General features: G+C 39.3%; 3 protein-coding genes across 9 annotated transcripts in view; 2 read left to right on the top strand and 1 right to left on the bottom strand.

The window, feature by feature from the left end:
- Nucleotides 1-14,225, top strand: part of GMFB (glia maturation factor beta) — a 16,480-nt gene extending 2,255 nt beyond the window's left edge. The window contains exons 2-8 of one of the 4 annotated variants that reach the window (XM_043556196.1): nt 701-744; nt 2,761-2,857; nt 4,497-4,546; nt 5,239-5,288; nt 6,014-6,096; nt 7,025-7,098; nt 8,784-12,483. In XM_043556196.1, coding sequence (XP_043412131.1) covers nt 2,857; nt 4,497-4,546; nt 5,239-5,288; nt 6,014-6,096; nt 7,025-7,098; nt 8,784-8,855 — 330 coding nt within the window. In that variant the 5' untranslated portion in view covers nt 701-744; nt 2,761-2,856 and the 3' untranslated portion in view covers nt 8,856-12,483. Of the gene's footprint in view, nt 1-700; nt 745-2,760; nt 2,858-4,496; nt 4,547-5,238; nt 5,289-6,010; nt 6,097-7,024; nt 7,099-8,783; nt 12,484-14,175 lie in introns of those variants that run through there. The other 3 variants (XM_043556195.1, XM_043556194.1, XM_043556193.1) reach the window with 3 other exon arrangements.
- A 12,539-nt stretch (nt 14,226-26,764) lies between these two features.
- CNIH1 (cornichon family AMPA receptor auxiliary protein 1) lies at nt 26,765-40,702 on the top strand. Its single transcript, XM_043556192.1, has 5 exons — nt 26,765-27,000; nt 31,973-32,041; nt 35,975-36,087; nt 37,551-37,694; nt 39,786-40,702. Exons 1-5 carry the CDS (start codon nt 26,920-26,922, stop codon nt 39,811-39,813), a joined length of 435 nt encoding a protein of 144 aa, XP_043412127.1. The 5' UTR covers nt 26,765-26,919; the 3' UTR covers nt 39,814-40,702.
- A 4,061-nt stretch (nt 40,703-44,763) lies between these two features.
- On the bottom strand, nt 44,764-64,187 carry CDKN3 (cyclin dependent kinase inhibitor 3). 4 transcript variants are annotated; one of them, XM_043556190.1, is made up of 8 exons: nt 64,067-64,187; nt 61,812-61,894; nt 59,079-59,134; nt 58,519-58,563; nt 55,370-55,592; nt 51,202-51,233; nt 48,815-48,915; nt 44,764-46,928 (listed from the first exon to the last, which is right to left on the bottom strand). In XM_043556190.1, exons 1-8 carry the CDS (start codon nt 64,073-64,075, stop codon nt 46,842-46,844), a joined length of 636 nt encoding a protein of 211 aa, XP_043412125.1. In that variant the 5' UTR covers nt 64,076-64,187; the 3' UTR covers nt 44,764-46,841. The 4 variants fall into 4 exon arrangements, with proteins under 4 accessions (XP_043412125.1, XP_043412124.1, XP_043412123.1 ...); XM_043556189.1 differs by having other exon boundaries at nt 48,815-48,918; nt 55,370-55,589; XM_043556188.1 differs by having other exon boundaries at nt 48,815-48,918; nt 64,067-64,186.
- Between the last annotated feature and the right edge of the window lie 7,089 nt (nt 64,188-71,276).

Genomic DNA, 71,276 nt, shown 5'->3' with positions numbered 1-71,276 from the left:
GTGTCTCTCTTGTCTAGTTCTTACTACAGGTACAAACAAATACACACTTTCTTACCTGATTTTTTTTTTTAATTTTTTTTTAACGTTTATTTATTTTTGAGACAGAGAGAGACAGAGCATGAACGGGGGAGGGTCAGAGAGAGAGGGAGACACAGAATTGGAAACAAGCTCCAGGCTCTGAGCTGTCAGCACAGAGCCTGATGCGGGGCTCGAACTCACGGACCGCGAGATCATGACCTGAGCTGAAGTCAGACCCTTAACCGACTGAGCCACCCAGGTGCCCCTTACCTGATCCTTTTGATGTAGGTCTGTCTTCTACTAGACTGTAATAGAAGCTCCCTGAGGGCAAGCCCATATTATTTATTTATTTATTTTATATGATTGTATTCCTAGCACTTACCGTGGTGCTTACACTCACTAAATGTTTCTTACTTGGAGAAACCAGTAAGTGAACAATCGAGCTCAACACTCCGCTTAACTGTATATTGCTATTTACCCACATAGAGTTGTTTGCAGGGTGTTATACTTACTCTTAAATGCTTCTGCTAACTGTAAGCAATTAGAATTGACTGAGCCTGCGTCCCTTTTCTTGTAGGAAGGAATTTTTGGCCTTATTATGGTATTGGGAGGGGTGAAAATGCCAAAACAAGCTCTGTAAATCAAACCACAGCATGATTTTCATTTGGTTTCTGATCCTCAGAATGTCAGGATTGCACAAGCAGCTCTGAGTGTCAGAGCTGGAAGGTAAGACTTTTGTGATAAGTTGTGGTCTTTGCCTAAACAAGAATCTAAAATATTTATTAGTTTCGCTAATGGGTTCTACCCTTGGTTGAAGAGAGAATGGAAATTCTAACTTTTTGACTTCTATATTTTTCTTGAAAATAGACTATGGTTGAATACGACCTTCAGGAAGCTCCTTATGACTTAACATCTCTTTTTCTAAGGAGAACTAATAGGATGCATGCACTTGACTCCTTATTTATTGGATAGGACCTTATTTATTGGACAATACCTATTGATGGGATGTCTTTTCTAATTGTAAATAGCATATCCTGTGGTCTGTCATACCTTACATATTACCAGTGTTCTGAATTAAAGGACAATTTAAAATAATAGCTATTTCTGATTTAACTTATGCCCTCATTTACCCAACCTGGGGTCAAAAAAGTAGGCTTTTATTAAATTTGTATTTTAACTTAAAATTGGAAGCCTTCAACTTTTTGGGTTATAATGAGACATGTATTTAGCATTGGTTTCTGAAATGTTCTAATTTTCTTGAAGGAGAGGGAAACATGTTTGAAAAGATCAAAGAATGTGGGCCTTCTTTTGGTACCTGACTCAATCAGACCTGTTGCGGGAGGAAAAACAATGTGGGGAATTTGAATTCTATTTGATTATTTGAGACTGGAATTATGGTTAGGTTTTTTAAGGTGAGATATTGTTATTATCCTTGTATTCTTAATGGCACATACTATCATTTTAATGATACGTACTAAAATATATACAGTTGAAATGACTTTGGGCCTTTGCCATGTGACTTCCATAGGGGGCAGATGGAGGGTTTTGATGCAATAAGATCAACTATGTGTTGATAATGTTTGAAACTGATATAGTGCCTAAGGTTCCACTATACTATTCTCTCTCCTTTTCTATGTGTTCAAAGTTTTACACATTAAGAAAGGGAAAAAAAAGATTTCTGTCCTCGTGTTTTCAATCAGTAATACATTTGCATTACTAAAAGAAGAGTGCTTTAGGTCATTGCCTTGCCAGATTTCTGGAGAAGAATCTCTAACATTTTTTCATGATTGTAAAAGGTTCTTTTAGTATAGTTTATATTTGTTTCGTCTAGTTTTGCTTTCATAATTCTTTTTTTTAAGAATTCATAATTCCCTACACCCAATGTGAGGTTCAGACCCAAGACCCTGAGATGAGCTGCATGCTCTGCAGACTGAGCCAGTCAGGTGCCCTGCTTTCATAATTCTTAATAACTTCTTTTTTTTTTTTTTTTTTAATTTTTTTTTTCAACGTTTATTTATTTTTGGGACAGAGAGAGACAGAGCATGAACGGGGGAGGGGCAGAGAGAGAGGGAGACACAGAATCGGAAACAGGCTCCAAGCTCTGAGCCATCAGCCCAGAGCCTGACGCGGGGCTCGAACTCACGGACCGCGAGATCGTGACCTGGCTGAAGTCGGACGCTTAACCGACTGCGCCACCCAGGCGCCCCAATAACTTCTTTTTTTAATCCCCACAGTAATTTAGTTAAGATATAAAATGGTATTGGTATTTACTCTTGTGACTTACTTTTCTTACTTTTGTTTATTTGTATTTTTTCACAGTTGCGAGACACAAAAATGAACCAAGGTCTTATTAATTCTAAGTACAATAAAGATGATTTTTCTTGTTCTTCCTGCATAGTGCAAAAATGTATTTTCTAACAGCAGTGATCCTTGACTTTTCCTGTATTCTTCCCTTCTCTGGTTCTGATGAAATTGCACATTATTATATCTAGTTCTTTGAGATATTTATTAGCCAAAGAGAAAGTTAAGGCATAGCCTACACATTAGATGAGCAAATGTGTATGATTAATGTAGATAAAGGTTGGTAGATTTAAAAGCTCTAAGTGTTCAGGTGTTTCATGTTCACTTAATTGTGACATATGTAGATGTCAGTATGTTTTTAAAGGTATTAAGTTTTATAACTTTCACATGTACATGTATTGAAGTCATGGCATTTTATACATTTTTTTTTTTCTTTTCTAGAGTGAGTCTTTGGTGGTTTGTGATGTTGCTGAAGATTTAGTGGAAAAGCTGAGAAAGTTTCGTTTTCGCAAAGAAACGAACAATGCTGCCATCATAAGTAAGCTAAAAGTGATTGCCTCAGTTACATGGTCTTTGTTGATTTTTATCTTATAGCTACATTGAATAAACTGAGACTTTAGGAAATAATATGCCTCCTCCTGTTTTATTTTATTTATTTTTAACGTTTATTTATTTTTGAGACAGAGAGAGACAGAGCATGAATAGGGGAGGGTCAGAGAGAGGGAGACACAGAATCTGAAACAGGCTCCAGGCTCTGAGCTGTCAGCACAGAGCCCGACGCAGGACTCGAACTCACGGACTGCGAGATCATGACCTGAGCCGAAGTCGGCCGCTTAACCGACTGAGCCACCCAGGCGCCCCGCCTCCTCCTGTTTTAATCCTCCCCCTTGCTTTTAGGTCACTTTAGAAAATAAGTAATATTTGTTATCATAGAACAGAGGTGGAGTGTCCTGCCTCCCTCCTCAGCTGCCTACACAGCTCTGGAGAAGATGATCTTAGTCACCTGGTCATGGTAGTGACCCATCCAGCTCCATCCTTTAACTTCTCAGGAGACTAAAAATTTCCTGGTCATTCTATCTCAGCCAGAAACCTTTGCCTGCACCTAAAATGGTAAAATGTTCAGCATTGTCTTCAAAGTGATTTGGGGCCTTATTTCAATTCTAGACTTGAACCCCAGTTTCATGGAGAGTACTTTTAAGTGTTACCAACTTCTGACAATGGAAAGAATGATTTGCATATAGCCTCTTCTGCTGTGAGCTGTAGCTGATGTTATGCAGATTTCTTTTGTATTTTTAAGTAATATTTAGGATGTGGGTGATGATTTAGGAGGATGAAGGAAGGGCAGGGGGGTAACAGTGTAGAACTCTATAACTATGCTTAATAGAGAGGCATCCAGCAGATGTGAATTAACAAGGCAGTGACAACTTGTCACGAATGTTGGTTCTATTTACAAATAAATACTACAACGTAGGCATACAGTTCTTAAAAGTGAACATTCATGTCAGTGCCATTTTGCTGCAAAAGATAAAGCTATTTCAGATCTTACTGTATCTTACAGAATTTACTATGAAGTTATTACAAACGAAAACTGGCCAACATTTCAGAGTAATGGAAAAGTATAAAGGCATAGATTATCCAAACATTTTTCAATTTGGCTTAAGGTTATGTTACATATATTTGCATGTAGATATCACTGCTGTTTGGTAATTCTTCCTGTCAGAATAATCATACTGTGCTATGACATCTGGACTCTGGAGAAGCTGGAAATCTAGTGGTGGTTCTATCCTAACCCCTGGTCCGCTTTTCCTTTGCAGTTCTGACCGTGCTACATAGACCACGCTCCTTTATAGTCACCCTTTCAGACCTTTTTTTATTATCAAGGAAGTTGCATTTGAGTTACAAAATTCTTCAGATACACAGGAAATGTAAGGAGTTGATGTAAAATTCTAAATAAGCAAATTAGGTGATGAGAATTGTGGGTAAAAGCCTTTAAATGCTGACTGCTTGAAAAGCACAGCTAGCTAATTAGACCATAAACTAAACTGCAAATGAGTTTGATGTTTGTGTTTCTTAATGTTTTAATTTTAGATGCCAGAAAAAGGACTGAGACTCTGTGGGTTGGGTAGATCAAGGTCACATTAGAATCACAGTTTACTTATACTGTATTTTTATTTTAGTGAAGATTGATAAGGATAAACGCCTGGTGGTACTGGATGAAGAGCTTGAGGTTTGTTTAATCAGCTAAGTACAGTTTTATAGTTAAGCAATTACTGTTGCCTGAAAGATGCGGTGTTAGTGTCCTTTTAAAATGAGTCTAAATACATGCTCATTATGCATGAAAAGCATGTGCTAATTATTATGTAGCACATTGTCTTGCTAATTTAATCACATTCTTTAAAACATTAATGAAACCAATGTAGTAAGTGGTCGAAGATAGGGCTACACGTCCAGTAAAAAACTCAGTTAACTTTATAACTTCTAACTTGTTCGGCCAGTAATTAAAATCTAAAATGCTATAACCTAAGTGTTTAGTTTGTCAAATTAAGTAACTAATTTAGACTGAAAAAAAAATTAACTTTTTTCTCTCTCCAAATCAGATGCTCCTTTGAGGAGTGGCCTATTATCTTATTCAGAATTTCTTGACAGCTGGAACATGAACATGGCTATTTAGATAATAAGTGGAACTAAACTGAGTGGGCTGGTGTGGGCTTTCATTGGCTTGAGGGTTTAGGAATCTCAGCTTATATACAACATAGTAACCTAAAATTTTATGTTGTGGGATGTGGTTATGAAGTTATATCTGTTAATAGAATGGGTACTTGGTATAAGTTATATCTGTTAATAGATGGGTACTTGGTATATACTTAAGGTATTATGGGTAAGAAAATGTTTAAAAAGTTTTTTTCTTTATGGTGCCAGGGCATTTCACCAGATGAACTTAAAGATGAACTGCCTGAACGACAACCTCGATATCCTTTTCTTGGTGCTTTAAAAAGATTTGTTTCCTTTAGTGGTCAGAATTTTATTTACGAAGTTGGTTTGTTCAATTTTTAAAAGACCTATATTTTACAAAATTTTCTCCTACACCATGATTACAATCAAAATATGTATGCATGGGGGCACCTAGGTGACTCAGTCAGTTAAGTGTCCGACTTCAGGTCAGTTCGTGATAGCAGGGTTTGTGAGTTTGAGCCCTGCATCAGGCTGTCTGCTGTCAGCCCAGAACCCACTTTGGATCCTCTGTCCCCCACTTTCTCTACCCCTCCCCCACTTATGTTTCCTCTCTCTCTCTCTCTCTTTCTCTCTCTCTCTCTCTGTGTCCCTCTAAAAAAAAAAATGTATGCACATATTGGACTAAGAAAAATGGGAAGCTGATGTACTAGTGGGATGAATTATTTCCTTTTTTAAAAATTCCTTCGATTATGTGGTTACAATAAAAATTTAGAAAGAAAACCTCCATACTAAATCTACACTTTTAATATATTTTTGAGAGATAATATGATTTAATAACTTAACTTTGGGGCTCGTGTATACTTTTATGGAAAGATAATGATAATAAAGGTATGACCCAAATGGATAAGAGAGAAATTTACCACTCACTAGCTCCCCAGGTGTGTATTTCTTTCAGAACTTTGTCGGTAGATACTTGTCTCCAATAGAGCAATAATTTTAGTTTCTTTAACTTGAGAAAAACCTTCATTGTGTATAGTTATAAATACCAACATGATGATGGAAGAGTTTCATATCCTCTGTGCTTTATTTTCTCCAGTCCTGTTGGTGAGTGAATTCCTTTATATAGTATATTTCGTCCTGATCTAATTAAACCATTTTTATATAAGACAAATTTTATGCTTGTTTTAAAGATGTAAAGTGTTGACTTAACCTAAATAAAGGTATGTGTGCATGTGCACATGAATTCATCCTTAGAAAGAAGTTGTTTTCTTAGGATACATTTCTAGAAGTGTAATTCATCAGTCAAATCATACATACATTTAAGGAATATGAAACGTAGTGACATTTTAAAATACCAGCATACATTTTCTGTTTTAGTTTTGTGTGTGAGCACATGAACTTCATGTATAATCATGATATATATTTGTGTTTATGTGTAAAATAGTAGTTACTGATGATAACGCCTATAATCTTGAGAATAGTTTCAGAGTAGCTTACATTAGATATTAAAGTGGCTTATTGTTATTCAGGGTATATCCATTATAACCAGAATTCCCAGTACTGTCACCATTATGCCCACAACTCTGAACCCTAAACTTTACTATTTGTATCCTTTACTTAGCACTTAAAATAATAACTTTTGTCCAGGGTGCATCTCCCCACACTGATCCATCACCATCCCCAAACCTATATATGTTAGGCATCCATAAAATTGACCTTGATATTTAATGTCAAAATTAAAATAGTGCTGAAAAGTTCTTAAGTATTTATGAGGTGGTAAAAGATCTACAGAGATGTAGCCTCATTTATTTTTGTTGACCTGCAGCCTTGTTTGTCATTTAGCTATGGCTTTGTGCAGGCAATATGCAATGTAAGACTCTCGAAATACACCCATACACACTGAGACTGAAGTTTTTTGTAAACTCAATAGCATAAGAATATCCTAAATGTGTCATTTTTTTGAAAGTAAAAAGTGAAAACTCATCACTTTTTAAATTTCTAAGTCTCATGTCTATACTAATCTCTTTTCCAGGATGTAAGCCTGAACAACAGATGATGTATGCTGGGAGTAAGAATAAGTTAGTCCAAACAGCTGAACTAACCAAGGTGGTATTTGTATTTTACTTGCTTATTGAGATAGTATTTTTCCCTTAAGAGCAATAGCTAAAGTAATCTGAAGAGTTAAGTATTTTTTTGCAGGTGAAAGTTATTTAGAACAGAGCAGTGAACTTAGAGAGTTTTATTGTTTGAAAAAAAGAATGATACAAGTCATTAATCAAAGTGTGTTTTTTGAATGGAAATTACAAGTTAACTAGAAGAAATCACATTCAAAATATAGGCAGCTTTAGAAAAGCCACTGCAACTATTCAATCTATTGAGAGCTTTTTTATCTTCCGTAATGTAGTTTCTAGTAGATAAAAGTAAGTATTGAAGTTTCTCATAGCCCTTTACCATAGTCTAAATGAAACAAATTCCACATTATGCAGTTAACTATCTTGTTCCCAAGTCTAAAGTTAAATTGTTAAGAATACTTACTAGCTTTATTAAACTAGAACATTCTGTTTTATATGAGACACTGTCCTTATGCCTCCACTGTCCCCATTGTTTTATGGCATTTTTTGAAGTTTAATGGTAAGAGAGATACCTGTTCTCAAACTTTATTTAACTTCCACGTATTAGTTTGAGTTGTAAAAGTGTGTACCTTTAAGGTTTTGAAATGGACCATTACATCACTGAAATAATATTAAATAACATTGCCTTTCAGGTTTTATTTTAAGAACAGCATCAGTGTTTTCTCCTTAGGTGTTTAATCATCAATCCAGGAGATGTCTTTCATTCCCCCTGCTTTTACCTTTAGCCCATGTGATTGTCATTGACAGCCCCAACTTATAGACCCTACTTTTTCTCATTTGTACCATAGGAACACCCTGGAGTTGATCTAAGGGGTGGGTGATTAAGAAGGACAGCCTCATTTCTGTTCTAATCTCACACACACCATAAAGTGCTGGAATTAAGGCATTACAATTTATAAGTGACTTTTACAAATAATCACATTGAATCCTCACCACGACACTGTGAGGTTGATGGTGATATTCCTGTTCTGTAGGTGGGAAAATTGAGTTTCAGAAGATGAAAGACTGGCCCAAGGTTGCATAATAGTAAATGACAGAGCTAGGATTCAAACCCACATCTGGCCTCAATCCCATCCTTTCTGCTCTATTACATTGTTTCTTTATAGCCATTATACTTCCCCAGCCTGTGTGTGTACAGAGATTTGTGGCTGTGGGCCTGTAGTCCGTCCTTATCAAAACATTCTACAGCTTGTATTTCCTCCAACTATGGAAGACCAGTGTATGTTCTTCCGGTTCCTAACTAATTGATTGATTTTAGTTGTGTATACTTGGGGTATCTCTTCTAGTGGGTAAGATGTACAGAACTGTTCTTTTAGAATATTTGTAGATTTGTGCTTTTAAGAGAGTTTTGGTTTTATGCCATCTTGATTGCTAAACTTTGGTAACTTAGTACTCAGCATTTTAAAAAAGTAAAGGTTGGGGCACCTGGCTGGCTCAGTTGGTAGAGCGTGTGACTCTTGATCTCACGGGTGTTAAGTTCGAGCCCCATGTTGAGTGTAGATTACTTTAAAAAATAAAAAATAAAAAAAGTAAAGGTATATCTAATTTACATAGATAAGTCATGACCAACATGAATGAAAGGAAGGAGAATTTGATATTCATCACTCATATATATATTTTTGAGAGTGTTAAAGTATGACGTAAGGTTTTTTTCTTAAGGTATTTGAAATAAGAAACACCGAAGACCTAACTGAAGAATGGTTACGTGAGAAACTTGGATTTTTCCACTAATGTGAACTTCTGTGTTTCTAAAGTATTTATGTATTAACCTGACCATACTGGAACCAGACATAAATACTTATGCCTAAAAATGCACTGTTACTTACAGTTTGTTTCCTGCAGTAAAGAAAAATTCTTCGTTTGTTCAAAGTTTGAACAAAGGGGAAATCATCTTCATAGTAATGAAACTTTGTAAAGTGTTTCCTTATATTTGTAATTGTTAGGTGGACTACTTCTCTCCAGGGACTTTTTGCACTCTTGTGACTAATTTCTATAACTTATGGTTCAGAATTTGTTACTATTTACAGACACTATTGGAAAGTGGGTATTAGATTGTGATAGACAACAGTTGCCTCCTTTTGACAAATACTGGATATTAGCAGTTTATATATGAAAATAGCGTATTATCACTTGTCAAATCTTTGAAATTAATTTGGGGTAAAAGACTTGAATGACCCAATTTTGAGCCATGAAAAGTAATTTACTGTAGTATAATCTACATTACAAGTACATTTTTCATCAGTTCATGCCTTCTCTGGTTTCCTGTATCTTTTTAATCAAGTCCAGAAACTTTGTTCATCAGCCGTTCATTCTTAAGGTCTGGGAGTTAGATGTTATAATAGTTATGACTATTAGGTTTTCTTCTTAATAGAAAATAGCATCTTAGTCTTGGAAATTGATAGGTTGGGAACTAATCAAGGGCTTCATTCCTGGTTGTGTCATAGCTAGATAGTTTTGGATCTAGGTTGATAACACTTTAATTATAAAGCACCTCTCAGTGTTGTCCTGTGAACACTAGTTACTTTAAGTGTTAATACTGTGCCTTTGATTTGTTAGCTTTAAAGTTAGTTTAAGACTTTTACACTGCCAGTATTCCAGATTTGGTGAAATTAATACTTTTGTAAAGGGTCCAAGTAAAACAATTTTCTAAATGTGTTTATCTGAAATTTGTAATAAAATCAACTTCATATTTTTAAAATTCCAACTATCTGCTTGCATTGGTGAATATATGGCAGTTGAGAGTTGTAACTTTGGGTATATTTATGATTAGTTTTGTGCCATAGGAAAAATTATTTATCTTAAAACCTTGGCCAGAGTTAATAACATTAACACATCAATAGAAATTGCATCTTCTATCCTAAATGTCAGAAGATATTCTAAACTGTATGTCAGTCTTGTTGGCATCTTTGGCATGAAGCAAGGATTCTAATATGTAGTGTACTTTAACAACATGTAAGTAAGTGTTGAACTTAATTTGACAAACAGTGTTGAGACTCTAAAGACTAATAAAATTTGGTGAGCAGATTCTTATATTAAGAATGTCTTAGTCATTTCAAAACTAGAAAGGCATTTTTTTATGTTGGCGTATTTTCCATTCATCCATTCTTTACATTTTCTTTTTGAGATTTCTGTGCCAACTTTAATAAAGAGGTGAAGATAGTTGGAATTTCCACAATATTGAATCTTCTGTTGCCAGTGCTGTTTGGCTTCACTAATCTAAAAAACAGGAAGCAATAGGAAGTTAGTTGGAGATGAGAAAGTGCTAGAGTGGGCATTTGTTTTGGTTATCGAATGGGAAAGATTCTCTATTCCAATTTCTGGAGAGAGCAAGAGAGAGAGAGAGAGAGAAAGAGAAAGAGAGAGAACTTTACCCAGGAAGTTTATGAATTCTTTAAACAGCTATTTTGATATTGGAGAATAATGCTTCTAATTCTGTAGAAATGCAGATATAACCCAAGTGAATGGAGAGTGTTTTTAATGTTTTTAAATGAAGGAAATGAGATTTCGTTTCACCTGGTTTGCAGCAATAAGAGAAACTAGTGCTGCAAGAATGTATTTTTTAATGAGGTTCCTTTTTTGTCTTGCCTGTTTTTGTTTTTTTTAAACTGAAAGTCCTCACTGACCTCCATAAACAGAACTGAGTTCCCCTGTTCTCTAACAGGGGCAAAGAGCTATGATAAATCATGCTTTTTTGACCTTGTTTGATTCCTTGTCTATAACATGTATTTTACAAGACAGTAAATAAGACTGGGGAAGCAGTAGAATGTGTTTTTACTCCCTCTGTCCTCTAGGGAGACTTCTAAATTGTATGCTCCAGAGTGTTCTCAGACTTTTGTATAAATTTCCTTTCCATCTAATCAAACTTTTGCATTGTTCTTTTCAAGTATATTTCTACTTGCTCTCTTTTTCTGCCTTCTCTCAAAAAGTAACTCCAGATTTGACAATTGCAGTTTTTACATTCCATAGCTTTCTGGTGCAGCTATTCTCATTCATATCTTAATCTTTCCCTGTTGGCATCAGCTTTTTTTCCTGGGAACCTCCTTCATGGTCTTCTAAGTCAGCATTAGTTTTGAAATTGTTGGCCTTGCATAGTAAGTTCTGCATAGCATCCAATGTAACGATAGACCCAACTAGTAATTCTGGCATGTGTTTAGTATGGTTTTGTGGCAGCATAACTGACAGATGAAGAAAACTGTTCTCAGGTTACTATGCTGAAATTCCAAAATGTCATTTTGAGTAGTATTCACTTCATTCTGGTATTGAAGCAATCATGTTAGGAGAAAGGTTGTTAGACTGTTTTTGTTTAATTGACTTCTAAAATAAATGTTCAAATTGTCTGTTTCTAAAAAGTTTACCAAATGCCTAGTGCAGTTAAACATACTCTTGTTTAAGAGGGTGTTGCTAAATTTTTTATCATTACTAAATAATCTTTGTAGCAAAATGTCTGTCAGCACTTTTCTGTCCCCTTTTATCTCCTATTTTCAGGAGTCACATGTAGCCATAAACTGTATCTTGGTCCGACACTTTAAAAATTTCCAGTTAGAGGAGTTTATTGCCAAATTAAATTTGGCTGTCTTTATTCCCCACGTATATAGATAGTAAGGAAGGTATACTTAAAAAAATGTTTGGACTCCTTTAAAACCTGAGCAATGTCATTAATCCATAATGTGGACTAGTGATGAATAGATATTTTCATAAGAGTTTAAATGCTGATATTTGGTGGAAGTAGAGAGTAACTTGTATTCTATCAATTCAAATATTCTTAGTACGGTTGCTTTCCCTGTTTGTTCAATAGACTGATAATACTGGAATCTACAGAATTTGAGCCTTTACAATTTATGTGAAGAAGTGTCTCAAACATTTCTGGACAAATCTCATTTTGTATTTCTGGAAGAATGTAAATCTTATAGGCCACTTAACATCAATGGTCCCAAGTTGAATATTCTTGAGAAATTTGTTTCTTGTTATGCCATTTGACATTTCAAATCCGTGACCATGTTCCTGTTAATATTCAAAACAACTATGTTAAGGTTGTGATAGAAACTGTGTTTTCTTGCTTTTTGGAATATAGTTCATACACGTATATTACTTGAATATTGTTTGAGATCACTAACTTGCCAGGGCAGTTCCCACTGACCTAGATGGTCCAATATAATCTCATTCAGGAGGCTTGAAACATTAATGGTTTAGTCTTGTGAACTTTAACAGTTCCCAGTCATCATTTAACAAAATCAACAACTGGCACAACTTCTTAAGCTGTGATTTCAGTCTCTGCTAGTTCATATTGCATGTTTATTTTGGACAGTCTTCTGTTAAGCATGGTGCTTGTACTGGTTTAAATAAAATGTTAACATGAAAAGGCTTCTGGCTTTTCTTTTTTTTTCTCACCTCCTCTGCCTTTTAGAGTTACTTTTACCTGCCTGGCTCAGTTGTGGTCTTTGCATGAGCCACACAGATCCAGTTTACTTTCTCTGGAAAAACTGAAAGGCAAAATAAACAGGAATCACTTGGCAAAAAAAGATGGGTGAAGGAGAATGTAACAAGATTATAAAAATTTCTAAAACTTGGTCTGATGCTAAAATGATTGTAGTGGCAGAGGGCGTTCTTTCTTTTCTTTCTTTTTTTTAATGTTTATTTTTGAGAGAAAGAGTGTGAGCAGGGGAGGGGCAGAGAGAGGGAGACACAGAATCTGAAACAGGCTCCAGGCTCTGAGCTGTCAGCACAGAGCCCGATGTGGGGCTCAAACCCACAAGCCATGAGATCGTGACCTGAGCCGAAGTCGGATGCTTAACCACCCTAGCCACCTGGGTGCCCCCAGAGCCCCCTCTTTCTGAGGGTTGGTTGGTTGGTCAGGATTTTCTGGGTTCTACCCCTATCAGAAACCCTCCATTACTTATTTTGTTTACTTGCATGCAAAGGTACCTAATTCTAGCACAACCTCTGGTTTCACCTACCACGATTCCCTACATTTACACTCCAGCCTAATGGAACACCCTTCTTTCTTGGGTACATGCTCTGGGCCACATCCCCTACCAGCACCCTCCACATGCTGCTGCTGCCTGTCAAAAATAACAATCTTCAATAATGATCTCAAATGTCATTTGAACTGTGAAGTCTATTTGTCAAACTAAATATAGTAACTTCTTTAGGAAAATAAAACACAAAACTTTTATTAAACCAGTATCATTAGAGAAGGGCGCCTGGGTGTCTCAGTCAGTTAAGTGTTTGACTCTTGATTTCAGCTCAGGTTGTGATCTCACCATGGTGAGACCAAGCCCTACATCAGGCTCTGCTGAGTGTGGAGCCTGCTTAAGATTCTCTCCCTCCCTCCCTCTCTCTCCTTCTGCCCCTCCCCCCCCCCACGTGCATGCGCATGCTTTCTCTGTCAAAAAAATAAAAAAACCAATACCATTAGAGAAAAATTAGAAAATACAAACAAACAGGGTGCCTGGGTAGCTCAGTTGGTTGGGCGTTCGATTCAGCTCAGGTCATGATCTCACAGCTCATGAGTTCAAGCCCCACGTCAGACTCTGTGCTGACAGTTCAGAGCCTGGAGCCTACTTCAGATTCTGTATCACCCTCTCTCTATGCCCCTCCCCCACTTGTGGTCTGTCTGTCTGTCTCTCGCTATCTCTCAAAAATAAACATTAAAAAAAATACAAACAAAAGGAAGAAAACATCTGCTCCAAGAAATCCATTGTGATGTTTTTGGTTATCAGTTTCTCTGTAGGAGGAATCCTCTGGCCCCACAGTTTTTCTGGGAACCCTAAATAATTATGGAATTATATTCTTTTTTTTTTTTTTAAGTTTATTTATTTTGAGAGAATAAGAAAGAGGGAGAGAGAATCTTAAGTAGGCTCCACGCTGTCAGTGCAGAGCCCCACATGGGTCTTGATTTCATGAATCATGAGATCATGATCTGAGCAGAGATCAAGAGTCCAACGTTTAACAGACTGAGTCACCCAGGCACCCTGTAACTCATTTTTTTCAGGTAATAAAAATTCCAGTCTAGTCTAATGTCAAAAATGTCAATGTCTTACTTCCTTTAAAGCTCCCTCCATCGGGGCACCTGGGTGGTGCAGTTGGTTAAACGTCCGACTCTTGATCTCAGCCCAGATCACGATCTTGCAGTTGGTGAGTTCCAGCCCTGCATCAGGCTCTGTGCTGATGGCGCTGATGGCAAGGAGCCTGCTTGGGTTCTGTCTGTCCTCTCTACCCAACCCCTGCTTGTCCTCTCCTGCTCTCTCTCTCTTTCAAAATAAATAAACTTTAAAAAAGAACCAAAATAATAACAACCAAAAAAAATCTCCCTCCCTCATCTCTCTTTCCTAGCCTCTACTTTCATCAAGTCCACTTCAGGCTGAGAACCCACTGTGGGGATGGGGTGTGGTCTGTTCCTCGTTGTCCTGCTTTGCTCCCCCACTCCCTAGTTGTCTCTGGGCCCTCTGGGATTAGTGGAGGGGTGCAACTTAAGGGAGCAAAAAAAGACTCATTAACCTGGTACAAATGTAATCAGAGTTGGGGCCTTCTGGGGTGCAGCCAATGTCAAATACCAATTCTATTTCTCCATTGAATGCTTCTGTGGGCTCTTTGCCAATTCCCATTGAGGACTTTGGCTAGAAGTCCCTTGACATGGGTCATGTCTTCTATGGCTAGTGGCTTTACCACTGTCCCTCCCAGGTCTTAGCTTCTGGTAGTCAACTGTGGCATAGGTGCCCTGTTTCTCCAGATAGACATCTTGAGTTGTGTCCCTTGTTCGGCTCCCTTCCTTAGCCCACAAGAAACATGCCTCTTTGCCTTGCTGCCATCAGGGAGGGTATAGTTTGCTTCCTCTGTCATCAGTGTCAGCTCTCACATCTGGCCCCTGCATGGTTCTCTGGTCTCATTTTGTCCTATTCTCCTAGCCCACTACACCCGAGCCATACTGGGCCTATTTTTATTTGTCAAACACACCATGCTCAGGCATTCTCACTAGCTGTAGCTTCTTCCTGGGAAGATTGCCCACTCTCCCTTCTCTGCACTCACCTCCTCCATATTCCTTTGACTGGCTTCTTTATTCTGAACTGAGCTTAAATGTTGCCTCTCACAGAGACTTTCCCTGATCATTCATCCTAAGGTAGCAACACAGTCACCATCATATCACATCTGGTTTTTTTTTCCTTTTTTTCTTTTCTTTTTTTTACATCTGCTCTAATTCTCTGCCTAGCACTTACCACCATCTGATAGTTTTCTAATTTATGTAACTGGTCTGAATAGGGAATCTCAAATGTACTCGTGTAAAAAAAAAAATTGGGAGGTGTTTTTCAAAAATTGCTACCTCTGTTCCCCATCAAGCCTCTTTTTTTCCTCTGGTTAAAAAGCTTCCTTGGTGATTTATTTCCATCATATTTCAGGCTGGTTGTTATAAGTCCCTCTTTCTATTGCTAAGATTCAGTTCAGATTCATTTTAAAAATCCAATCTTGTACTTGAATCAAACCTCTTCTCTCCTTCAGCACATGCTGAATTTGTGGCTTTGGGGAAGGTAGGAGGAAATACTTGCCCTCAAGTCCTGTTCTCTTGTTCTGCCACTGGCACTTATCCCCCTGGTGTGGGAGAGGGGAGGGAGAAGACGTTAGCTTCTGTGCCTGCTCCTGGTGAGAAGACTAGCCTCCTGGATTGATTTCCTTTTTGTGGATGCACATGTTGTTGGTAAAAGAAGGTTGTGGTTCTTTTGGATGTCACTGCTTCTCTATTTAACACTGATTGGCCATGAGTTCCAAGAATAGGGCAAGCATTCAAATGCTGATTCTTTCCTAGAAGTCATCTTTTGCATCTTTGGATGGCTTTTTAGGGTTTCTTCATGATTACTCTTTCTATAACTTCTGTTTTACTTGGATTAATAATGACCCCCCCCCCCATTTTCTTAGTTTTCAATGTAGTTATTGTTTTTTTCCTGAACACCTCCAACAGATTAGTCAAATGCCTAGCAATTCTTCCAAATGCTTCAACAAATAAAATCTGTCAGTTCCAAAAGATTTCAAGTATGAAAGGAGAGTCGAAATTACATACATTTAAGTAACTTGTAGTTAAATAACTCTCAGTGGAAAAAAAAAAATCTATCAGTTTCCCCGCCCCCCCCCTTCTTAGAGACCTCCTTCCCCACCTTCCATCCTTCCTCTAAAATCTGTATTGGATGCTCTATAGGCATGAGCATTTTGTTCTGAAGCTTCTTAGCTGGAACCATTTGGTTGGGTCTCATGTATTCCCTACCTTGTTAACTCACTTTGCTGAAGCTCATGGTACATGGGAGGAGAGTTTTCATATTTCAGAAAATGTTTTTACTCCGTCATCACAATTGATTGGTGGTTCAGCTGCTGTGACAGATATTCTCTGATTGTCTCTCCAGAACCTGTCAGTCTCCACCCTTCACTCTGGTCTCTGTCCCCAGGAGGCCAACCTTTAGGAACTACATCAGCTGGCTCCCTTGCCCTCAGGTTTCTGCTGGAGGTCAACCAATCTCTAGGGAGGATGGAAAGGGAAGACAGGTATTTATTCCCTCAATCACAACATTAGGGCCTCGGCAGGCTATGGCCCTCCATTGAAAGTCACTTATCTACTCAAGACGGTCTTCTCTTTCTGAATCTTGGTAACCACTACCTTCCTTCCTTCCATGGACTTCGGGATGGGAACACAGAGTTTTTAAGACTGTGGTATCTCTTCTCACTCTGTAGTTTTAGCCCTTTATCAAATCCTTCTTGAATTATCTATCCCCTTTCCCGGGTTGAAATTCTAGGGTGGAAATTATCTTCCCTCAGAATTTTAAGGGCATTGCTCCTCCACCTTCTAAGTTGCAACATGCTGTTAAGAAGTCTGATGCCAGTCTGACTCCAATTGTGTTGTAAGTTATGTTTCTCCTTTGGGATCTTCTCCCTAGTTATGATATTGTGCAATGTCTCCATGATGGGATTCGGTGTGGATTTGGTTTCATTCATTGTGGTAGATATTTGATGGACTATTTGAATCTGGAGATTCACATTCTTCAATTCAAAGAACAATTTTTTCCCATTATTTATTTGGTAACCTCCGTATTTTTGCTCCCTCCTAGCACTCTTACTGGTTTGGATGGTGGGCTACTTGCTCTGACTCTCTAATTTTCTTATCTTTTTTATTATTCATCTCTTTATATTTTTTGTTCGTATTCTGGGAGATTTACCTTAACTTTCTCTTCCACCCCACCTGTTGGTTTAAATTTTTCAGTTATATGTTTAAAAGCTATACAAATTTTATTAGTAAGATCTAACAGTTAAGCAAGGAAAACAAAACTTCTTCAGAGTCCTTAAAATATTTTATAAACACTTTATATTTCAACAAAGGTCTTTTATCTTGGAATAGGCAGCTAACAGCATCACTACAGTTAAATATTTTATAAACACATGTGAAAAAAATACTGCAGTTGATCTTTGAATAACACGAGTTTAAACTGTATGGGTCCATTTATATGTGGGGTTTTTTTTATACAGTACAGTGTTACAAATGTATTTTCTCTTATGATTTTCCAATATTTTCTTTTCTCTTGTTTACTTTATTGTAAGAATACAGTGTATAATACATATACAATATGTGTTAATCAACTGTTGGTGTTATTGGTAAGGTGTCTAGTCAACAGTAGGCTATCAGTAGTTAAGTTTTTGGGGACTCAAAAGTTATTCATGTATTTTCAACTATGCGGTAGGTCAGTGTCCCTAACTTCCGTGTTTTTCAAGGGTCAAATCATCAGACTGTACACCTTAATCTTACATGTTATATGTCAATAATATCTCAATAAAACTAGAAAAAAACATTTTAATATACGTTAGTTTCCTTTCAATCCATTCCTATGTATAGGAGATAATTGTATATGGTATTATCCAATTTTTGTAAATAATATATATATTCTTCATTTAAAAAACTATTAATAAATGTAGTTAGTTTCATAATATTTTTTGAGTGCATATATCATAGTGTACTCAACAGTTCTCTTGTTAGATATTTTGGATGTTTCCAAAATTACTGCTAAAGGTATTTTTGTTCAAAAGAATTTTTCCATGCTTTGGATTATTTTTGAGGGTTATTTTTTTTAAGTTTTTTTTTTTAAGTTTATTTATTTATTTCGAGAGAGAGAGAGTGCCCATGTGTAAGTGGGGGCATACGGAGAGGGAGAAAGAGAATCCCAAGCTAACAGCACAGAGCCCAACATGGGACTATATACCATGAACCATGAGATCACAACCTGAGCTGAAATCAAGAGCTGGATGCTTAACCAACTGAGCCATCCAATGCCCCATAGCTCACTGTTTTTTGGTTTAAAAACTACACCCATGGCCAAAGATTTGACAACCTTATGTGTTTTCTTACCATTTTATGGTTAGCCATGAATTGACCTAATTATATGATATAAAAAAGAATTTAAATTATTAAACATACCTCAACAAAGCTTAACACAGCTAAAAATATTTTTTCCTGATAATTTGGGATGCTTCCTTTAGAAAGTGTTCAATCCTTGGGGCACCTGGGTGGCTCAGTCAATTAAGCATCTGACTTTGGCTCAGGTCATGATCTCACAGTTTGTGATTTCAGGCCCCGAGTCGAGCTCTCTGCTGACAGCTCAGAACCTGGAGCCGGCTTCGAATTCTGTGTCTCCCTCTCTTCTCTGCCCCTTCCCTGCACATTCTCTCTGTCTCTCTCTGTCTCTCTCTCTCTCTCAAAAATAAATAAACATTAAAGAAAGTGTTCAGTTCTTACATGGAGTTTGGTCTTCTTCTGGAGCAATTATTCTAATGTACTGATAATGGTTGATGATTTTTGTATCTCAATCATACTTAATTACTGCAGGTTTATAAGATATTATATATATATGTATATATATATGTATGTATATTTATTTATTTGTGTATATATATATATATATACACAACTTTCTTTGTTTTCAAATATTTATTTGGTATTTTCATGTATTCTTTAAGTAACCTTTGAAATAATTTAGTTCCAAATCTCCTTGGGATGTTGATTACAATCGTGGTAATATAAATTAATTTGGGAAAAAATGACATCTTTTAAAACTTCAGTTAAGGAAAATCTTTTAGCTATGTCTTTTATATTTCTCAGTTAGGTGGTATAGTCTTTCTCATATTGGTAGCACACATTCCTTGTTGAAATTTCCGGGTATTCAGTTTAATCCATCTCTGGTCGTGAGATTAATTGTGAGGTTACTCATGGTAGTGAAGAGCTTGACCTAGGGATGACTGTACAACTGAGCTTCACTGAAATTGGAATATGGCCTGGGGAAACGGAAGCACCTAGCTTCAGCTACACAGACCAAGTTTTCTGGTTTTCACTTCAAATGCAGAAGTTTGTTGATCTTCTGCCATTAGGGTAATAAAGTACCTCCCTTTCTAGTCCCATTGGTCCTGTGGTTGAACCACCTGGCCATTGACTCTGCTAATCTCTTCTCCATTTCACAGCTTTGGCTTGCTCAAAACCAATCTGAATTTCCCAAACCCATGGCCCATGTTTGCCCCTTCCTGCCTCATAACCACTCTCACATTACAAATTCAGATTAAGTTCCCTTTACAACCCATTAGGCCTGGGGGTGGTAGTGGCTCCTGGCCACCAAGCCCCAGTGTCCTGCCCCTTCCCTCGTTAGTTTCCTTCAGCCCTGCCCACACTAGTCCAAACAGCCCAGGACATTGTAGGGTGGGACGCTGCAGGGCTGGCATGTGCCTCAGTCTTCCGAAGGTGAGACTCCGTGTAATGTTGGAGGTCATAAGTGGAACTTCATTACTGTTCTACTAGCCTGCGACCTTCTGTGAGAAACAGAATGGAGCTACTCCAATAGAACTGGCGGGAAATAGGTTTTTTAAAAATTATGAAATTTTGGGGTGCTTGGGTGGCTCAGTCGGTTAAGCAACCGGCTTCAGCTCAGGTCATGATCTCACTACTCGTGAGTTTGAGCCTGGCACTGGGTTCTGTGTTGACAGCTCAGAGCCTGGAGCCTGCTTCATATTGTTTCCCTCTCTCTCTTTCTGCCTCTCTGCCGCTTGTGCTTTCTCTCTCTCTCTCTCTCTCTCTTTCTCAGATATGAATAAAACATTAAAAAATTAAAAAAATTTGAACTTTTGGGGCCCCTGGGTGGTTCAGTCAGTTGAGTGTCAGACTTCAGCTCAGGTCATGATTTCACAGTTTGTGAGTTTGAGCCCCACATCAGATCCTCTTTCCTTTTCTCTCTTTGCCCCTCCCCCACTTGCTCTCTCAAAAATAAACATTAAAATAATCATGAACTTTTTACTTAAAAAAATTATAAAATGCAAAAATGCATAAAGATTTTTAAAGTGTACAATTAAAAGATTAACCATGAAAGAGTATAAAATTCAAAGATTAACAAATGAAAAAACATACCCCAGCACTCATTATCTGGCTCAGTTACCACATGTAGAAGAAGCCTTTGGGACTGGCGCTCAGTGCTAGCTGAATAGCACCTCCAGGCACCAAGGTTTACTATGTCATATCTGCAAAGGGTGGCTCCCCCCCCACCATGTTTTCCAAGCCAGTGGCATTCCTAGACTCCCAGCGTCAGGTTCTGTGATGTTTCACGACGAATGAGGTTGGCCTAGGAGGTAGTATCGGTAACAGTAGAAACAAGTACCAACCAAGCAGTGAACATTTGGACTGTTGACTATTATAGAGTTTGAATACTTTCCCCATTCTTGTTTAGGAAAAGAAGCAGTGCCTGTGGGAGGGAGAGGTTACTTTACTTCTGCTTAGACATGGTTTTGGTCTACTCATAACTTGTGTTATTTATGGTTTTGCCTTACTTTGAGATCCCACGTACTCCCGGGTTCTGTTTACTGCTTTCCCTTTAGTGGGAAAGTGGCCTTGCCCTCTGTGGCTGAGTGTCACGTTTAAACTCCCAGCGAGACAAAGAATCTGTGTGGTCTGCTTGGGGATATCGTCCTGGTGAGACACAGCATTGCCCAGGAGGCTGCCTCCTCAGTACCTAGCTCCTCTACTTCACGGTCCATTCTTAGAATAAACTTCCATACACCCATGCAACTTGAGCGAGCACGACTCTGTTTCTTGTAACCCCAGTGAGCCTGAATAACTCACATCAAATTGGCAGAATCTCCAATAAGGGGGAGGACGAAGTACAGAGGACGTTCAGATTATAGTCTCAGGTAATCAAACATGCAAAGCTATCATAGAGAATGTAAGGCACCCCCTGGTGCTCAAAAGGTGGCTCAATAATTTCTTGAAATAATTGTTGGTGTTTTTCTTTTGTATTCCCTTTTTCCCCCACACTGTGAAGGTGGCTAGGCCTTTTAGGCTTCCTTGCTTGAGGATTTTTGCAGGCAGGACAGAAAGAAGAAATCATTTGAAGTCAACAGTTCTCCTTGCCTTTTGTGAAAGTTCTAACTGCATTGAGGAGACTCAGCTGGGTGTCCCAGAGGGGTAGGGTGATGAATGAAGGCTTGTGGGGTCTGGGAGGAAATGAAAAGATAGTGGTTAGGCTCCTAAATTGGAAAGGGATCAGAGGTCTATGGGTCTTGCAGGCAATGGACCCCTGTGCCCTGCTCTGTGGGCTCTGGGGAGGTGGTAACATAGTAAAGAGGGTGATCCTAGGGTGCCTGGAGGGACCAGAGTTTCCAACCTTGACAACCCGTCTTCTTCTCCTTCCCTTCCTCCTCCTCCTCATCCTCCTCCTCCTCCTCCTCCTTCCCTTCCCCCTTTCCCTTCCTCTTCTTCGTCTTCTTCTTTGTCTTCTTCTTCGTCTTCTTCATCTTCTTCTTCTTCTTCATTTTAGAGAGTGGGGCAGAGGGAGAGGGAGAGAGAAGCCCAAGCAGGCTCCACGCTCAGCACGGAGCCTGACATGGGGCTCTATCCCACGACTTTGGGATCATGACCTGAGCGGAAATCAAGAGTCAGATTCTAAAAGGAAGGGGAAATGGAGTCGGAGTAAAATGATTTAAAAACAATAAAGAACAACAACAACGACAAAAGAACATGGTACCCTCTCTATGACCCAGAAACTTCACTCTTAAATAATTACCTAAAAGAAATGAAATATATATATTCACAAAAAAAGACTTGCATAAGAATATATATATGGCAGATTTATCCATAATAGCCCCAGACTGGAAATAACCCAGACATCCATCAATAGGAGAATGGGAAACAGATTATGATGCATTCATGTGATGGAATATTACAGAGCAATAAAAAGGAATGAACTAATACAACAACAACAGCAACAACATGGGTGAATCTCTGAGACATGCTGAAAAAATCCAGACATAAGAATACATACTGTATAACTCCAATGATCCCATGGAAAAGATAAATCTACTCTGTAATGACAGCTGGTTCGGTGATGGCCTTGGGCTGGGGGTTGGGAAGGGGTACAGTGGATCTTTTGGGGGGGTGCTGTAAATGTTGAACATACTGATTATAGGTGGTTACCTGAGTGTATCATTTTGTCTAAGTTCATTGTGCACTTAAAATGGGTACATTTTATTTTTTGTAAATCATACTTTAATAAAGTTTTAAAAAATGAATGAGTTACTAATGCATGCAGCAATGTGGAAGAATCTCAAAGAGAAAAGCCCCAAAACATTATCCTGAGCCAAAAAAAGCAGACACAAAGAATGCATAGGATTCCATTTAATAAAATTCAAGAACAGATAAAACGAATCTATGGTACTGGAAAGCAGAACAGTGTTGCCTGGCGGCAGGTCATGAGGGAATTATGTGGGGTGGTGGCAAGGTTCTGTATCTTGTTTGGGGGTGGTTATTACATGGATGTATGCATGTATTGAAAGTCCTTATACACCTAAAATCTTTGTTTTTCACCATCTTTAGATTGTACCTTTGTGTGATTTTGTGAAAAAAAAAAAGACACATAAGAAAAGAACAATAACAATAAAGAACATACTTTGCACACATGAAATTGCTGAGTGAGTCATTTCTGTACACTGATTTTTCTCATAATGGTTGTGTAACAGAGCAAAGGGTAAGGTGGATGACACAGCCACCTGATACTGAGAAGCCACATCCTGCTGGAGCCCATGCTCTCTATTTGCACACAGCTGCAACTCAGTTTTAGAAATGTGTATAATGAACAGAAAATAACACCAAGAGTTATCAGCTCTGCTCCACATGGAGGGCAACTGGGAGTCAGACATCACTCTGGAGGGACAGGAGCTGTCTTTCCCCAAAACCTTGGACTGGGGAGGGCTCCTCCTCTGAGCACATGGCATGGAGGCTATGAGCCCCTGACAAACCCTGAGCTCTGCCATCAGGAAAGAAGTGAACATGGCTTTTGAGCACCAATACTTTCTGCTACACCTCCCATTCTTCCCAGCACCATAGCTATTCTTTCCAAGTTCCATGTCAATGTCCAGATCCATGTGCTCTCCACAGCCACCAGGTTGAATTGCTTTTCCTTCAAGTATGCAAACCTCTTCTGACAGATTGGGAACTGCTGGCCTATGATTTTCTGTGCTCAGGATCCTTTCCTCGTTAATCAAGTCAAGGACCCAGGTCCTCCCAAAGCATCATGGGTACCATGTGATAAATGTAACTAGGATGATATGTTCACCTGTTACTCCACATGCATGGGAGAGCTCACGTTGGTTGAATGCAAATTCACGATAGTCCAGGAACTTTCCCTTTTACGAAACCACCATGTCTTTAAGTATCCTACTTACTGCTCCCCAGAGAGGGGGTGTGTGGTTTATGAGCCTCCTTGTCCTGAGAAAGAGGACCGTCTCCCTGGCATGGGCTGGATGGGGTGCTGAGCAGAGTGGCAAACGTTACTACCACTTGGATGATGGATGGTATGAATATGACTTGCTGCCACTTGGCAGTTTTCAACAGACATCAGTGAAGAAGAAAGCTGAGCTCAGGGGCTGAGCCTCTTCCTGTGAATGCTTGCGGATATCTTGAGCTCACATTCTCCTAACTGCTCAGCACCTCCCCTTCCTCCTTCCCACTACCGGCTTTCTTTAGGTGGCTAGAAAGTTCTTTCAGGTGTGTATTTGAACTGTTTTGGTCCCATTCTTAGACTACATGCTTTGTATTTCTGGGTTTTGTTTTCTAGTTCTCTGGTGGCTGACCTGTGCTTAGCTGTTTGGGTTGGGGACATGGGCAGTGGGAGTGGGAGTAAACTGATGGAAAGCCAAGTTGAACAAAGGAAGTTTGAGTGGGAGAAAGGGGGGTGCAGGAGAGAGGTTGGGGCACATAAGATTGATATTTCTTTTCAGTAGCATCCAGCTCCATCCATGTATACAAGCAGACACAGGAACTTAATTCAGTGTGTACTGCAATATTACTCCCTTGAGGTAAAAGGGTTAATGCAGCTTCCAAAGAATACTGACAATTGATTGAATGAGGATGGTATAGATTACTCACTGCCTGTAATGGTTTTCCAAAACGTCAAGTAAACCCATTATTTTCCTCACCAACTGCCTTGTCTATGGTTGGTTGATCTAATTAGCTCTTTGCCCTCATTAAAATGGATGCATTCTCTAACTGATTACAGCTGTGTAATAATGTCTAAAGCATTGCTAACGGAACTTTCTGCAGTGATGGAAATATTCCATATCTACATTGTCCAGTACAGTAGCCAACAATCACATGAGGCTATTGAGCACTGGAAAATGGCTAATATAGCTGATGAACTGAATTTTAGTTTATTTAATTTTATCCAATTTAAATTTAAATAGCCACACACGACTAAATGGCTCCTGTACTAGACAATGCAGGTCTACAGTTGACCTGTGTGCTCTGGTAAAATGTGAAAGGGCTTCATACTCCCCCAGCTCCTGAGCAAATTGGTATGACATAGAATGGGTGCTCAATAAACTTTCATTGCAATAGCCAAAATGCTACCCTTGGATGAAGTGGAGGGATTTGGGGTTTCTGTAACAGCAGTTATAGGGATAGGGGCAGACAAGATTTCTCTTGCCAATTCTCTCCACCTCCTCAGGTGAAATGTGGGACGCCCCTTCTAGAACCAGGGATGGGTTCTTGGAGAGCAGTTCCATTTTGTGTAGTAAGGTGCCAGACATAGTTACCAGGCAAGGGAAAGATACATTTCAAGTGAAACTGGAGAATAACTTGTTGCCGAAAGGTAGGAGGACTTGGAGGTGTATTGTGATGAAACATCACTTCCCAAAGTGTAGATGGGATTCATTTATGCAAACCAGGTTGGATCTCATGGTCTGGCTTCAATAATTCCCCGAAAACTTTTCCTTGACACCAGGAAACTGCATCTGCCTCTCATTAGATTGTGAATTCTCTGGACGAATATTGCCCAGTGCTTATTTTTTTGCTAAGTTTCTGTGGCTTGTAGTACTGAACATCTTCACTGGGGCCTTCCTTTCCCTCACCACTGCTTCCAGTCAATCAAGTCCTGCTGAGCTTATCTCTCCATACAACCAAATCTGTTCTTTCCTTTCTCTCCCCGCCTTCACTGCTTTAGTCAGTGCCTTGTAGCTTCTTCCTGGACCTTTGCTGTCTCACACTCCTCCAATCAGGATCATGGTGCATAGTTGGGCAGTTTGTATACCACAAAATCTGCTTGCATTCCTGTGCCCTAGGGTGGACCTTGTGATTTGCACAAAGGTGCCACATAATCTTGGTGGTATAGACCTGCACTAAAACAGTAGCTGCTAGCTACGTGTGGCTATTTACATTTTAATTAATTAAAATAAGTAAAATTTAAAGTTTAATCCCATAATCATACTGGCACATTGGAAATGCCTAATAGCCACATGTGGCTAGTGGCTACTGTGTCAAACAGCACAGAAAAAGAACATTTCCACTGTTGCAGTAAGTTTTGTTGGACAGCACTGGATAACTCTGCTTCTAAACCAGTCTATACAATTTGCTAGTGTGAATGATCTTTAATGCTAATCTAAATATGTCCTTCTCTTGCTTAAAAGCCTTCGATGATTTCCACTTCAATCAGCACCGATCAGGTAGCAGGGTGGTGAATCAATTTTGTGGGTCACAACCAGTGTAAGAACAAAACCAAGCTTATAAGGAAGTCATTCTATGATCTGAACCCTCCCGGACCCCCTTTCTAAGTTTCTAACACTGTTTTGTGCTAGGTTCGACTAATTTAAGAACTGCTGGTGGTTTCACCTAAGACACTGAGCTTTTTTCTTTCTTTCATCTCTGTACCTTTGCTCATGCTCAATCCTCTTTTTGGAGTACTGGTCTATCTTCTCTTTGCCTGGACAACTTCTACTCATCACATAAGCCTCAGCTTAAGAAACAGCTACTCCAGGAATCCTGCCCTAAACGCTGCAGAGCGGGATGGATGCCCTTCTCTGACCTTTCATCACAAGCGCAGACTTCCCTTAACAGGGTCATAAATACTGTAATGATTTAAGTGTTCCTTTCCGGCACTATACTAAGTTCTTTCGGTGCAAGTATGTTTCCCCCCTTTGCATCTCAAAGGGGAAACACAGTGCCTGGAACATAGTAGACACTCATTCAATAAGTATTTGTTCAAAGAATAAACGAGGGAAAAAAAAAATAAATCAATCAGTTGCGCGGACAATGTAAGTGCGTCGTAGACTTCGGCCATCAGAGGGCGCCAGCGCACCTCGGCTGGTGCGCAGGCGCGCAGGGAGGGCGGGCACGGCGGCAGCGGCAGAGGCGGTGGCGGCGGCGGTCGTGGCTGCGGCCGGGGGAAGTGAATGGTTTTACCCAGAGGGCCCTGCGCCGCCTTTCTCCGCTGGCACCGGCGCCGCTCCCTGCTCCTCCTTCCCGGCCATGGCGTTCACGTTCGCGGCCTTCTGCTACATGCTGGCGCTGCTGCTCACCGCCGCGCTTATCTTCTTCGCCATCTGGCACGTGAGTAGCGGGGTCCGGGGGAAGGAGGGCGAAGAGGCGGCGCAGCTTCTTCACGCCCGGGGTCGGCGGCTGTTCGGGCGGCGACGGCCCCCGTTGGTCCGTCCGCACGCCAGGGGCTGGGGCCAAGGCGGGGCAGGCGGCGCGGCCAGGGCTCCGTGCGCCCCTTGTCTCCGTGCAGGCCGGGGGCTGCAGGTCCGGGAGGAGCCGAGGCGTGCGGTGGCCCCGTGGATGCACCCGCTGTGTCCCCGAACAGGCCGCGCGCGCGCAGCTACTCCTCCCTGGATGGGTGGGGCGGCCGTGGTCCCGCCGGGCCCTGCGGGACAGCGCTTCGCTGGCGCGGACCCTCCGCGGGCCCGGGGCTCCGCGTCTCCGCATCCCGGGGAGATGTGAAGGGCGCACGGAGGCATGCTGCGTGCTTAGCGGGAATGAAGTTTGACAAATTACTATTATTTAGTCACATTGTCTTTCTTTTCGGGTTTCCGCAGGAGTATGGCCCAAATGAGATAGTATACTGTAGATGAATTTCCATTGCTGGTTTCAGCACTTGTGGGGTACTTTTCGAGTAGAACGACTTTTCTTTTTTTTCAGATTCTGTTTCCTTGTGAACTTTGATGCAGATTGGATTGATTACTTTGTTGACTGCATCTCCGAACTTTTCCCCTAAACCATACTTTGACCGCCAGAGTTTCTCAAGAGACAGCCTTCTTTTCAGGGTAGCTGGATTTAGTAGAGATAGTTTTAATTTGATTTTGAAAATGCTCAGAAATCTTAAATTTTCCTGGGGCATTTTTTTTTTTTCTTTTTACTCACATCATGCCGCAGGATTGAAGCACATCTTTACTGGTTCCTGTAAGGAACAAGGAAGTTTCCCCTGACAGTTCTACAACAGATTTGGAAGGATTCTTGTTTCTCTAGCACAAAATGAGAAGCAGCCTTCTGGAAATCAGCATTCATTAAAACATTTATCTTATATTTGCTTCTGCCCTCATATCCTTTTAGTACCTTTTAGGATATTAGTTTTAATTTGAATGGTTGGACACGTTCAGTCCCATGTAAATTTTAAGTCCTGTGTCATCAGCCCTATAACAAGGATTTCTTATGGAACATAGAGGGGCAGCGTGATTTAAATAGCAGTGTCTTGTAAAAAAAAAAAAAAAATCTCAAAAGTAGAATGATATCACAAATTACTCTCTTTTGCTAAAGAGTGTGATTGTTTATAATGATTTTTTTTATTAAAAAAATTTTAATGTTTGTTTATTTTAGAGAGAGAGAGCAAGCAAACAGGACAGGGGCAGAGAGAGAGGGAGACACAGAATCCGAAGCAGGCTCCAGGCCCTGGGCTGTCAGCACAGAGCCTGATGTGGGGCTCAAACTCACCAACCTCAAGATCATGTCCTGAACCGAACTGACTGAGCCACCCAGGAGCCCCTGTTAATATTATTTTAGAACCCAACTGCTTGTATAGTGGGGAATGCTTACTTAGGTAGGCTGTTAAGCAATTCCTCCCTCAAAATGCTTGTGGGTAGGAACCAATAAATTAAGAGCGTTTTAGTCTCTTTGATGGAAGAACAATAAATAAAGATAATTTCGGATGCAAACTAGCTCCACTTTAGTAAGCCTTTGGTGGACGTGAAATGTGTGATTCCCTTCCATTTGTATATGTGGATTTAAGTCACTTCCTGCTTGATGGATGGTAAGGATTCTGAGAAGAGAACTGTGGATGGCCACGTTTACATTTTGAACAGGTTGTGTTTAGCTTAAGGAATACCTGAACTGAATTTTTAAAAAAAATGGGTAGTTTAGTTTCAGCTTTGAAGTGAATATATGTCCGGGTGAACTAGGTAATTTTAAGTCCTGTTACAGAATTAAAAAAAAATTTTAAGACTTCATTGGTACTCCGCAGAGTACAGAGCGCCTTATCCTTAAGGATTTCTTAGTTCAGAGTATTCTACATCCTTTGGGAACAAATTGAAAATTCCAAAATATATAGTTAAAATTTTTCTGTTAACTACATAAGGTTAACTACATAACCTTCAGTTTATCTTCTTAGGTAGTTTTAAGTATCAGAAGACTCATTTGGAAATTTCAGTTAGAAATTCAAAGAAGCCTGTTTACATTAACTGTTGTATGGAGGTTATTTTTTGAGTTGATGGTTACATCTCTCTGTTTGGTCCTAATTCACGTGATTGATGCTCTGTAGGGAGTAGAGTTGGGAGCATAGATTTGTTTGAACAAAAATCATTCCAAAGACAGGCATCAAATTTGAAGGTATCCTGAATTGCATAGTTTGGTATCTTTAGGAATATATCTGTTTTGTTTTTGCACTTGGGGGGAAATTTTGTGAACGTCTTTGTCCAGGCACACAGTAACAAAAGATATGAAAACCACTAGGTTAAGAATCTTTTCAGGGGCGCCTGGGTGGCGCAGTCGGTTAAGCGTCCGACTTCAGCCAGGTCACGATCTCGCGGTCCGTGAGTTCGAGCCCCGCGTCGGACTCTGTGCTGACAGCTCAGAGCCTGGAGCCTGTTTCAGATTCTGTGTCTCCCTTTCTCTGACCCTCCCCCGTTCATGCTCTGTCTCTCTGTGTTTCAAAAATAAATAAACGTTAAAAAAAAATTAAAAAAAGAATCTTTTCAGAAGAGTTTTGGAAACTCCAGCTTGTAGCACTCATTGCAGTAACGTACTCGTTAAAAGATCCCTTGAAATCGCCTGAACAAAATGTCCAAAGGAGTTAGTTTTAAAACGTAAGTTTTATACTCTGCTGTTAAATTGGATCTTTGTTATAGGCAAGTAATTTTATTTGCAATGACAGTCCTTATCTTGATCTTTATTATTAAGATGCACTGGGGATGTATCACAACAAATGTCAGGTATTTGACTAATATCCATAAGTAATCAGAAATTAGTATCTTCCAATTGTACATTTATATTTTTAGCATTTATATGTGGTAGGGTTTATTAGCAAAGGCAAATGCCTTTTGGTGAGTTCTGTATTTTTTTAAGCTAGGGCTCTCCACCCCTTCCCCCCCCCCCCCCCCCCCCCCCCCCCCGCCTTTCATTCAATAAATATTGACTGAACACTTAAGTATGTGCTAGGACCAGGGACATAGCGGTGAATACAGCAAAAAATTTTTGCTGTCATGGAGTTTACATTTTAATTATTTTTCTTCTATTTGTATTTTACTTATAATTTTTTATTTGATCAGGTTGTTGAGTTTTATAAAATTTTAGAACATTTAAAAAAAAGATCTTTTGGGGTGCCTGGGTGGCTCAGTTGGTTAAGCGTCTGACTTCAGCTCAGGTCACGATCTTACAGTCTGTGAGTTCGAGCCCCGCGTCAGGCTCTGTGCTGACAGCTCAGAGCCTGGAGCCTGCTTCGGATTCTGTGTCTCCCTCTCTCTCTGCCCCTTCCCCACTCATGCTCTGTCTCTCTCTGTCTCAAAAATAAATAAAAACATTAAAAAAAATAAAAAATAAATAAAAAAAAGATCTTTTTATGAAGTGAAGAACTTTAACAGGGAAATAAACTAGCATAGTGAAAGCTAGAAATACAGAACTCCATTGATCACTGGTAATATTGAGTTAACACTGTCTCACATACGAGGATACTATTCCTAACCTACCAGAGGAAGGGCACCAAAGGAAAGGTTCTCTGTTCCCTAGATGACCAGTGACAGCAGCTAAAGCAGCTCCCCCATAAACTTGGTGCTTTTGGCTTCTTATTTTGAGTGGTATGTTGCCCTTATTGCTTTTTCAGTACATTTTGATTTTGAAGTTACGTGTTAAGTGACCCTAAATGTTATAGCCACATTTCTCCAGATGTAGACAGAAACATTCTTGCCATATATTTTATAAGTGGATGAGATCTTTCTCCCCTATTGCATTTATACTTGTTTGGCTCATCACACCATGAGAAGCTGGTCTTACCTGGGTTACCCTTCAGTTTTTAGTTTGGTGACCCTAATGAAACCACCTGCAAGTGGTAGGAATATGCATATGACACAGAAGGAGGTCACACTGATCACTTTTATCGTGGCCTTGAACAGGGCTGCTTTTGCTTATATGATGCCTTTAGGTACAATAGAACAAAGAAGTTCTGCTCCCGGTTGGGGCAGAATAATGAGAAGAATCCTCCCTCCTGATTGGACACAGGCTCTCAGTGCAGAGCCTGGTGTAGAGCCCATGACCACAGGAGCACGGGCTGGCTTTGAGCTTCCACCTGGCCCTGGCCTTTTGTCTTGTAGAAATTGCACGACAGTATGTGGCGATTCTGGCCACAAAGTTTGAAAATCATTTGGTGTTCCTCTCTATTCTGAGGCTCTTTCTTGTATTTCCAAATTGAAGTAGGACTTTGAAATGTGAGCACAAATGGGGGAACAGACTGAAGCATGTGAGCCCATCTCTGGTGTCCCACTGAATTCTGTGACCAGAGCAGGGCATGCACAAATGATGAAAAATACTTCACCCTGAGAGGCACACAGACCTGTACATAAATACTTCAGTGTGAGAAATGCCATATTGGTGGCATTATAAAGTCCTGTGCTATGTGGATATTAGAGTGGCATGCAGTTATTTTGGCCCAAGGGAGTCAGGGTAACCTACAGAGAGGAGCCAACATAGGAAGAGGGTTTTTATAATGAAGAGTTTTGGTAAATAGTTGTGGGTGAGGGAAAAAATAATCTCAAGAAGAAAGAATAAGTTGAACAGAGGCACTGAAAAATTGAAAATTGAAGATATTTATTATAGTAGTATAAGATCATTTAAAGGATACTAATATAAACATGTTTTCAGTTCTTTAAATCTGATTCTGGTTATTAGCACATACTGAATTTACTGTAAATTGGTACATGTAGTATACCCTACTTTTGCTTTTGTTTTATTAACTGAATTTAATTATCATTTGATGATGGGGCAGGTTTGTTGCTGTATTGTAATAAAGTGAGAGGTCCTAACTATTTTAATTTTATTTTAGATTATAGCATTTGATGAACTGAAGACTGATTACAAGAATCCCATAGACCAGTGTAATACCCTGAATCCTGTAAGTTATAATAAAGGATTTTTCTCTAGATTTTTAACCTGTTTTTGCTTTTAACTTGATATAATTTAAAAATGGCCAATATTCTCAGTAGCATGATATAGTTGTACTTTTTTTGAGTAGGCAGAATTTACAAAAATATTCTTTTTCCTGCTTGACTATTCTGACTATTATTAATCTGCTGGTGATCTTGTCAGCTGTCATACTAACATTCTTCCAATCTGCTTTTTACATTGTCGGCCAAAGACAGTTGAAAAGGTCAAAAAGATTAAAAGAGTCAAAATTGCATTAAAGGTGTGTACTGCTTTTTAGTTTAATGTTTTAATGCTACATTCATTTCATGGGGAGGGTTAGGGCATTTGTATCTGTAAAGTGTTCTGTTCGGTGTGCTCATTTATATGCCTGTTGAGGTTTATGATTTCATGAAGTTTCTTACTTTATGCAAATGTTTGCTTGCTGGCCCAGTCAAGTAGGGAAAGCTGTTAAATGCTTATGCGTTTCTGAAATGTTATAGCCATAGGCACTTCTATATTACATTATTTGGTTCAGTGTTTGAAAGTTGGTTAACATACAATGACTTTAATAGATGGTAAGGTTATTCTTATGTTGTGACTTACTGTGAGGTAGCCCGGAAGTGGAGTCTTCGGGAGCATGTCTACTTTTTTTTTTTTTTTTTTTTTTTTTTTTGGTTATGTCTATTCTGGAATTAATTTTTCACTCTTTTTAGGTGGATAGCTCTGTCCTTAGGCTCTGGACTCATGCTGCCAGAATTTTATGGATAATAATTTATGTACAAATGTCTACATAGTTATTTCTGGTATATATCCACTCTCAATTTCTAAAACAGCCTTGTCTTACACTAAGTTCTGAGCTCTGATGGATTTAGTTATAATGCGGATCAGCTCCATTGTGCTTAGGGGTTTTTATACATATTTTTTGACTTCATTTAGTTTATTCATTTAGGAAGATTTTACCTTTAGCCTGTAGGTTTGATTTTGCCTAACTGGTCAGAAACTGAAAGGTTATTTGAAAGCAGTGGGTACGTCTTCAAGAATACAATAATACAATAATTCATCTTTAAAAGTTAATGAAGATGAAAACTTGTGTAGACTTGAGTTGTATAAAACTGTAAGGCACTAGCATGCTAGAAGGAGTTTTTGGGGGAAAGATCTATAAAGTTAGTTTGCTACTTTATCATTGTTTCCTAGATAAATATGAGTGATGGAATAGATTTCTAGCTTGTCTTTAAAGAACTGCTACAGTAAGACTATGTAGGGACAATTAACAGTGTTAACTTACTGGCTCTTTCTCTGCTGTTAGGAAACAAAAGAGAAGATGAGTCTGCTTTCTCATTGGAAAGTAACAATGTTCACTGTAAAATATCTTAACCCACTGTTGAAACTAATTGTTACCAAGAAATTAAGAAACCAAAATTTGTTTATTAATGACAGTTTATTAATAATATTCTATCTTCTTTGGCTTCTCATTACTTCAAATAACCAAAAAATGATGAGGATGAGAATAGCTGAAATCAGATGAGGGCTTTCCTGGGCACCAGGCCCTGTGCTAAGCAGCTCTACTTGGGATTTTTCTTTCAGTGCTTGTGACAGTCCTAAAGGGTAGGTGTATTGTTATTCTCATGAATAGGAGGATAGGCTGAGGCTTAGCCAGGTTGAAGCACTTTACTAACAAGGTCAAACAGCTAAGGTAGAACCAGAATTTGAACCCAGACCTCCACATTTTTAAGTTCAAGCTTTGGTGTTTCCCTAATTTATTGTAAATTTAAGAGGGACTAATTTCATTTTTACATAGAACGTGTGATTTCTGACTCTTCTTCATGGAAGGAAATTCTCACCTTAAAAAGATAACTTGCTTGGGACACCCCGATGCGGCATAGATTGGGAGTTTTTATACCAGCACAAGTTGCATTCTGGATAGGGTGCCGATAATTGGCTTGCTAGCAGTGCATCTGACAGTTTTCCCTATTTAAAGTTTGTTTTGACAATTCTGCCAAAGTATGGGGGAAGACAAATATTCTATGTTAAAATGTGAACCTTAACTAGAGAATGTTACGATTTGCATGTTAAATATTATCATTTCAGCCATATTTGTGTGAGGAATTTTTTTCTGGATACTAGTTTCTGTGTAAACATTGGTTCCTAAATGGAATAATTTTTGTGCCACTTACCAGGAAATTTCACCATTAAAGAATGATTGGAGTGGGCTGGTTTTTGTAAGAGATGTATAATAAAAGTGTCTGGATTTTTTTGAGATGAAGGGAGTGTGGCATTGTTTCATATTAGAACTGGAAGAGTTGCAGATTATCTTTATTATCCCTCTTACTAAAGTATATTGTTAAGAGCAGTAGAGATCATGCTTTCTAAATAATTTTCTCCCCATATCTCAGTTTGGAATTGTAGGATGAAAATTTGGATGATTTGTATTGTTACCTATCACTTGGCTTTAAAGAGCTGAAGTACTTATTATAAGGAAAAGAAAAATCCTGTAATTTACATGAGTATTATAAACAGCTCTAGTGAAACTCCTAATATAGTGTATCTTTTTCTTGGTCTGTCCTGGTTGTAGTCTTTGTGTTTCAAAGGTTTCCTGTGGATCTTTTCTTGTTTTCTTGCAGATGTTTAATTTTGATCTTAATTAAATGGTGGCTTAATGGTTCGTGTTATTTACAAGTTTGTATACATACACAGAGTTTATTATAATTAGTTTGTAGAAAATATCTGGCTAGTGGTATAGATTAGTTGGTTTTACTGAGATTTCATTTAAAATATTCATTAAAAAACTTTGCTTTACAGCTTTGAAATGAAGAAAGTGATTTGGGAGTAGTAGAAAGCAGGCTTGAATATGTAGTACAATTGCATTTGTTTCTACAGCGATGGTTTCCTTTCAGTAAAGATCTGCTGATGTTGAGGATTCATATAATTTTACCTTGATATGATGTGAACATCTGAGAAACTGGCTTTGCATTTGTGACTCATAGGAAGTCCTTGGCCGAAACTTGAAATGAAATGTTTGGGACTTTAAATAAGAGTCATTAGGCTGAAATCTTTAGGATGAGAAAGGCAATTAAAACTAAAGCATGAATTCTTGGTTATTTTATAAAAAGTATTTCTCTTCAATTAATTTTTCTCTACAATCAAATTATTTTGTTTTTGAGTTCTGAGCTTCTACTGGTCTGCTGTGCCTGTAGTAGTTCATTGGAAAGCAGGCTTAAAAGAAACGGGAAGGCCATGTAAAATCAGAGCTCAGGAACTAGGGAAATTTCCAATTTTATGGTTCAGAACTCTGTCTTTTCCCTCCTACATTGCAGAATGCACATTGTTTGCATCTGTGTATATTAGTGTTCTTCCCCCTATGACTGTGCTGAGATTATTGGCTTTTGGCTTTCCGTTGAAAAATGACTTTTGTGGTAATGTGGTGTGGTTTGCTAAATATTGTATATGTAGCATTCCTGGTTTCTGTTAAAAGCTTTAAAACATTAGTGTGTAAAATAATCTAAAGGGAACTTTTGTTTTTGTGGATTTTTTTTTTTTTTTTGTATCATGTTGCATGCGATCAGATACCTCATTTTTATATTTTTATCATTGTTGAGTGGTGGGAAGTATTCCAAGTGATTAGCAAATAACTGAGTAGTCTGGGTGGTAACTTTGTATAATTTAACCTGTTACTGTAAGAATTTGAATTTTAAATTTTAAGTTCTATTTATTTTCTTAGCGCAAGCTATATCATCTGGTCAGTTTGCTTCTAATTCTGCTTTTGGTAAAAATTTAAATATGGAAACAACACTCAGCATCTTTCATCCCTGATTCTAAGAAAACAGTGATTTTGCATTATGGGAACTTGGTTGCCACCTGCTTTCCAACAGCATTTGACTTAATGCCAAGGCATTTTGATAACTGCCTTGTATTTTTCTTCCAGCTCGTACTTCCAGAGTACCTCATCCATGCTTTCTTCTGTGTCATGTTTCTTTGTGCAGCAGAATGGCTTACGCTGGGTCTCAATATGCCCCTCTTGGCATACCATATTTGGAGGTAATATAGATATATTTCTAATACTTTTCCTAATTATATCTTACTTATACTATGGTTATCTTACATGCTAGTCACCTAAATGAAAACTGAAAATTAGTTGGCATTTATTTTAAGTTTATTTCGGATAGAGAAAGAGACAGAGTGTGAGTGGGGGAGGGGCAGAGAGAGAAGCAGGCTCCAGGCTCTGAGCTGTCAGCATAGAGCCCAACGTGGGGCTCTACCTCACTGACTGCGAGATCATGACCTGAACTGATGTCAGGTGCTCAACTGACTGAGCCACCCAGGCGCCCCAGTTGGCATTTATTTTAAAAATCAAGTAGATGAACAAATAGCTGTTTAAATACCTTTTATGGCACTTACTTTGTTAATCTGTAGAAGTGTTTTTCAAAAAGTGAGGTTTAATTTGGATACAGTTATGTGTGCAACTCTGAAGCCCTATCCCTGTCTGTTACCCCTGCACCTCCCAAGGAGAGTAGTGATCTCTGTGAACTTGAATTAATTTTGCCCATCTTTGAATTTCATATAAATCAAAATGTACAGTGTGTTTAACTTCTTTCTCCATTTTTACTTTATGATTTTAAATTTGGTTGTTTATAAAATATATTCATTTTTTTATAACTTTTAAGGTATGTCAGAGCTACATAATAGAGTTAGAGGTTTTTTGTTTTTTCTTTAATAGGCACATTAAAATCTCATTGCTCTTCATTTTAGGAAATAGACTGAAAAAGTGTTTAGGAGTAAAGTGATACCACATCTGTGACTGAGTTTGAAATAGTTTTTTTTTGAGAAAAACATGCATATTTGGAGCTAGAACAAAAAAGAGAAGGGTAGAGCTGTGTGGTTAATGTGAATATCTTGGTGAAGTGTTCTTTTCTGTAAGTCTAAAATTACGTTAAGAGAAAAAGTTAAGAGAAAAAAAACCTTAATTTTTTATAGTTATTGTTCTTTTTCTTGTACTTATGAAAGTATAGGGCAGACCACATGTGGCCTAAATAACTGTCCTGTTCTCATTTAGGAGCTTATTTATTTATTTTAAAGTTTATTTATTTGGGGAGAGAGAGAATGTGCACATGTGCACGCACACGAGCGGTAAAGGGGCAGAGAGAGAGGGAGAGAGAGAATCCTAAGCAGGTTCCAGTGCAGAGCCCAACACAGGGCTTGATCCCATGAACCATGAGATTATTACCTCTGCCAAAATCGAGAGTCATCAAGTAAGTCAGATACTTACCTCTGCCAAAATCGAGAGTCATCAAGTAAGTCAGATACTTAATTGACTGAGCCACCCAGGCGCCCCTAGGGGCTCTTGTTTTAAAATTAAGATGATAAGAGGAAAGAACTCCACCCTAGAACTAAACGCACTCTTCCCTGTGTGGACTGCCTCTCATTGTAACAAATGTTATTTGAGGAGAAAAACCCTCCTTCCCATCCTTTTTGGAGTGGCTAATGGACTGTGTTTATTGCAGGTATATGAGTAGGCCAGTGATGAGTGGACCAGGACTCTATGACCCTACAACCATCATGAATGCAGACATTTTAGCATATTGTCAGAAAGAAGGCTGGTGCAAATTGGCTTTTTATCTTCTAGCATTTTTTTACTACCTATACGGGTGAGTTTAAAAAAGAAAATGAATATATGATTTCACTTTGCTGCCTAAAAAGTTTGTAGGCATTACAGTCTTAACACCTTAAAATCCACTTGAAGAATAACTCAGCGTCTTGAATGGTGGTAACTGCTAATGGCACAGTGCACACCAGCAAATGCACACACGTTGAATATGAATAAACTGGTACTTGTCGGGACACCCAGCTGGTGTGCGGTCAGAGTCAGAAAGTTTGGTCAGGGGTGCTGCTTCCTAAGTTTTCAGACACAGTAATCCTCATTGTCTGTGCAAAGTGATGGCATTGAGAAGATTGCAAAAAAAAAGTGTGAGTTTGCCAAAATGTTTGTGCTTGGCTTCACCATCTCTCTTGCCATGGTGTTTTACTTTTTATCATTCTTTACAAACTGTATGCTCTGCCCTTTATTTTATGGCTTGCTTCATGTGAATGGGAGCATGAAAGAAACAGGTCTTTCCTATGTGATGGTGCGGCGATCGACTCCTCTCCCTTTATAGCCATGATGGACTGCATCATTCCTCTAGGCCAGCAGTCCTTGACCTTGGCACTGTTGACATTTTGGCCTGGATAAATCTTTGTTGTGGGGGCTGCCCGTGCATTGTGGGATGTTTAGCAACATCCCTGGCCTCTACCCAGTAGATGCCAGTAGCGCCTGCTCTTCTGCAGTCATCAAAACCAAGAATGCCTCCAGACAGTGCCAGATGCCCTCTGCGGGGCACAGTCAGCCCTGGGTGAGCACCACCGCCCTAGGTGTACTGGAGATGGAATAAAATGGCTGCTCATTAAAATGAGGGAAGGGGCACTCTCACACGTGGGATTGTATTTCTTTAAACTGCACCAATATACTTTTCTCATCTTTTATTGATATATATTCAGCCAGAGAGAACAGTTCCAACTGATTTCCAAAATAGGAAGAAAGTTGGCCATGTAAGATGGAATTGTATTCATTAAGCTGCTTTCTTATTCCCTCTTCTTTTTGTTACTGGAGAACTTGCTGAGTATTAGATGGTAGGTTTATATTCATGTTTCTCTTTACGTTATATGTTTCCATTACGGAAAATGATGAATGAAGTGCTAGACTGAAATTCATGGAAAAGATATGTTATGCTTTTAGAGGTTATACCTGTGAAAATGAGTATCCATTAGTGCATCTACAGACGTTCATTTATGAAACAGATAGTGAATAAGTTCTAAACAGCAAAATGCCATGTGTCATTTTCATGTCCTGTTAGTTTTCATTTTCTCAGTTTCTTTAACAAATAACTGGAACAGTGCTGGCATATAGTGGTACTTGAGACATATTTGTTGAAAGAAAGAAAAGAAATGAATGATTGAATAAATGAGAAAATCAGAGATGTGCACTTGTGGGCATGTGGTGGCTCTATGTCATTTCATTTCTGCTTTTAAGTTGTTTGTCGAGTTTGCTCAACTCTTTGCTTTGTATATCCAGTTAGAGACCCATGCTTTGGAACCATGCCTTTCCCACCTTACTCTGGTAGAGTTGGTCTGAATCAAAGGGTTATTTTTAATTTTGCTCACTTGTGCCCTTTTCTTTTTTAACCCTCTTGCTGTTGCCTAGAGCCTTTCTCTGATGGGAAAGTTCCTTAAGTCACCATTCCCATCTGTAAAATGGGGATGATAATGGTACCCAACTTCTAGGACTGCTTGGAGGATTCAGCGAGGTCATGTACATAGAAGACCTAGTGGAGGGCCTGGCATGAAGTGAGCCCTTGCGAGATGCTCACTGCTATTATTAGACGACTCCAGAGCAGTGCACTGTTTGGATGGCTTCTCTAAGCTCTGATCCCCTATTAAGCTTTCAGCTGTGCTGTTCTGTTTGCTAAAATTGGAAAGAAAATAGGAGACAACCACAGCACAAGCACTGAGCCAAGTCCTACCTTAGGCAAAAGTCCATAAATGCAAATTAAGATTGTCTCGTGAACTGGTCATTGGTCTTTTCATTTTCTGTGGTGGTGTGATATCATAAACTAGTTGGCTGTATAAAGCAGACTCAACTTTTTGGTGCTTTTTGTTTTTATTATTAGGAACGTTTGAATTAATAGGCTTTTTCTTCTTTTCAGCATGATCTATGTTTTGGTGAGCTCTTAGAACAACACACAGAAGAATTGGTCCAGTAAGTGCATGCAAAAAGCCACCAAATGAAGGGATTCTATCCAGCAAGATCCTGTTTCCAAGAGTAGCCTATGGAATCTGATCAGTTACTTTAAAAAATGACTCCTTATTTTTTAAATGTTTCCACATTTTTTGCTTGTGGAAAGACTGTTTTCATATGTTATACTTGGATAAAGAATTTAAATGGAATTACGTATAAATTAATATAAAATGATACCTCTGGTGTTGACAGGTTTGAACTTGCACTCCTTAAGGAACAGCCATAATCCCTTGAATGATTGCATTAATTATTGACTATCCTTAGTCCATTGGAAGCTTTTGTTTATAGGAACTTGTAGGGCTCATTTTGGTTTATTGAAGTGCCATCTAATTATAAATTAGCTGTAGATATCAGGTGCTTCTGATGAACTGAAAATATATATCTGACTTGTGGGAAACTTCATGGGTTTCCTCATTTATCATGTATGTGATTATATATGGACACATTGACAAAATAAGAAGAGTGGGATTTTCTCCCCTTCAACTTGAATATTATCCCTGTATATTGCATGAGTGAGAGATTTCCCATTATTTCCATCAGAGTAATATACTTGCTTTAATTCTTAAGCATAAGTGAACATGATATAAAAATATATGCTGAATTACTTGTGAAGAATGCATTTAAAGCTATTTTAAATGTGTTTTAATTTGTAAGACATTACTTATTAAGAAACTGGTTATTATACTTAATGTTCTAATCTGGTGGTAAAGGTATTCTTAAGAATTTGCAAGTACTTTAGATTTTCAAAACTGAATGAGAGAGAACATTGTATAACCGTCCTGCTGTTCCTTTAGTGCAATACAATAAAACTCTGAAATTAACTTATTTTCAGTGCATTGTTTTAAAGATTACAAATAGCTATTTCTTACACTTGCTTAATCCATAATAAAGACATATTACTGTCAGTTTTTAAAAAAACTAGTAGAGTATTACATTGTGTGTGTGTGTGCGTGTTTTTTTTTTAAATACTGTGCCCAGATCTAAAAAGAATGTTTAAAATTTTTTTTCTAACATTTATTTATTTTTTGAGACACAGAGACATAGCATGAGTGGGGGAGGGGACAGAGAGAGAGGGAGACACAGAATCTGAAGCAGGCTCCAGGCTCCGAGCTGTCAGCACAGACCCTGATGCTGGGGCTCAAACTCGAGAACCACAGAGATCGTGACCTGAGCGAAAGTTGGATGCTCAACTGACTGAGCCACTCAGGTGCCCCTAGAAAGGAGTGTTTTTAAATGGCTAAACACATTACTCTGTGTTGTCACTTGACAAGATTTATAAACATTGATGCCACAGCATCATCATTTTTTGTAACCAATTTAAAAAATTGTGGCATTTGAAGTGTTAACTTTGTTTTTCCTTTTTTTTTTTTTATTATTATTTTTTTCAACGTTTATTTATTTTTTTGGGACAGAGAGAGACAGAGCATGAACGGGGGAGGGGCAGAGAGAGAGGGAGACACAGAATTGGAAACAGGCTCCAGGCTCTGAGCCATCAGCCCAGAGCCTGACGCGGGGCTTGAACTCCCGGACCGCGAGATTGTGACCTGGCTGAAGTCGGACGCTTAACCGACTGCGCCACCCAGGCGCCCCTGTTTTTCCTTTTTGAAACACCAGGTTTGAAGGAAAAATGACTTGTTAAATTCATTTTTGCTGCTGCTTGTAAGGCAGGTAAACTATGGCATGTTTTTGTAAGAATTCTTGTGCTTTATTTGGAATGAGGTAGTTAAGGCAATTGAAGATAGTGTGAGTGGTTCAGAAGTTTCTTTTTTTTAAAATATTTATTTTTGGGAGACAGAGAGACAGAATGTAAGCAGGGGAGGAGCAGAGAGAGAGGGAGACACAGAATCTGAAGCAGGCTCCAGGCTCCGAGCTGTCAGCACAGTGCCCGATGTGGGGCTCGAACCCACAAACTGTGAGATCATGACCTGGGCCGAAGTCAGATGCCTAACCGACTGAGCCACCCAGGCGCCCCATTTTTTTTTTTTTTTTCATAAGTTTCTTAAAAGATCAAAGAAAGAAAACCAGTATCTAGAAATTCCACTTAATAATCAAGGGAGTTTATGGATGAGTTTGTGGAATTCGTACTCTGCCTTGAATTAGATGCTGGTTGGTTAATCCTTTGGTAGCGAAAAAATGCTTCTCCACCTTTGAGAGTAGCCGTTAACATTTTGGGATTGCGTAGCAGGGTGAGTATGTGGAAGAAGAGAATGTAAAGCCAGAAGAGTGAGAACCAAACCATTTCATAATGAGACAAGCTTTAAAGACCTGTGTTTTGGGGCGCCTGGGTGGCTCAGGCGGTTAAGCGTCTGACTTCGGCTCAGGTCATGATCTCATGATTCATGGGTTCGAGCCCGGCATCAGGCTCTGTGCTGACAGCTCAGACCCTGGAGCCTCCTTCAGATTCTGTGTGTCTCTCTCTCTCTCTCTCTCTCTCTCTCTCTCTCTCTCTCTGCCCCTCCCCTGCTTGCTCGCTTGTTCTCTCTCAAAAATAAATAAAAACATTAAAAAAAAAAATTTAAAGGCCTGTGTTTTATGGTCTGAAGGACACCTCAAGGGAGGTGAACTGTTGGTCAGCTCATGCAGAAAATTATTTATTGACCTGTTGCTAGGTACTAAAGATTCATGCTCTGAGTTTGAGCAGTTTCTAATCCAACTAATGATGTCAGCACCCACTCTCATTTTTCTTTCTGGTTCACAAGTACTTTTGATCATGAGGGACCTTGTCGAGTCCAGATAGGTTTCCTGGAGCTGTTACCTTGGCATTCCTGTCAAAGTCTTTTCACAAGCCCTTGCTGTCTCCTAGCAAGTGCTACTTTCAAGTATTAAGAAACCTTTTAATCATGTTTTCCTGATTATTCTCCACAATTCTGCAAGGTTTAATTAAGGCTGCAGTTTGTGGAAGCCACCTTCTCATGCTTCAAAAATTAGATTTGTAGTCCTTAGCTGATTCCTCAAAGGTGACTTGACTGCCAGTAAGGTTTACCCTTCTCAGGGGTAGGGTAGGCTGTTGGTTCCTAGGCATGGAGACTGTGCAAAGATTGAGTGCCTGGAAGCTCTCGTGATATCTACCCGTCTTTACCTTTTCCAGTGTTTTAGGAAAGTAAACTACTTATGAAGAGAAAGCAGAAACAAGATCCCTGCACAAGGCAGTCTCCTGTTGGCTCTTGTCCTTGCTCAGACTCCAGTGTGTTCCCCCCATTTTATCTGTTTCAGCAGTCCTAGCCTTCTGTTATTCCTGCAGGTCCAGCTGCGGCCTAGTTAGCCTGGCGGCGTAACCCTTCCAGCTTTTACCAAACTGCTCCCTGTGCAGTGACCGCTGTTTACTTAGGTAATTTTTTTTTGCTTTGTTACAGTTACTTTTGCTATTATGTGGTTTGATTTATCTTTAAAGGGTTTTCCACCTTTCAGAAACCATTGTTGAATACCGCTATGCTGTGGTTTATATCTATACTGACAACTCTTTGTTGCTGTGGGTACTACAGATTCTCCTGAATTAAAAATCTTATGTAATAAATGTAGTCTATTTAGCAGTTATTCTTTAGAGTAATAATATTATACCATGGAGTATGTCCCTTTAGTACTAAGGAAGTATAGGTGTAGAAACTTAGTAATGACGTTTGATGATTTTCACAATTGTAACTGGCATTTCCCACTTTTTGTCCCATGGTTGAGGAGAGTTGGGTCCCAGGCTTTGGACAAATTGCTAATTTGTTTGAAGTTTGAGGGTTGTTTTTCATGGGAAGGGGAAGTGATAGGAAATGACCAGACTTTTGACATGTGTCAGGTATTACGAAAGAATTTGAGAAGCCTCTTGGATTACATCATTAATTCCCTGACCTAGCAGTCAAGTTCAGATACCCAGATAATGGTCTTTCACAAAGCAACAAAGTACATAACGGTTTGCAGTATGTGTGTCGTTTTAAACCTGTTCAATATATTTAAGCCTGAGGACCACTCTTGCTAATAGCTCTCATAGAGCTCTTCTCTACTCTGCAAATCAACATATTTTGAAAATATGTCCACTGTATGCATAGAAAGGAAATAGAAATGTAGAAATACTCTAAAAGTATGAAAAAACTTTCCTTGCTACATTTCTCTTTTCTTCCAATTATATATTTACGAACAGTGCTCATGGAATATTCTTGCCATGGTACAAATAATGATTTCTTTGTATCTCTTACACCCTGCAGGAGTGTGAGCTTTCATTTTAGGTGTGGCTATGTCACAGCAGTGTGACGTATCCACCCCCCCCCCCCCCCCCCCGGTTAAATAATATGTATTTAAAAGTATTCATGTAGTTTACTTATTTATATATCATTCAACACTCACAAATGTGCATCCCTCAATAATCAGTTGTACAGTATAATTGTAAGTCAAATTTTGACACCAAAAATATTTTAAAACAACTCTATTCAAAGGGGAAAGATAAAAATATTGATACCTGTCTAGCATTGTTCCTAAAAGTATGCAAAGTATGCATATTCATCCTTTGGGGAAACTACTAATGTTAGTCTCAAATTATTTAAACTCTTTTGCTCAAACCAATCACTGATCTGTGGTCAGAGCAGCAGCCAGCGAGTCTTTGGTACCAGCAGTATAGCTTGGAAGATGAGTCTGAACTGATACTTTAGAGTGATGCCAAGAGAAAAAAAAATGTGGCTCTATTCCTGGATCTGTTGAATGGCTTTCTTAGAACAATTTCACTTTGATTAATTAAGAGTCCTAAAGCTAAATATCTAAAAGGAGTAAACAGCTCTGCTGCCTGTACTGCTTTTGGGAAATAGTGTCAGCCATATAAAGTGACTGCTCTGTGGGACTGAAGGTTTTTTTATCCTACGTTAATTTTAGTAATGCGCATAGTGGACGTGGAGATGGAGAGAACGTGGTCACATGGATAAGAAGTTAATTTTATTGTACAGTGCTTTTTCTAAACATTGAAATCTCTTTGCTTACCATGTTCATATATTCTGGAGAAGAAAAATTTCTTAAATAATAGGTCGATGACTAGGTAGACCCCTAAAAACTACTGAGAGAAACATAGAATGTAGTTATCCATCTGTGCTCACGGTTTGTTAAAATCTAAGTTAGCCTGATCGGTGCTGTACCGCTGTCCAAAGAAAATGCCCTTAAGTAGTCCTACCTTAGAGCTTAATTTATTTTGCTTTTGTATATTAAATAAAAACCATCTCAAATGTGGCCTTGTGTAGTTTATGGTTAATGGCTGAGTCTCCGTGTTAATTCAATTTCAGCAGCTAACTCTGACTTGTGTGTGACCAGGACTCTACCTTGTCTCTCTGCCCCATTGGTTTGAGGGCTGTTCCACAGGTTAGGTAGAGAAAATACTTTTCCAACTATGTGAAATTATATTCTTTTGAGTAGTGCCCCATTCCATGATTCTGTTATGGAATAACTGATGTTTTCCCTTAATACTTAGTATTAAAGTAGTTAAGCATTTTAAACATGGAAGGCTTAACTGGCATTTGCAGTAAAAATGAGAGAAGCATGCACTTGGGAAATTCATTTGATTATTAAAGGATTTGATTAATCCATGCCAACCTTTTTCTTCCACTTTCTTAAGTGTTCATGAATAAGCTTTATATCCATATTGAGGAGAAGCAATATATAAGATTTGCTAGTATCAATTTCAGTGATTTCCTAAAGTTTAATAAGTATTGTGATTTTTAAATTGTTTTTGGTTGTAATACTGAAATCATGAGGAAGGTCAACCTATTATTGCAGCCTGTACTTACTTGAAAAAAATTTTTTTCCACCTATAACTTTTGACATTATTATCTTAGATTAGAAACCCCCACAGTTTAAACATTCACATACTGGATATGTGTGGTAGGATATGTGTGGTTCTCCCATCTTCCTTAGTAAACTTATAAAATCTTAAGTTCTGAAATCAGTGTAGACATAAAAATATTAGAATACTGATTTTATATTCTAGAACATACTGGCTGTCTGGTCTGAAGTTCCCAAACAGCACTAGTAATTGTTCTGAAGTGTTCCCCAATGAAATTAAAGCAGCAAGAGAAGTTTGAAACAGAAGAAAACTTTTGGCAATTAGATGATTATTCCAAAAGTTTTGATGTGAAATTTACTTTGTCTCTTGGGGAGGTGCCAGTCACAGCCAAGGGACTATTGCAGGTGATACCAAAGCCACCACTATCTGTGAAAATGTCCTTGTCTACAGTGCAAACAACTGTTCAACATTACATTTAAAGACAAAAAGACATATTCAGTAGCATAGGGTGAGGTGAGGGAGGGAATTGGAGACTGTTAATCTGTAGATAAGTGCTTTCTAACAGAAATGTGAAAGAGGGATTTAATTCATTCTGTGTAGTCCCTAGGGTAAAAAATGAGTGGTCTAAAAAGAGAGCACCTGTCTGAACCAAGGAATTCCTCATATCTGAAAATGTTCCAGCAAATGCTGGATAAACACCTGTTGGGGATGATCCAGCATTGGGAGGGAGGTGTCCAGAAGATTCATAGGATCCTTCTCACTCGTGTATGTCTATGAAGGAGGAAGAGCCATGGGAGGAAAAGTGGGAGGAACAGAGCGTGAAAGTTACTTGATTTTAGTTTGTACTCATACCCATTTTTACATTTATTACTATGTTGCATTCCACCTGGTAGTTACAAATCATAAAATGAGGTACAAGTGTGGTAAATAATAAAAACAGGCAGTGAAACATTTTTCCATATGCTCACTTCAGCATTATTTCTAAGTAAAACATACCAGAGGAGACAGTACATTTCAAAAATTATATAGCAGTTTTTCGATCTTCTAGAAGAGATAAGAGATACAACTGAAATTTGTCAATAAAAGCTTTAGGAATATTTGCACGTACACATTTACATTCAAGTTGATAACACTAGTAAATTTTGTTTCAATACAAAGTATGTTAAATAGCTCTTAAATTTCAGACATGGTCATATATATGTTATTTGAAATTCTTTTTTATCTAGATACAGATCTTGATAATGAATCTCTTGATGATAGATGTGCGGCTAGTTTGTCCCGAAACTCATGAAGATAATTATATTGCTGAAAAAAGTAAAGATATATTGAAATACATTGTAGAAAACTAGTTAGCAGAGTAGTACAATCCTAGTAGGCATCAGGAATCAAAAAATAATTGCTAAGAACAATTCTACATCCTTTTGGGTAAGGAAGCGTTTGCATTATGGAGAAGTTTTACCTTTTGATAAAGCTGCATATGGTGTGAAAAAACTTACTTGAAAAGTCTCTCAAAATCAGAAGGCAATGTGTAATACATATGAATGTTTTATAAATCTGTAAAATCCTTTCTCCTTTTACTGGCAGGATCAAATTAAAATTAAAAATAGTCCACGAAGGCATTCTTTTTGCTAATGTATTTTCCTTTGGGGGTTAAGTAGGGAGGAGAGGGTACTTTCTGTAATAGTTAACAGTGGTAGATTCAAGAAAATCTATTTCTTCATTTATAGAAGCCCTAGATTCTGCTGCTTGTGATATAACCCATTTGCAACAATGTTCAGAGTAGTCAATATTTTTTTTTAAAAATGACTAATCTTAACAGATAAGCAAAATTAAAAAAACTTTAAATAATTTATTTGGAGTTTTAATAGTTTCCCAGAGGATGTTCTTATTCTGCCAATCATCTCATTTCTTCTCATTATTGGGAAGTTGAAATTGCACATTGCTCAGCACATCAGCACAGAGATGGGAAAGCCTGTTGGCCACGGAATGCTGAGGTGATCAACTGGACAGCCTATATAATGTGGGCTTAATTCTCTCCAAGATTAAAGGTGTAAAACACATATGCAAATGTTTGACCATTTTGTTTTGAGAGACTTGAGAACATGTTGAATTTGAAGAATCGTTTAACAGATAAGAAGGTGAATTCTCTGTTTTTAGAACCTGTACAGTGAAGTGCATCCTGTATGGATTATTTTGAACAACCTTCTTTAAGCCCTGAGAATTATGCTGCTTGGTGACTTTGTTAGTTACTATAATAATTCATATCCATGACACTTGGGTAGACCCCTGCTCCTGGGAAGATGGACTCAAGGCCAGGAAGCCACTAAAGGCTAGGCCTCTTTAAGAGTGCCTGATCCTCTGGTTTAGTCGATTAATGCTGACACAGGGCACTTGGGAAAGGAAGGCAAATTAGCTTTACATATCTGGAAATAAAGTGAAATCTGCAGAATCTTTCAGGAACATTAATACATAATAATGTCCTTGGGGCATTGCTACTGCAGAGATTTTGTGGCTGTTGAGGGGAAAGTAAATGTGGAAGATGTCACTTTAGTTATCCACAGCAAAGGATAATTAGTATTGCTTTGCATTTTTTGTATTCTAGTCAGTCATCTACTTTAAAATTTTTTTTTAAAAATGTTTTTTATTTTTGAGAGAGACAGAGCACAAGCAGGAGAGGGGCAGAGAGAGAGGGAGACAGAATCCGAAGCAGGCTCCAGGCTGTGAGCTGTCAGCACAGAGCCCAATGTGGGGCTCGAACCCACGAACCATCAGATGAGGGACCTGATCCGAAGTCAGACGCTTAACTGACTGAGCCACCCGGGTGCCTCTCATCTATGTTTATTAAATATTCTGGTGAGAGGATCTTCACTAGATCTTTTAGGCTAAGAAACTACCAAGTTTATGGTAATCCCCTCATTTTTCCAGATGAGAGGATTCATTCTGAGAACTAAATGGGTAAAAACTGAAGAGTAGTAGATCTGTGAGAGTAAACTGGCAAGTTCAGATTTGTCATCATTTTGTTTGAAACACTGAACTTTTTCAGACATCCAGGTTATATTTAAACAAATGTTGAACAGGTGATATCTGAATAATAGAATGCAGTGGGTTTTCAGTGCCCTTTTGATGATACAGGACACTGTGTCTATAACTGCCCCTAAACCACAACCACACAGAACAGTCAACCTCCTTACCTTTATAGTCTGTATTGCCCCAGATCCTCTTAGGTCTCTCAGGCTGTCTATGGCTTGCTCTGGTGAAACTGTGTCAGACAGGTATAGTAGGAGACAAGCGGCTACTAACAGAACATGTTAGGAAAATAGTGTATTATTAATGATCGGGTAGAGCATTGTATATTTAATTAGACTTCAGCTGGTGCAGAAGATGGAGTTTGGTGTAATTGTTCGAAATGAATTAAATGACTGAGGTCTTTTAGTATGTGTTTTTTGACAGTTAAATTATGATTTTAAATGACTGCGGTTGAATTGAAGTTTAACATTGGCTTCGTTCTTTTTAACAGCTTTATTGAATTATATTTAATCGACCATATGTTTCATTCATTTAAAGGGCATGATTCAGTGGATTTTAGTGTATTCACAGATACGTGCACCCATCAGCACAATTTTAGAACATTTTCATCCCCTCAAAAAGAAACCCTGTCTTCCATTGTCATCCTCCCCGGTCCCCCATCACCCCTCCCCTGAGCAACCACTAATCTACTTTCTGTCTGTGGATTTGCCTAAACATTTCATATAAATGCAACCATATGCGGCCTTTTGTGATGGGCTTCTTTCACTTAGCATAATGTGCTCAGGACTCACACATATTGAGGCTTGTAACTGCTTCATTCCTTCTTAGGGATGAATAATATTCCATTGTACAGATACACACTTTGTTTACCCACAGTCACTTGATGGACATTTAGGCTGGTTCCAGTTTTTGGCTATTATTAATAATGGTGCTATAAATGTTCGTGTCCAAGTTTTTGTGTAGACATGTTTTCATTTCTTTTGGGCATATACCTCGTGGAATTGCTGGGTAAAGGGCGACTGTATGTTTAAATGTTTGAGGAAGTACTGCCAGACTATTTTCCAAAGCAGCTGCACCATTTTACTCTGTCTCCAGCAGTATATGAAGGTTCCAATTTCCCCAAATCCCAGTGCATGTTTTCTACTTTTCGGGTAATAGCCATCCTAATGGGTATTAAGTGGTATCTCATTGTGGTTTTGATTTCCATTTCCTAGATGACTAATGATGGTAGGCATCTTTTCATGTCCTTAATGATCATTTGTGTATTTTGTTTGAAGAAATATCTATTCAGATCCTTTGTCGATCCTTTAAATTGGGCTGTCTTTTTATTATTGAGTTGTAAGAATTCTTTTTAGGTAAGTCACTTATCAGATATATGGTTTGCAAATATTTTTTTCCCATTCTCTGGTTATCTTTTCATTTTGATAATGTTCTTAGAAGCACAAAAGCTTTTAATTTTGATACTTTCCAACATTAAAAGGAATAACTGTTAACTCTAGTATGGCATTTCATTAACTTTGTTTTCTAATACTTTTATTTTATTTTTAAAAAATTTATTTATTTTGAGAGAGCGAGAGAGCCAGGGAGGAGCAGAGAGAGCAGCAGAGAGAGAATCCCAAGGAGGCCTGACACTGTCAGTGCAGAGCCTGATGCGGGGCGCAAACCCATGAACCGTGATATCGTGACCTGAGCAGAAACCAAGAGTTGGACGCTTCACCTCAGTCGCCCCTTCTAACACATTTATTAAAAAGTGAACAGTAGGGGCGCCTGGGTGGCTCAGTCGGTTAAGCGGCCAACTTCAGCTCAGGTCATGATCTCACGGTCCATGAGTTCGAGCCCCGCGTCGGGCTCTGTGCTGACAGCTCAGAGCCTGGAGCCTGTTTCAGATTCTGTGTCTCCCTCTCTCTCTCTGACTCTCCCCCGTTCATGCTCTGTCTCTGTCTCAAAAATAAATAAATGTTAAAAAAAAAACAAGTGAACAGTAATTACATGAAGTAATTAACTTTGGTTTTCATACTTATGTTACCCATGGATATAATTTAGAATTTACTGTCAGTATCCTAACATCTGCATTAGAAAACAAAACGCAAGAATGTAGGTGCTAAGACTTGCACAGTATGTTTTGCAGAATCCTTCAAAATAATGTTGAAAAGACTTCCCATTCCCACCCTAGCTTTCTAGAGAATACCGAATTAAGGGCCTTGAAATTCATTAATTCATTTATTTATTTATGAGAGCATGTGAGAGTCTGGGGGGGGGGGTTGAGAAAGAGGGGGACAGAGGATCCTAAGTAGGCTCTGTGCTGACAGGCAGTGAGCCTGACACAGGGCTCAAACTCACAAACCGTGAGATCATGACCTGAGCCGAAGTCGGATGCTCAACTGACTGAGCCACCCAGGCGCCCCTTTAAATAAATCTTTAGGTCTTAGCAGATTTATATTGTGTTTTGTCTCATTTTAATACAAACTGAGCACATGGCCCAGAAACAGGATATTTTTGTCTACTTTGAGGATTTAAAAAAATTACTGAATAATGAAAATAAATTTCTTACCAAGACAAGATCTTCCAAGTCCTCCATAACAGCTGAAAGGGAAGCACAATTTGAATATTAGACATTTTCATTTCACCCCGCCAATTAGAACTAAAGACTTGCTCCTTCTAAATTTGCCTTCTGTTTCTAAATTTAATAGTGCCTGCTAGCACAGTGCCTGGCACACAGAGGTTAATAAATATTTTTACATTAATAAAGAGTAAAGTGTGCTTGTTTATTTGTTGGGAGGTATTCTCTGAATACCTCTAAGGATCAATGCAGGCAGGGCCTTTTTTTTTTTTTTTTTTTTTTTTCAGGCAGGGCCTTTTTATTGATCTTTTTAAACACCAGTATCCACATCAGAGAAGTGGAACATGTTACTAAATAGATAGAAATCAGACTATTTTTACCAACTGCCAGTTTATTTCCTCTGTCTAAACAAAACCTTAGTGGTTATGGGACAAGTCCATATGACACAACAACTCCTTATTTATCTAAAAAGAATACAGAGGTGGCATGTTATAGAGATTTAAAGCATGGTTTCTAGAGCCCTACTGTCTGGGGCTGAATGGTCAATCTGTCATTATTACATGTGTGAACCTAAGGAAGTTATTTAACCTCTCTGGGTCTCAGCCTTTTCATCTATCAAATAGTGACAGCCACAGAATCTGTATCATAGTTAGGACTGAATGACATAACTAACATTTGTAAAGGGCTTACAACAGAGCTTGGCACAGAGTAAGAAGTAAATGAATGTTAGCTGCTATTGTCTAGCCTTGTGAAGAAATCAGCAGTCTGTATAACTGGATTTTCCAGAAAAAAATCATGATTAACCTCAAAGCAATAAAACATTCATTCTAACTACTTTCAAAGATGCTAAAAAAAAATGTATTATCAATTCCTGACTTTCTTAGAGGGTATACTGAACCTAATTTGGTGCTGCTGACTTATCAGGAACATAAATTACTGTGGTGTACTAAAGATGAAGCTGGAGATACATGTCTTGGGATAGGATGTGAGATAGAGGACCAAACAGATACTGACTCCTATGTATTCATGAACTTGCTTTCCACAAATATGCCAGATATAAGGATCTACCATAGACAGGTGGAGAGAGGTAGAACACTTCAGTGGTTTTCTGCAAGATGAATACTGCTTTTTACCCATTGCTACCTTTATCTTTCCTCCTCTGATTCCTGCTTATCCTTCAAGTCCAGCTCTGAACTGCCCTTGTGCCCCCACAGAAACCATCACTGTCATTTTTGCTGCCTTGTGCATACCTTGTGTGAATCTTACTGCACTTACATGTAGTGTTGTTAGCAGGGGCTCCTTGAGGGTGGGGACTGTGCCTCACAGTGTGTGTTTTGTATTCACAGTGTTTGGTGCACAGTGGATGTTATGGGTTGAATTGTATCCCCATAAAGCTACATTGAAGTCCTAATCCCTGGTACTGTGAATGTGGCCTTATCTGGAAATAGGGTATCTGCAGATGTAATCAAGCTAAGATGAGGTCATTGGGCCCTAACCCAACTGGGTCATCCAATATGACTGGTGTCCTTATAGGAGGAAGTACCCGGAGAAGACACAGCAGTGCAGAATCATGTGACGACAGAGGCTGAGATTGGAGTGATAATGGCTGTGAGCCCAAGGACACCAAGGAGTGATGGCCACCACTAGAAGCTAGGAAGAGGCAAGGAAGGATTCTGTCAAAGTCTCAGAGGGAATATGGTCCCGTTGACACCTTGATTTTGGACTTGTAGCTTCAGAACTGGGGGAAAATAAGTTTCTTTTCTAAGCTACCTGTTTTGTAGTACTTTTTTTTTTTTTTAGAAATAGCACAGTACAGTAGGCAAGTAGCATCCCCTGATTTTATAAAGCAACAGGAATGCACAGGGAGAATCAGTGAGACAGTATTGGCAGGCAGCAAGACAGTGGAAAACAATTTACCAGACCTAGTTTCTGAGAGATAAACTCTAGAGCTGTCTAGCAATGTGGGCACTCAAAGATAGCAGAATGGATAGAAAATTGTCTTTATCCAAACATTAGTCACTATAGGACACCTTTGAAAGCTCTAGGACAATGAAAATTTCCAGTCATCAGATGCTTTATTTTATGGGAACCAGAAGCATTCAACATATGCAGGGGCTACCCAACCATCTTTCCATCCTGTTTGTATTCTGTTCAAACAGTAGACAGCATTTGGTGTACTAGAACTTGCTCGAGTAGTGTTTGTTAAATTTCACTATCTGAGCTAGTTTGATCTCTGGAAACTCTTCAGTAGAGGCTGCTTCCAAGGATTTATTTAAAAAAAAAAAAATCTCAGGACTGATTTAAAAAATGGGCCCAGGAGTGCCTGGGTGGTTCAGTTGGTTAAGCATCTAACTTTGGCTCAGGTCATGATCTCGCTGTTGGTGAGTTCAAGCCCCATGTCAGGCTCTGTGCTAACAGCTCAGCACAGAAGAGCCTGCATCTGAAGAGCTTGCTTCAGATTCTGTTTCCCTCTCTCTCTGCCCCTTCCCCACTTGCACTCTGTCTCTCTCTCTCTCTCAAAAACATTAAAAAAAAACATTAAACATTAAAAAAAATTAAAAAAAAATAGGTCCAAAAATTGGAAAATATTTTTCACCAGCCACAGCTAATCATCTAATGCTATTTAACTTAGTCTTACTAGAAAATTTAGCAGAGACAACTTTAGTCTAAAGTTTTGCTTTTATAATTAGTAAAGCAATTAGTAATTGCTTAGAATTACAGATTATGCTTTTCTCTAGAGAAAGGTTGGAAACTGTAGAATGCGGGATGGTTTCTCTTTATTCCCTACTCTCCTGGCTATAGTTCTCTGTACATTAGAGTTTAGTTCAGCCACATATGGTTTGTGTCCCCAAAGACCCTTGTACTAGCTGGTTTGCCTTCAAATGGAAACTGTTGACATGAGGCCCTGGAGCTCTAGATTGAAGGAGAGAAGGTAGCTGCGCTTGCCTTTCCCTTGCTGCTCTGAGCCTGGCGCCCTGGTTATTCGGTATAGTCTGCATACTTTCTAGCTCAAAGCAGTGACTTTAGGGCTTTTGAGGTATCAAACTATTTAATACTCTATCTTGTTCCAGAAAGGATTAAGCAGTTTATTAGGATACAGAAAGTACAAGGAGCACAGAGAAGGACTAGTTTGCTGCCTATGGCCGGCCCTCTACTCTTACGGGTCTCACTGCTGGCAGGGCATCTACTATTATTATCCATAGTACCACTTCCAATCTTTGTATTGCTACTGTCCGTTGCTGGTTGTCACTCCCTTTTTTCTTTCTCCGTGCTTTTTTTTTCTCTCCTTTTTTCTCCCTTAACACATTTTATTTTTGTTTTAAACTTCCATACCAGCAGCTTTGCATAGCCATTGACAAGCAATGGGAGTCCCTCCTTCATTTTGATGAGAAATTCATATCATCAAATGTAATTTTCCAGTCATATTTTTAAGACTGCTCATTGCTTATGAATGATTTCTTTGCTAATTAGAAAAATTTTTTTTTACACTTCTTTATTTTTTTAGAGACATAGAGAGACAGAGCACAAGTTGGCGAGGGGCAGAGAGAGAAGGAGACAGAATCCGAAGCAGGCTCCAGGCTCCGAGCTGTCAGTACAGAGCCTGACATGGGGCTCGAAGTCACAAACTGTGAGATCATGACCTGAGCCGATGTCGGACACCCAACCAACTGAGCCACCCAGGCGCCCCAGAAAAAATTTTTTTTAACATTTATTTATTTTTGAGAGAGACAGAGCACAAGTGAGAACAGGGCAGAGAGACAGGGAGACACAGAATCCAAAGCAGGTAAATATCTGAGTGCTTGCTCTGTAGCAGACATTGTACTTCATATCTTATCTCTTTTTTTTTTCCTTAAAGTTTATTTATTTATTTTGAGAGGGGGGATTGAGAAAGAGAGACAGAGAGACAGAGAGAGAATCCCAAGCAGGCTTTGAGCTGACAGCATGGAGCCTGATGTAGCCCAACGCATGGATCAATCTCATGGCTGTGAGGTTCTGACCTGAGCCAAAACCAAGGGTCAGGTGCCCTGATGCCTTATCTCCTTTTAATCCTTGCACCAAACTATAAGGTAAGTAATAAGTGAGTAAGGATGCAATAATTGGAAAAATCATTCTGACTGGGACATTTCTCATGTAACAAACAGAGAAAAGAAAAACGTACTGTATTAAGGTTTTCCGGTTATTCTTAAGGCAGATTGCAAGCTCCTCCATTATTTCACAGCAGCTGGCTATGTTAGGAGTCCCTCCATCTGGGATTGGATGATGATGAGTGATAATTCCATACTGATGGTAGAGGTCCAAAAGGTTTGGGACTCTGTATTTTGACAGTTCCCCTCTGGTGCAGAAAACAAATATGTCTTGTATACCATAGCTCTTTAGTTCTTCTGCCAATAGACCAAGAGACGGATACACACGTACAAAATATTACAAATTTAAATACAGTCAAGACAGAGAATGTGGTGTTAAATTTCTTAAGCCAAACTAACAAATGATAATCTATACATTTGAAATACTTATTGATAATCTAAAACAATATTAATCTGTCTTCAAAGTAGGGTAAAAATCAAGCCACTAAGCACAAAATAGGAATTAGAAATGCCTGAACCAAAAGGTGCTTAAAATTAAACCTGACTTAATAATTCAAAATGCTTTTTACTGAATTTAAGATGAGTCAATTATATTGCTGTTCTTGAAAAAAGATCTTTTCGATACTGCTTTAAAGTAAATTTTGAAACATCTAATATTTCAAGATAAACTCTTGTGAAGAACTGACAGCACATTTTTCCCTCTGATTTTTTTCTCACAAAATTCATGTTTGTTACTTTCATCACTGCTGTTTTGTTTGACCCTACGCCTTGTATGTAAATCTCCAGCATGCCCATGGTGCCTGAGCTCATGTTCTCCTTTATGTTTGTACTGTGCCACCCCATCATGCATCTAATTTTGTGAACTAGGTCTCCAGAAATAAAACGTTAACTGTGTTAGAATTATGCAACTTAGCTAATTTTCACTATAATGAATATGAACCAAGCAATTGTACTATAGGCCATTCTGTACACTGGAATGTCCTTATGGCAATATTCATTATAGACCATTAGGTTCAAAATGAATAACTAATTCTGGATGATCTCAGTCTCCTCTCTTCCCCTGCCTCCCAAATCCTGGGCCATTTAACTAAGCACAAAGTACCTTTCATCATGAACCTCCAAATTTGTACCTGAAATGTGGCTAGTGCAAATTGAGATGTATTATAAGTGTAAAATATAGATCTGATTTCAGAGGTTAAGTACAAAAAACCCATATCTGGGGTGCCTGGGTGCCTCAGTCGGTTAAGCGTCCGACTTTGGCTCAGGTCATGATCTCGCGGTTGGTGACTTCGAGCCCCGCATCGGGCTCTGTGCTGACTGCTCAGAGCCTGGAGCCTGTTTCAGATTCTGTGTCTCCCTCTCTCTCTGACCCTCCCCCGTTCATTGTCTGTCTCTCTCTGTCTCAAAAATAAACGTTAAAAAAAAAAAAATTAAAACAAACCCCCATATCTCATTAATAATTTGTTTTATACTTAAAGCCATTGACAATGTACTATTTAGGCTATGTTAGGTTAAATAAAATATATTATCAAGTTAATTTCATCTGTTTTTAATTTTTTACTGTGGCAACTTAAAAATGTAAAGTTACATACATGGCTTCTATTTGTGGCTCCCATTATATTTCCAGTGGACAGTGCTGCTTTAGGTAATACTATTTTTTTTTTGTACTTCTAAAAGGATTAAACCTGTAGTTAGCATACTTCACCATTTTCTTTTTTTTTTTTTTTTAAATTTTTTTTTTAACGTTTATTTATTTTTGAGACAGAGGGAGACAGAGCATGAACGGGGGAGGGTCAGAGAGAGAGGGAGACACAGAATCTGAAACAGGCTCCAGGCTCTGAGCAGTCAGCACAGAGCCCGACGCGGCTCTCGAACTCACATACCGCGAGATCATGACCTGAGCCGAAGTCGGACGCTTAACCGACTGAGCCACCCAGGCGCCCCATACTTCACCATTTTCAAGAGTAGGTAGCTTTCTATCTGCCTCTCGCACACATAATTGCTATTATACAGTGGTTTTCAAGCTTTCCTAGAAAGGACTCTGAGGAGGAGCCACAAGAGCTGGTGCAGGGAGAGTCTAGGTCTCTCCTATCATCAGATTGTCATCTCTTATACATTGGATTGGATTGCATTCAAGATCTCAATGGAAGACAAAAGGTTTGGTAAGCTATTGGAAACCCCAAATTCCAAAATATTGGAAGGGAACAGGGCTTTCCAAAATGTGCAAGACTGGTTCTTGAACTAGTGATTTTCATTATATTTTGCTTATGACTTAAATGGTCTCCAAATGAAAAGTTCCTACCATGGCAGATACCTCTAAATCAGAGAATCTTTACAAATACTGCAAGAGTCAACTAATCTACTAGCCTCCAGTCCTTTTTGGTAGGTAAGGAATAAATTAGAGAAGGTACATTAATAAATTGATACTCCAAAACAACTGGGAAAAAAATGTAAGATTCAACAAATTTTTACTGGTCAGAATCAAGATATATGACATATTTATCTTATATATTTATATATATCATTTATATATTATATTTATCTCTATATTTATTTTGTTGTATTATAAGGACATTGGTAGGACTATTAGCCTTGAGCTATTCCAGCCCAAGCAGGATAAAATATTTTGAAAATCCAAGTTTTTTAGTACCATGGAATATGTAAACTCCAAATTGGGGTGGATTGTCAGAATATTTGTGGGATTATTAGACTTGAGGCTACAGTGGTATGAACATCTTTGGGCCTGTGAAGATTGGCCCTACTCCATCTTTCTCACCTAGATGCTGGATCTCTAAATTCTAACCAGGATGGACAATTTCACTACTACCTCTGGGTTCCCAGTTCAGGCTTAATTTCTGCTATCACAACAATCAAGTCTGCAAAGGACAGTGTGTTCAAAGATCTTGGCAGTGAAATGTCAGTTTTCTGTTTACATACCTTCCTCCCTCTAATGTATACATTTTAAACTCAAATGCAATTTCTATGTGTAACTACAGCAATCGGTGAAAAGCAATGCTATGTTTAGTAAATGAGTTAGTTCTCTGTGCCCTTTGCAAATACATCTTCTCATGTTAGAATAAATCTATAGTTTAAAACTATGAAATATCAAACATTTATTTGGTATACCAAACAGAGACTAACGTTTGTTCTTTTTGACAAAGAGATTATTTTCAGTGTTATTCAGAAAAAAACTATTAATATGGTTGTTTCATGTTACACCTACCTGTATCTTTTTGGATATTTCTTCTAACATTTTTAAATTTACAACCTATAAGCAGTAATAAGGCAAGTGAAAAAGTCAGTTTTTAATCATATATAAGAAATATACTTAAACACAAACACAGCTACTTTAGAAGTCATACCATATGATCATTTATATGTTGCGATTTCATTTTGAATATGGATTTCGATTTCTTATATTCTTAGTGATATAATTGCAGGGATTCAGAGATCCCAGCTGAAGGAACTCCTCCTCCAAAGATTCTTTGCTCTGTGTCCTTTCTATAACAAGTACCTGCTTGTTGCCCTCAGCCTCACCTGTACCCCAGTGTTTATGTTTTATTAAGGTAGGTGAGTCAGAAATATAGAACCATGAATGTGGGTCTGGAAGGGTTGAAGAGTGATCTGTGTTCTTTTAGCTACAGCCCACAGGAGGGCTTCCAAAAGTGACTTCCCCAGGCTGCTGATCTATGAAGTTCTCTTACTGCTCAGTACAGAGTATGATGTGTTAGCTGACAAAAAATTATCTGAAGTATCTCAATAGGAAGCCAACTGTAAACCTACCTGGAAGAGCACACAAACCAAGAAACTGAGAACAATTCACTCGTGACAGGGGTAGCCTGAAAAGAATAAAACTTTAATTCAGTTTTTTAAAAAGTTGTAAATGGAAATTCAGTTTAACACATGTGTGCTTGGCACTGAACAAGGGTGTTTTAAAGTTTGACCATAGTCATAAAACAAAAATGCATATGCAAACATCAATGTGTTGTCCACAAAAAGGCCCAAAGAGGCTGGAAGTTTTAAAACAGGGACTTATCATTTACTTTGTCACAATTTAAGTCTTAAAAGTGGCAAGTTAACTTAAACTTACCTTAAAGATAATAATGCCTAGATTGCCTACAGGTAGTATAAAGCATTAAGGTTTTAAGTTACCCTGTGGTATGATATCTGAGATACTTTGTATTAGTAACCTTGGGGAATAAGCTAGAAAATGACCTTCTGATGATTTCATCCCCAGCATTCATTCTATATTACTATTTTAAGATTTCTTTGTAGCCTTCTTCTTTTAAAAAAATATTTTTAAAGTTTATTTATTTATTTTGAGAGGGAAAGAGAGTACAAGCAGAGGAGGAGCAGAGAGAGAGGTAGAGAGGGAGAATCCCAAGCAGGCTCTGTGCTGACAGGGCAGATGCGGGGCTTGAACTCAGGAACTGTGAGATCATGACCTGAGCCAAAATCAAGAGTCAGATGCTTAACTGACTGAGCCACCCAGGCACCCCATGTTGTAATAGATTTTGGTTAAAATAAAACAATTTCAAGAAATCCATATTTCCAGTTTACAGTACTCAGGGACAAAGTGGGTAGAGGCTAACCTTGTCTATAAGACAGAAGATGAGTTTAGAGGAAAACAGAGGTCATCATATAAATACCATGTGACTCTGAAAATTAGATGAGGTTTTGAGTTTGAAAGGGGGGTAAGGAGGGAAATGAAAGATAATTGCTATTTGATGGTGGAATAAAAGGAACTTTAGGGAAAACACCCTCTTTTCTCTTCCTATAGTTGGGAATGGTATTTTCTTTTTAAAAATTTTTTAGAAACTTAAAAAAAAATTAAACTCCAAGTTAGTTAACATATAGTGTAATAATGGTTTCAGGAGTAGAATTTAGTGATTCATTACTTGCATATAACACCCAGTGCTCATCCCAACAAGTGCCCTCCTTAATGCTCCCTCACCTGTTTAGCCCATCCCTCCACCCGACACTCCACTATCAACCCTCAGGTTGTTCTTTGTATTTAAGAGTCTCATATGGTTTGTCTCCCTCTGTTTTTACCTTATTTTTGCTTCCCTTTCCCTATGTTCATCTCTTTTGTTTCTTAAATTCCACATAGGAGTAAAATCATATGATGTTTGTCTCTCCCTGACTTATTTCGCTTAGCATAATATACTCTAGGTCCATCTACGTTGTTGCAAATGGCAAGATTTCATTCTTTTTGATCGCCGAGTAATATTCCATTGTATATATACACCACATTTTCTTTATCCATTTATCAGTCGATAATGCTGCTATAAACATGGGGGTGCACGTGCCCCTTAGAATCAGTACTCCTGTATCCTTTGGATAAATACCTAGTGGTGCAGTTTCTGGGTCATAGGGTAGTTCTGTTTTTAATTTTTTGAGGAAAACCATACTGTTTTTCAGAGTGGGAATGGTGTTTTCTTAAAGAGAGATTATTACATTTACAGGGATGAGAAAAAGCATTGATTGTTGTAGAGAATCTGGTGTAACCAGAAGTCACTGCCAAGATTTTTAAGTTGATTCTATATAGAAACATTTGTTTTTTGCTCTAGTATCTGTGGTAATATGGCTTTTATCTTAAGCAGGGTCTGTTAGTAGATGCATGACTGTTGTAAGTAGTTCTAGGATTTGACTAAATGACAAACAATTAAATATCTCATCCTATGTTTGGTATACTATTCTTTTGTCCTAAAAGAATAAGTAAGTTTTGGTACCAAATGGGAGACATTCTGATTTTATCTCCACTCCCTAGTTACTTGTTTCTACTATGGTTTTCTGAATGCAGAAGAACAATTTCCCCCTAAGCCCCCCAAAAAGGAAAGCCTTATTCTATCATGGATAGTAAATAAAGCAGAATTGGAAAATCCCTTAAAGATTAGAATTATACAACCAGCAGAAAAAAAAATCACTAAATATTTTTTATTTTGTTCATTTATATAAAATAAATATTATTTTATTTATTTATTTTTTTATTTTATTTATAAATATATTTTTTTAATTTTTTATTTTATTTATTATTATATCATAGATAGTGAATAAAGCAGAATTAGAAAATCTCTTAAAGATTAGAATTATACAACCAGCAGAAAAAAAAATCACTAAATATTTATTTTATTTATTTATATAAAATAAATATTATTTATTTGTTTATTTTATTTATAAATATTATTATTTATTTATTTATTTATTTATTTTGAGAGAGAGAGAGAGAGAGAGAGAGAGAGCGCACGAGCATGTGCATATGAGTGAGCAGGGGAAGGGCAAAGAGAGAGACAATCCCAAGCAGGCTCTGGGCTGTCAGCGCAGAGCCCGACACAGGGCCTGATCTCACGAACTGTGAGATCATGACCTGAGCTGAAATCAAGAGTCAGACACTTCAATGACTGAGCCATCCAGGGACCCCACTAAATATTTTTAATATGCGGACTATGTATCTACATGGATTGTGATGTACAGATCAAATAATTTAGCTCATCATTGATCAGAAGTTTAACATACCATGATATCTGAATTGGAGTCTGTTGATCTTCAATAGGCTCTTCATCTGATGAGTCAAACTCACTTGTTTGCAATGAACTAGGCTTCAAAAGAAATCAGTTATGTTAAATAACTGTAAAGAAAAATATTTACATATAAACTGACCCTTGCTTAACACAATGAATGCATATTTGCAATTTATTCAATTTGGACTATGAGAATGGTCAGCAAAAATAAATAGATTTTACCATCCTATTGATAATTACAGCATTCTGATGGAAAGAGAGTTGGATTGGTAACAAACCAGGATTCTGGTCTTGGCTCTGCCATTTACCATATAATCTTGGACAAGCAACTCCAATTTATTCTGGGTCTCAGTTTTCCACAACTAGAAAGTGAGGAGATATATTCACTCATTCACAAACATTTCTTGAACACCTTTATTTGCCAAGCTCTGGAGATGCAAAGAGCCATGAAATAAATAGCTTCAGTATAGTTGGAGGGAGAGATATGTGCATAGATTACAGAAGAAAGTTGTAAGTGCTAACCTGGAAGCATAAACTATGCACTTTAGGGCAGGGAAGGGAGTGACTGCTCAGGGAGCTGGAGAGAGCTTCAGAGGACATACACTAGCTGGGTCTTAAAGGATGGGCAGGAGGTTTTTAGGCAGATAGGGAAGAAGTTAAGGCAGTAAAGGCAAAAGGGGAAAGAGCTTGTTTTCAGGAACTGAAACATCAGGGCAGAGAAGATGAAGCTGGGGTAGTTTGCCTCCTCCATTTCTCAAACAATAACCCCCCTAACAGCCTACTAGTTTGGTGGATGGGGGTGTACAGGTAGGATAACCTGCTACTTTGTGAACCCGTGGACTAGACCCACTGAGATGGACTTTGCACAATGATCTAAAGAGTTGGAACTCAATCCTGTAGGCCTGTTTTCTAAAGGAGAGACAGCTGTTTCATACAACCAGTGAAAAACGCACCTTTCTTCTTACTTCCTACTTGGAACCAACTGAGAGATAACACAGTGGAGAGGCAAATAGAAATCAAGAGGTTAGTTTTATTACTGAGTGCTAAAGGGAGGACGTGGCTTTAAAGCTGTGGTTAAGTGGGCTTGTCAATTCTTCACTCCAGAATTGGACTCATTCCCCCAGTCATAGGCAGCTATGGACAACCCAGGGCTCCCCAGTGGCCAAGAGCGCCCTAGAAAGTAATCTCTGCTGAGAGAAGGGATGAAAGGGTTCAGCTGCTTGTGTTCAGCTCCTCTCAAACTGGGGGATCAGATCCCTCACTCTGTCCCTTCTGGGGACAAGTGGAGAAAGAGGCCAAGAGTGAAGGACAGCTGATGCCTCTCCACATGGAACCATGGGGATTAGCAAGTGTAAGCAGCTAATGTCCTTTCCAGCTCTGAAGCTATATTCTATAATGGTCTTGTTTGTTACTACAAGATCACATTACAGAGCCATTTAGGCTACGGATTTGAGTTGCTTTGGATCTCTTTGTATTATTATTATCAACTCAAAGGTTTTTAAATATTCAATAGGCTGCAAACCCTGGTGGTGGGTGATGTGAGTCAGGTGGGGCCACAGCACCTTGCGCCTGTTTTTCCTTTCTCTTTAAAGCAGTTTTGATGATTCCAGATTTTCAGAGAGAGAAAGAAAGAGAGTGTGGCCCATTCACTCAGGCTTTCCCAGCCAGGCTTACAAATCCTAACAGAGTTGGACGTTTCTGCTTCCCCTGGCCCAGGGATTCTGAACCCCAGAAAAGGACGCAGTGCCAGTTGGCCCTGGGGGATGGTGAAGCACCCACAAATGGGGATTGGCAATCTTTTATAGTGAGGTTTTCCCCGTCTGCGGTGAGGACCGCTCTCCAGCGGGCGCGGGGCAGCCCCGGACATCCCTTGGGGCTGGGCATCAGGCAAACTGATACACGGAGACACCTAAGCTCTCCATGTCTCAGTTTCCTCCATAAAACGGGATTCAGCCCTCTCTGGCAGGGCTCTCCTGAGGCTTAGGAGACTCTGCAGGAGACAGTTCCCAGCCTGTGCACGACAGGTTCACATGCACGAATGTCCGCCTTCCCCTCGTCCGCCACCGACCCTGTTCCTTTTCAATCATCGCTCTCCCCAATTTAGGAAAGCGCCACCTCCCCGACCTCGGACGGTTACAGCGCGAGTCAGGCCCGGGACCAGGCCTGGGCTGTCCCTGGGCCCGCAAAACTGGCTTCGGGGACCGCTTCTCTCCCTGTGGCTTCGCTTCTCCGAGCCTCGGCCCGACTCACCGGCTTCATCGCTGGCCGCCCCACGTCGTGACCGGCTGCCGCCTGGGTCTAGCAGCACCCGCGCCTCAGCGACCGCCCCGCGCGGAGGCCGCCCCTCCGCTCAGCTCATTGGTACATCCTTCTGTGAGGCGGGGCGCGGCGACTTCTAGGAACCAATCAGACCCTCTCCCTATTTCTTCCTCCGCCCCCGAGTACCTTTAACTGCTCATTGGTTTCTAGGGGGCTTTTGAAAGACGCGCGGGAGGAGGGCCCTGTAGAACGTTGATTGGCTGGGAGGGCACCCTAGAGGGAGGGGGCGGAGCGCGGGGCCCGGAGAAAGCCTCTGAACGGCCCCTAACACTTTTGAGGATGCTGGAAAGCCTTTCTCATGGCAGGATTCCAGAGTGGTACCAGGGTAGGGAATTTTGTCTCTTTTCTTGATTTTTTAAATTTTAAAAAATTTTTAATTCTTTTATTTAAAAAAATTTTAAGGGCAGAGGGGGAGCGCTGTCCTGGAGCACCTTATGAAAACACACCACACCTCGTAGACTTTATACTTATGGTCACAGGGCTAAAAATACAGAATATAAACATACCTTGTATGTTTGATATTTTATGTTCTTTAACATTCTAGGATCTAGACAGGTTGTAGATCCACTTTCCTGTTCGCTAAATATGAATGAAATAGTTTTGTATGAAGGGAAGAGAAGTCTTCAGATGATTTTAAGTGCCAGTGTTTTTACCTAATCGGCTATAATATTTAAGAGCTGTGTTTGATTATTTTCTCCCCCATTCTCCAGTCCTTATTTAGCTGACCATGGGGAGAAAGTCACTGGTAGCAATATTACCTGCAAATCTGCGGAATATGTGGATATTTTGGCTCCCTTACTCATGTTGTGAAAACCAGTGGGTATACAGCCATTAGGAGAAATTCTTTAGTAAAGAAGATAGCACAGTTTGACTAGGAGTGTGTATTAGGGTTCTACAGAGAAACAGAACAGAGAATTATTTTAAGGATGTGGCTCTCCCAATTGTGAAGGTTTGGCAAGTCCACAAAGTCTGATAGGAGGGTCTAAGGGGATGGGAACTCAGGAGGGAGTTGCGGTTGGAATTCAAAGGCAGTCTGCTTTAGAACCAGGACTAGAACCAGGACAAGCAGACTCTCTTGCCTTTTGTTCTATTCAGACCTTCAACTGATTGGATGGGACCCACCCACATTATACAGAGCAGCCTGCTTCACTCAGTATCCACTCATTTTATTATTAATCCCATCTAAAAACACCTCCACAGAAACATCCAAAATAATGTTTGACTAAATATTTGGGTGCCATAGCTCAGCCAAGTTGGCACATAAAATTAGCCATCATAGATGTGTTGGATTTGATTGATTCATTCAGAAAATATTTATTGAGCACCATCTGTGTCCTAGGTATTATTCAGAATGCTGGGAATAAACTGGAATGAATGAACCCAAGTCTTTGCCTTTATGGAGCTCACATGCTATTGGGGAAGAGATTTAGGTAGTGATGTGGTGTGAAGAAAAATTAAGCAGAGCCTGATAAAGATGCTGTTCTAGGTAGAAAAGTAAAGGAAGGCATCTTTGAGGAGACATCCAAATGAAAAGAGAGTGAACCATTTGAATATTTAGAAGAAGAGTTTTCAGTCTGTTTAAAAAATAAGGAGGTGGGGCACCTGGGTGGCTCAGTTGGTTAAGCATCCGACTTCAGCTCAGGTCATGATCTCACGGTCTGTGAGTTCGAGCCCTGCGTCGGGCTCTGTGCTGACAGCTCAGTGCCTGGAGCCTGTTTCAGATTCTGTGTCTCCCTCTCTCTCTGACCCTCCCCCATTCATGCTCTGTCTCTTTCTGTCTCAAAAATAAATAAATGTTTAAAAAAAAATAAAAAATAAAAAGTAAGGAGGCACAAAAGCCCTGAGGTAGGAATGTGTTAGGTATGTTCAAGGAACAGCAAGGAGGCCAGTGGTAGAAGAATGAGGAGGTGAATGAGGCAGCGAGTAGTAGGAAATAAATCAGGGCCTTGTGGGAGGCTTAAGAGCTTTTTTTCTAAAAGATTCAGGAAAGGGTCCAAAGAAAGATTGGGACCTGGACTCCAGGGAAGTCCTCTCTGGTGGATATTCAGTACTCCCTCATTCTCTAATTCTCTTCTTTCCACTTCTCCCAATGTTGTCTTCACAGATCTCTTTAATCTTCAGCATCTTTCAGTTCCTCAGAATATACCTTCCTCCTCAGAATTAATGAAGTCCCAGCTCCATCGAGTAGTGTGTAAATTCTGCCACCTCGGCCTCAGCTGCATGTGAACACAGAATCAATCTGTTGTAGCTCCTGCTGATTCTGCAGAGTTGGGGAAGATGAACTTTAGTCTCATGGTAGGAAGGGGGTAGGAAGGGCTGGGGGTAAACTGGGAGTAAACTTCTGGTTTGTTCTCTCCATTAGCAGGGCTGTGTTCAGGCTTTGTCTTTACCTAGACAAACACATCTCACCTCTAGGATGTAGTTTGTTTTTGTTTGTATGTTTCTGTCTAGTCCCAGGGTTGGCAAACGATGGCCAATGGACCAAGTCCTGCAGGCCTGTTTTTGTAAAGTTTTATTGGAACAGAGCCATACTCAATTGTATAAGTATTGTCTATGGTGCTTTTGCAGTACAGAGCTGAGTAGCTGCAACAGGGGCCGTATGGCCTGCAGAGCCTAAAATATTTACTATCTGGCCCTTTACAAAAAATGTTTGCCCACCCCTGGTATATAGTCTATGAAAGAAATGTATATGTCTTCTAACAACATGATTTTAAGTCTACTTCTTGCAAAGTAAGAGTCCTGGCCTTATTATGCTAAAGAAATATTCTCTGCTTGATGTGGTACCTTTATTATGGAGGGTCCTGCATAAACTGACAAGGCCTTTGGCTGAGCCGTCTGGTTAACCTGGCATAGTAGTAACCTGGTTTCTCTCAGGGGCTTAAGTTCAGTCTGCCACACCTGTAGTCTTCAGTTAATTGGCTGTTAACAGAAATGTATGTGGTCAAAACAATGTGGAATATTTATCCAAACTAGCAGTGGGAAAAGTGTTAACACGTGTTCACAGACAGATGAGTATTTTGAGAGATGCTCAAAGAGAAACGAAACATGGTTGCTATCAGTAGTTGCACTTGGATGTACGTTCTACAACTAGATCCATATTTTAAAAATATTTTAATATTAATACTAATGGATATGACCTGTGTGTTAGGGAAAGAACACTGGAAACTTAGAGTTGAATGCAACTTGAGGGAACATACTTCCTTATTCTTGACATACCAAATTTAAGAATTTCTCTTATGGTGGTGACCATCAGATACAGCATATGACACGACAGTAAGCATATGTTGTTTCCCCATTGCTTTTCCCTTTGGAGAGTTGCCCCTTTTTCATTTCATGTGATCTTGTTAAGCATGTGATGGGACTGACTCATAAGTGTTCCCTGTTCTTTTGGTCACAGTTATTGGTCCAGGGAAGACAAGTAACACAAACTGGAGCATCCTTTCTTGTTTTGTGTGCTTTGGTTGCTGGTGCTCTTCTTTTCTTTCTTTCTTTTTTAATGTTTATTTATTTTTGAGAGAGAGTGCAGGTGCGGGAGGGGCATTCAGAGAGGAGGAGAGACGATTTATATCCAAGTTAGTTAGCATATAGTGCAACAATGATTTCAGGGGCAGATTCCTTAATGCCTCTTACCCATTTAGCCCATACCCCCTCCCACAAACCCTCCAGTAACCCTCTGTTTGTTCCCATATTTTTTTTAAATTTTTTTTCAACATTTATTTATTTTTGGGACAGAGAGAGACAGAGCATGAATAGGGGAGGCACAGAGAGAGAAGGAGACACAGAATTGGAAACAGGCTCCAGGCTCTGAGCCATCAGCCCAGAGCCTGACGCGGGGCTCGAACTCAGGGACCGCGAGATCGTGACCTGGCTGAAGTCGGACGCTTAACCGACTGCGCCACCCAGGCGCCCCTGTTTGTTCCCATATTTAAGAGATGTTTTGTCCCCATATTTAAGAGGTGTTTTGTCCCCCTCCCTGTTTTTATATTGTTTTTGCTTCCCTTCCCTTGTGTTCATCTGTTCTGTGTCTTAAAGTCCTTGTATAAGTGAAGTCATAAGATACTTGTCTTGCTCTGACACTAATTTTGCTTAGCATAATACCCTCTAGTTCCATCCACATAGTTGCAAATGGCAATATTTCATTCTTTTTGATTGCCGAGTAATACTCCATTGTATATATATATATATATATATATATATATATATATATACAATATCTTCTCTATCCATTCATCCATCGATGGATATTTGGGCTCTTTCCATACTTTGGCTATTGCAGATAGTGCTGCTATAAACATGGGGGTCTATGTGTCCCTTCGAAACAGCACATCTGTATCCCTTGGATAAATGCCTAGTAGTGCAATTGCTGGGTTGTAGGGTAGTTCTAGTTTTAGTTTTTTGAGGAACCTCCATACTGTTTTCCAGAGTGGCTGCACCAGTTTGCATTCCCACCAGCAGTGCAAAAGAGATCCTCTTTCTCTGCATCCTCGCCAACATCTGTTGTTGCCTGAGTTGTTAATGTGAGCCATTCTGACAGGTGTGAGGTGGTATCTCATTGTGCTTTTGATTTGTATTTCCCTGATGATGAGCGATATTGAACATTTTTTCATGTGTCGTTTGGCCATCTGGATGGTAAAGACAATTTATTTATCCAATCCACTGTTGATAGACATTGGGTAGTTTCCAGGGTTGGACTGTTAAAAAAATGCTGCTATAAACATTCTTGTCCATGTCTTTTGGTAAACATATATATACATTGTTGTTGGGCATATACTAGCAGTGGAAGTGCACTTGTTCATTCCTAGTCTATTGCCAAACAGTTTTCCAAAGAGGTTATACCTATTCCCACTCCCATTGATGCTGGGTCAGAATTCTAGCTCAATATCTTTGCCAGCATTTGGTATTGTCTGTCTTTTTCATTTTAGCCACTGTGTGAGTAATTTTATTTTAAAGCAGCATCTAATTTCAAATTGTTGAAAGGCTAACACTAATCAGTTGGATAACAGAATCAGTAGATGCCGTTCTTTAAGAGGTAGCAAAAGTTCATAATTTTTAGGACTTTTAAGAAATTTTTTTCTGTATTATATGTTAATTACTATGTACATGTACTTTTCTGTATTATTTTAGAAATGTATGTATCATTGCAACATATATATTTTGAGGGTTTATGCCTGCTTTAGGTCGTGGAGCTACTGATATGAACTGAGTGGCTCCAAATTAAGAAGGTTCTCAAATTGAGATAACATCGATGAGCACCTCACACTATGATGGAAGAAATAATAATTAAGTTCCCAAGGCATCGCCAGCTTGGGGCTAAAATGAAAGTCCCAGGAATCATCTTTTATGAAATAATATTCCTCTGGGTCTTCCTTTATCCACTATGTGAAACTGCAGCCTCTCTGTATTCCTCATGGTAGTTCAGTGAGTCCTCATGGATGGCCTTCCATATGGTCTGGGATACAAGAGCAAGGCACAGCCTTTGGCTGTCCTGCTCTCGCTCGCTGGGGTAATGTGTCTGGTCACTGCCCAAGCCTGGAGCAGCAGCCATGCTGACATCCACCAAAGGTGCTGTGACTATCCACTGCCGTCCCACCCATTTGTAGTGCCAATTGTACCTTCTCTGTCACTGATGAAATTCCTGGCACGGGATTTCGCTAACCCATGCACCTTCATGCCCTATGGAAATTTTAATGAAACAGCTCTTTTTAACTTCACTGGCTTTTTAAAGCTCTGGTCACAGGACGTTGGGTGTGGCCAACACTGGGCACAACTGGGAATCATCCCTCCCCTCTGGCCCTGTCTTGATGTCATGGAGCCTAACTTGTGTGCTTTGATCTTCTCTTCCCCGTTCGGATGAGTTACTTCCAGGAGTTCTCTGGCCTCTCCTGTAAACAGTCCTGGCAAGATTATGTCACCCTCTGCCGGCTGTGCCCAGGCATGTCTGAGTCCTGAGTGCTTGGTCTCAAGCTGGGGTGACTGCACGTCTGGGTCGGCCTGGGTTAGTCCTGGTTTATGACTATTGCACTGGCATAGTTATTAACAGCTCTCTCTTTTACTTTCAAAAGTTTCTGCGTTTGGGTGTAAGTTAGTCATCCTCTCTAAACATCTTTAGGGAAGTCTTTCAGAGGTAAAGCAGAATCAGCAGTACCTTTTAGAGCAGTCATGAAATAGAATATGTAGAAGAGGATTTTGAACTCTGAAGGCTGGTGTTGACGGTGCACTGACCTGCCTCCTGCTTTGCCTCTGTTCTTCCTGTTGGGACTCCAGCTGGTAGCCGCTTGGCTCCACCTACAGGCTCCTCTCTGTTCTGATCCCAGACGGCTTCTTTCACGGAGCTGGAGTGGAGTGCTTGAAACTCAGTTGGAGGTTAATACTTGGAGTAGTGGGCCCACCTAGCACGCCCTTGTGCCCAGATTTCCTAATCTGGCTTCTGCTGTGTTCCCAAGAGTTCCTCCTTTTTTTGTACTTTAGTTCTGAATGGGGCCCTAATGATCTCTCGCCATTTACCCCATCCTGTGGCATGCCCTGGAACTGGACTCTGGCTCCTGACCCTCAGCCATATGGTTCTGCGGTCCACTGCCAGGTTTTCCCACACAGCCTGTCCTACTCTGTGCCAGCCCTGATCCCTCAGTCAGTGCACTCTGCTCTTCGGGAAGTTTTGTAACCTCTTATCACACTTGCATGCTAGGTTCCCACCAGGAAGGCAAGGTGCTCTAGAAGAAAGGGCAAGGCTGCTGAAGTCCAAAGACCTGGATGCAAGTCTTAGTTCTGTCATTAGCTGTGTGACCTTGGCAAACTGATTACCCAGTCACCTAACCTGATTTACCATCTCCTCATGTGTAGCATATGAAATGAAATTGCTACTTGAAAAGTGTACCTCTGGGCTCAGAGAATTTCCCAGAGAATTTGTTTTTTTGTGTAAATCAGTTATGGGGTTGGGTCAATGTTTGGAAAAATCAGATTTCTGAACTTGAGGAATCAAGGCTTTACATAAAAAGAAGCTGGGGAAGAGAACCTGGTACAGCCAACTTGAGATTCCATCTTCACATTAGGAGAAAGGTTAGCCAGCTGAGCTATTCACCTATCCCAAAATTGCTTCGAATCCAGAAAGGCCTTGAATGAGATGGCTTCTCACAGGCCAGTG

Source organism: Prionailurus bengalensis, chromosome B3, assembly GCF_016509475.1.
Source record: "Prionailurus bengalensis isolate Pbe53 chromosome B3, Fcat_Pben_1.1_paternal_pri, whole genome shotgun sequence".
In the NCBI taxonomy this organism is placed as follows: domain Eukaryota; kingdom Metazoa; phylum Chordata; class Mammalia; order Carnivora; family Felidae; genus Prionailurus; species Prionailurus bengalensis.
This window is presented reverse-complemented; position numbering and strand designations above follow the sequence as displayed.

What these genes read in the sequence shown, in the direction of transcription:
- CNIH1 (XM_043556192.1), top strand. Translation starts at nt 26,920, where the DNA reads ATGGCGTTCACGTTCGCGGCCTTCTGCTACATGCTGGCGCTGCTGCTC. An exon ending in TCTTCTTCGCCATCTGGCAC is followed by an intron (nt 27,001 to 31,972) that starts GTGAGTAGCGGG and finishes ATTTTATTTTAG; the next exon opens with ATTATAGCATTTGATGAACT. An exon ending in TTGGCATACCATATTTGGAG is followed by an intron (nt 36,088 to 37,550) that starts GTAATATAGATA and finishes TGTTTATTGCAG; the next exon opens with GTATATGAGTAGGCCAGTGA.
- CDKN3 (XM_043556188.1), bottom strand. An exon ending in TGGTTTGTGTGCTCTTCCAG is followed by an intron (nt 58,564 to 59,078) that starts GTAGGTTTACAG and finishes TACTGCTTATAG; the next exon opens with GTTGTAAATTTAAAAATGTT. An exon ending in AACCGGAAAACCTTAATACA is followed by an intron (nt 51,234 to 55,369) that starts GTACGTTTTTCT and finishes CTTCCCTTTCAG; the next exon opens with CTGTTATGGAGGACTTGGAA.